The following is a 72,089-nucleotide window of genomic DNA, read 5'->3' as shown; positions in this document are numbered from 1 at the left end:
TAAGGTGTGTTCGGGAATGAGGAGCGGGGATAGTACTCCCTGACCATGAAGTGACTGTGATACATATCCTTACAAACAAACTTCAAATGTTTTTGTTATAATGATATAGTTTTGATTTATTATATTAATTTGGATCATATAACTTACAATAAATATCTAATCTCAAAATTCTCGGGATAAGTTAAAATTGAACTCTACGATAAAAAAAATTCACAACATTTAAGTTATCTAATACCGCTCTAATAATATGTATGAGAAGAAAAAGAAGTAAGACAATCCAGTGAAAAATTAAAATTATCATTTATCGTATTCAAAAATTGTATAGATGCAAATGTTAGATAATATTTCAACATATATGCACGTCCGTGCCTCACACGGGCTTTTACGCTAGTAATCATATTATATGTTAAATACTTACGAATTATATCACTCAAAATGATTTTGCAAGTGTACTCTAAATTAGTTAGCGATGATTTAATGAAATTAACAAGATATGAAATATTTGTTTCCAAAAAAAACAAGATATGAAATATCTTGTTAATTTACAAGATATGAAATTATTTCATGTTAATAAAAATTTAATGTAACGTGCATACTATTGATGTGACTATTTATTGTGTATATTTAAGTAACAATTTGATACTGTTAAATAATTTTTTTTAAAAAATATCCTTCAAAAATGATTTTGCAAGTGTGCTCTAAATTAGTTAGTGACGATTTCTTCGTATCATCCACTTAAAAATATATAATATGATATGAAACTATGTCATGTTATTTTATTTCTAACTATTTCAAAATTATTTTTATATACATTTTATTACTTTTTAAATACTCGCTATATATATTTGAGTTTAAATATTCATAATCATCAATGCTTTCATCATAAATACATATATGTAACTCATTGGTTCATATTTATATATCTAACTCATTATTATTTATTTAATCATAAATACATATATGTTTTTAAACAACTATTTAGGATAAATCATTTAGTGATAAGCCCTAACATTAATATTTATGTAATAATTATTTCATCTCATCATTCATTTTTAAAATCTATTAGTTGTTGCATAATTAATATACTTATTTTTCTATAACTTATTATGAATTAATACATTAATAAATATATTATTTAACATTTGATATGATTATTTATGACATATTATAATAAAATATCAAAAATTTACTTAGATATACACAATAACATAGTCTCATCATGTCTCATCAACATTATGCACGTGTCTTACTCTAAATTCCAACAAATACAACACAACGGACATACTACCAAATGTTTACCGACAAGTTGACAATAATATGGTCACCTCTAGATTATTCACATCTCTCATGCAGAATTTTTATTAATACAACTAAAAGGCAAGTCGACAAGTTTAGTCACGTCACCGAACTTTCTATGAATACAATACAAATAAAATAGTATTGTAAAACTCGTAATGAGTGTCATTAATTTAAATTTTCAAATATCTCTTAAATATACCAAAATTAATAATAAAAAATTATGTAATATTCTAGAGAATGACAGTGCCTCGCACGAGTTATACAGCTATTTACTAATTAAATAAACGGAAAGTAACGTATCTTTTAAGTTTAAGTTTAATTTACAGACTCCAAGGATATGTGTGTTATAGTAAGTGTGTGTAATGTGTAGAGAGTGACGTTTATAATATAATATTTTAGAAAGAAATAAAGGAAAAACTACTCCTCCTTTGTTCCCTCTAATTACACCCATCTCTTCCTCTACTCCCTCTACTTACACTCATCTCCTTAACAATAGCATCGCGAGTTAAACTTAATGTTCATGCAAAGCTATGAAGTGTGAAGCTACGAAGTGCGGCTTCATCAATGAGGTATTATTTTTCTTATCTTTTATTATTAGAGTTTGAAAATTTATCTTTTTTGTTTCTTTCTTGAAATATGTCTTTTACTAAGGTTTCAAAGTTCGTGTTTTATTTTCTTTCTTGATTTTATTGAGACCTTTATTAGGGTTTGTGTTTTATTTTCTTTCTTGATTTTCTTGAAATCTTTTATTAGGGTTTGTGTTATGTTTTGTTAGGGCTTTTTCTTGAAAACATTTTATTAGTTTTTTTGTCTTTTTGTTATAATAATGTTTGTGAAAATATGACATAGAATGTGACATGGACATGGGTAGGGTGGGTCATGGGTGGGTCATGGGTGGGACCAGTCCGAAAACTATTTATCATCTTGCATGTGGTGTCATTATAAGAAAACGATAATATGCAAAAGTTCATGTAAAAGCATACAAAAGAAACTAATACAGAACAAGATTGATGAACAATATAATCTCGATATATTACAGATAACGGTCTACACGTAAAATGTTGAGTCTTTACTCAAGGGAGGGGTAATTGTACATAAGATATGGTAGTTAAGCTGCATCCATTCCAATCAATCACTACTAGAGAAAAGGCCTTACACATCGGTTGTGGACCACAACCGATGTGTTTTAGAAAACCAATCGATGTCTTTGCATGTGATGTTAAAGGTATAGGTCTTTTACATCGGTTCACAGCCGATGACTAAAACCGGATTAGACATCGCTTCGGCTTAGATTCTGATGTCTTTTCTTCAAAACGAATGCATAATTATGATTTGCATGTTGCAATAAAATGACATTTCTATCAATTTGAACATATCACATAACCAAGAAAATGAGACATTAACATCAGATTGTTCGTTTAACTGATGTGCATTTTAATATTTCACATCATTTTATTATAAAAACGATGTGGTATCTCTTATCTTACATCAATTTCTGCAAAGAACCGATGTCTATTTCTATTTCTAATTTTTACATCAGTTCTTATATATACCAATGTATGTTCTTCACTTTTACATCGATTTTATACAATATAATATGTTATGCCCAAAATTTGGTATAAACTTTGTTCGGGTCAAAACCGGGTCAATTGGTCAGAATTGGGATTTTGGTGCCTAAAATTAAGGAAAGATAAGGCATCTATTTTATCACAAAGGAAGAAGGCTCGCCCTACAGATATGGGGAGGCGCGCCCTTATGCATACGAGAAGAGTAATGCCGCGCCATACATAATCAAGGCGCGCCCTCATTGGTGAAGGAGGTGCGCCCTATTGGTATATGAAGAAAGTAATTCAACTGATTCTTAGAGCTATCCCCTAAGATATTAGGGCGCGCCCTAAGTGAGAAACATAGTTTGGATGGGACTTTAACATGGTTACTTGGACGGGTTCTTTGGATGATTCAAGGAAGATGGAGAATTATTATTACTAACTTATTTGGTGCAGGTACTCTATTGAAGAACTCCTTCCTGTAGCATATCTACAGGAAAGACGGTGTCCGTGGTCAGAGACCTCCAGGGGTATGCCTGGACTGAAGGCCTCCTCCTGTAGTCAATGGGTGTCCTCATTGGGGATGTGAGGTGAAATCTGATGTGTGCTTTGGGAGCTCTGTCTCTGTAGTCAACGGGTGTTCTCGTTGGGAGACTTTGGAGTATCCTGCACTTTGCACCCAAAAACTTGGGATCACTTGTCCTGCAATCTGGTAGGGGCTCCTTATCGAGGGATAAGGATGCGTCCAACATTTGGGGTGAACCACGGCTATACCTGCGTCCGTGGATTAGAGAAACAGCTGGTAGCGTTGGGTTATCCTTGGCCAGGGAGATGCCTCATCCGTGAAGTCTCGAAGCCGCGGACGAGCCTTGGGCCTTTGTGGTTGGGCCTCATCGGCGGACATTCCTAAAGCTAGTAGAAGACGATTTCCAGTGGGTTTCCCATTGGGCCTCGGGATAAGAAATCTAAGCCCATTAGGTTTCTTGTTCCCCAAGAACTACGCGGGCTTGATCCCCTATAAATAGGGGTACATAGGCACATTGTAAGGGGTCAGAAGCGAGAGCGCAAAGGAGACACCACTAACCCTAAGCAATCTCAGCCCCCAATAATCTCCACCACCAAACACTGTTCATCGGATCCACCGGGTACTGTTCATGTTTCCGACAAAAAACCACCGTCACAGATCTTGTTTCCGGTTACGAACCTCAAATTTTGTTGTTACCAAATTCCTCCGTCAACAAATTGGCGCTAGAAGGAGGGGCTAATCAAGATCAAAATCTCAGAAGGAAGAGATGTCTCGTCACGATGAAGGTTCTTTGACGCAAGAATTGAAGGATAACCACGGAGAAGTTGCATACAACGACCACGAAGGAGATCCGTGAATAACTGTTTTCGGCAGGGGGTCGAAGGAGATTTGAGTGTAGTATCCGCGGCCACGAGGAAGATCCATGGATGATGATATCCAGCCATGGAGGTTGAAGTTTGCAGCCATAGCCACGAAGGAGCGAAGTTGGATGGAAAATTTAGATTTGATGGATTAAGCGATTTGCTTACACTGTTTGGGTCGTATCTCGAGTTCCGTAAGTCAGATTTGAACGATCTTACAACCTACGCGAAGCTTGTTGAATTCTCTTTAATTCGGAGATGATATGATTACGAGAATAAAAGTTGAGCAGTCCGAAAACAGAGGAAAACAATAGCTGCGAATTTTTCCAAAAAATCCTATTTGGTTTAGAAGACTGGGAGAACCCTATTTGGTTTAGAAGATTGGGAGAAACCTATTTGGCATTGAATATTGGAGTATTCTATTATAATTAGAAGATTGGAGTATCCTATTCTAATTTGAAGATTGGAGTATCCTATTCGATATATAAAATTGGAGAATCCTATTCCAACAAGAAGACTGAAGAATCCTATTTGATTTAGAATATTTGAGAACACTATTCAGTTTAGAGGATTTAACCAGGAGCAAATCTGAGGAGGATCGGGAGGAGAACATTTCAAGAAGAAGGCATTACTACCATGAGCTAGTCATCGCCGTTAAGATGATTCCTCGAGGTAACACTCGACTAGTTTTGTTGTGATTTCCGTTAATTGTTTCTAGGACTTGTGCAGGGAGAATATTGTGAAAGAGATTTAGCACGGCGGAGACCCCCACAAACACTTCGAACGCGCCTTGATGAAGACATCTGAGGCCCAGGAGACTTCCAACATATTTTAGGAGAGTTCGCTGATTGGACACGTCTGTCCCTCTAGGACGCGTCCTCCAGGTAACATTTAAAGTTCCATATTAATTGTATTTCTTGCAGGTAGGAAATATTATCTGGGAAAAATCTCATGATTTGCGAAGCACAGTATCGCAATCTATTAAGGCGCGCCCTCTGCATGTGAAACATTCAGTGGAGAATTGCCCTCCCAGAGCGCACCCTCAGAAAAAAAATGGAAGTTTTCAATGAAGATGTCTTAATGATCAGATGAGTCATAGTCAGTACTTGAAGAATGGCTCGACTAGAACTAATTTCTTGTCTTTCAAGACGCGCCCTTTCTTTAAGACGCGCCCTCAGAGAAATATTAAAAGTGAGATGCCCTTTATTGGATGACACTTCGTGAGATGCCCAAGAGATGTTTCTACATGAGATGGTTTCGGCATCCCTTGAGCTTTGTAGAAGATAGAAGCCTTCTAAGAATATTGGTCTTTAATTTGGTTTAATTACATGAGTATTCTGTAGAAGACCCTTGTCGAGGTAGATGCTCCTGTTATAGTGGACGCGCCCTCCAAGGATGATTTCCCTTGTCGAGGTAGATGCTCCTGTTATAGTGGACACGCCCTCCAAGGATGATTTCCCTTGTCGAGGTAGATGCTCCTGTTACAGTGGACGCGCCCTCCAAGGATGATTTCCCTTGTCGAGGTAGATGCTCCTGTTACAGTGGACGCGCCCTCCGAGGATGATTTCCCTTGTCGAGGTAGATGCTCCTGTTATAGTGGACGCGCCCTCCGAGGATGATTTCCCTTGTCGAGGTAGATGCTCCTGTTACAGTGGACGCGCCCTCGACAAGATGATTTTCTTTGTCGAGGTAGATGCTCCTCTTCCAGAAGACGCGCCCTCCAAGAATGAATACCCTTATCGAGGTAGACGCGCCTCTTATAGAGGAAGCTCCCTCCAAGGATTATTACCTTTATCAAGGTAGATGCGCCTTATATAAGGGATGCACCCTCCAAGGATGGACACCTTTTTTGAGCAAAACGTTCCTCGTAAAGAGGACGCGCCCTCTAATTCACAGATAATTTTTTTTGAGGAAGACGCCGCCACTATAAAGGGCGCGCCCTCTAAAAGTATATGATTATAGAAGATCGTAAAGGTTTTGACTTTGAGTTAAAATGTATCACACTATTTGTGGAAAAGACGAGATCAACGATTTAGAGTTATGATTTGACAAGGAGAAAGAAATCAAACATGGAATGGTATTGTGTTATTCATGGAAGGATCACTTTCACCAACAAAACACGTCCTCCTTTCATCAAAGATTATTTATTATTTGAAGATCAGAGAACTGGTCTTTTATTCTTGTTATGCCTTCCCTTAGAGAGCGCCCTCTAAGATCAGAGAACTGGTCTTTCTGTTTAAGGCGCGCCTATAAGAAACCAATATTAGGATGAAAAAGTTGGAAGAAACCCTCAAACCTTTGTTAAATGGATTATTCTTTTCCAAGGTACGCGAGGTGCACTCTTTTATACGATTTCTCTTGTTTCTTACGCCGAGTTAGCTCATGTAAGCTTAGAGATGTGGTGCATAAGTGGTAAACCTCCCTAGACAAACCAAATGTTAAAGTCACTAAGAAGAGAAGCGGTAGAGAGTGAAAGATGTTACGTTGTGTGGTGTGAAGCTGTTGTCTAAATTCATGAAGCGCGCCTTTATCTGGGGTGCGCCCTGTCATGTTCAAAAAAGAAATAGAGCAGGATGAAGAAAGAGGAATGAATAAGTTCGTAAGGGCATACCCTCAATTTTGTAGATGCTTATACAAATTTTTCAAGTTTGCTAGGGGGGTTGAAAATTCCAATCTCATTTTCAATGGCATATGGAATTTGGGGGGTAGTTGTTATGCCCAAAATTTGGTATAAACTTTGTTCGAGTCAAAATCGGGTTAATTGATCAGAATTGGGATTTTCGTGCCTAAAATTAAGGAAAGATAAGGCATCTATTTTATCACAAAGGAAGAAGGCGCGCCCTACAGATATGGGGAGGCGCGCCCTTATGCATACGAGAAGAGTAATGCTAACACCTTACATAATCAAGGCGCACCCTCATTGGTGAAGGAGGCGCGCCCTATTGGTATATGAAGAAAGTAATTCAACTGATTCTTAGAGCTATCCCCTAAGATATTAGGGCGCGCCCTAAGTGAGAAACATAGCTTGGATGGGACTTCAACATGGTTACTTGGACGGGTTCTTTGGATGATTCAAGAAAGATGGAGAATTATTATTACTAACTTATTTAGTGCAGATACTCTATTGAAGAACTCCTTCCTGTAGCATATCTACAGGAAAGGCGGTGTCCGTGGTCAGAGACCTCCAGAGGTATGCCTGGACTGAAGGCCTCCTCCTGTAGTCAATGGGTGTCCTCATTGGGGATGTGGGGTGAAATCTGGTGTGTGCTTTGGGAGCTCTGTCTCTGTAGTCAACGGGTGTCCTCGTTGGGAGACTTTGGAGTATCCTTCACTTTGCACCCAAAAGCTTGGGATCACTTGTCCTGCAATCTGGTAGGGGCTCCTTATCGGGGGACAAGGATGCGTCCAATATTTGGGGTGAACCACGGCTATACCTGCGCCCGTGGATTTTAGAAACAGCTGGTAGCGGAGGGTTATCCTTGGCCAGGGAGATGCCTCATCCGTGAAGTCTCGATGCCGCGGACGAGCCTTGGGCCTTTGTGGTTGGGCCTCATCGGCGGACATTCCTAAAGCTAGTAGAAGACGGTTTCCAGTGGATTTCCCATTGGGCCTCGGGATAAGAAATCTAAGCCCATTAGGTTTCTTGTTCCCCACAAACTACGTGGACTTGATCCCCTATAAATAGGGGTACGTAGGCACATTGTAAGGGGTCAGAAGCGAGAGCGCAAATGAGCCACCACTAACCCTAAGCAATCTCAGCCCCCAATAATCTCCACCACCAAACACTGTTCATACTTCCTGACGAACACTGTTCATCGGATCCACCGGGTACTGTTCATGTTTCCGACAAAGAACCACTGTCACAGATCTTGTTTCCGGCTACGAACCTCAAATTTTGTTGTTACCAAATTCCTCCGTCAACATAATATTTTTTTTTCTTGTCATATGCCCAAAAACTAAGATACCAAAACATAAAATCTAATAAAACTAAAGAACCAATGTAGAAACACCACACATGCATTAATTTACCAAGTACAATATCCAAACCAATTACATAGTCACTCCAAATGGCCATGCCCAAGCCATTCCATTGTAAACAAATTGCATAGTTTCTAAAGTACACTATGCATGTCAAGGATCATCTGTTTATTTGAATACAATAGTGGTTAATAAGCCTTGCTACTAGACTATCCATCTCAAGAATCAGGGAAAATGTTAAACTGTTCCAGAAATGAAACTTCACGGACTCATCCAGAATCTTTTTCAAAAAACCATCTTGTAGAACTCTTTAATATATGCACCTGATGGGGTAGTGATAATTATGTATAAATTCTAAAGTATTAAAGGAAAGTATGACATAAAATAAATAGAAACTAAAAGATGCACGCATGGAAAAAGAATTAAAGATATTTGCAGAGTAAATGTAGAAACACCATTTATCAGAAAGTATTGCAAGCAATATTTCACGAATGTTTCAAAATAAACAAAGAATGTTTTTTGGGAGTAGTATCTTGTGTCTAGACTTTCTCAAGAAAACAATGCGGAAGTAGAAGCGTGACCATACACCAGAGGGCAAATAAACCACCTAACCAATAATCAATTTTGGGGGGAAAATCACATTTTACATTGGGGAAACATCATATACCTTCGTAGATGTAATGTGCGACAAATGATAACCTATACAAACAAGGTGAGTAGAGTGCTTGTTTACATAATAAAGGTTCTTAAATTGTCAAAAAGTATGAATCCTTACAGAAAAGGCTTCATTTATCTCATAATAATCAACTTCAAAGGCATGCAAACCAGCATTTATAATAGCTTTCAGAATAGTTAGGAACAGAGCAAATAGTAAATAACTTAGGGGTTTGTACAGTTATGGGAAAAAGTCACAACACCAATTTACAAATCACAAGAAACCAATAAATTAGTAGAAGTATTTACCTGAGCAACATTAGCAAAGCCTCTGATCTTTGCAGTCACTCGTAAGCCAAGTTCACGTGCCATCTAATCACTAGTCAGCACCACCATCACTGTTCATAATAAGAACCATCAGGAGTAGATTGAGAAAGTAGATGGTGTATTTTTTAAGAATTTGTATCTATGGTAATGAGGCAGGACTCATACTTTGTATCATGAAGATTTTAACAAACAATATTAAAACATTTTGTAGACTTTTTATATAGGGGACATGATATAGAAAGGTCACTAAGTCATTTTGGTTCAGTGGTGAGATTTAATTTTTCATCTTTTAGGGATTGCCCTATGAAGTGGTGTGTCAGTAGAAAAGCCAGTAAGAGACATTTCAAGTAGCTGCCCTTAAAAAATCGGTGACAGTGTATAGAAAAAATAGGGAGGAAGAAAACCTTATATTAGAAGCTTTGCCAGCAGTGACAGAACCCCTGTTTGCCTTGAACTTGATCAGAGCTTTTTTAGTTCAGATGCATCAAACTAACCAATAAAAGAAAATATTAATGCAAAAATTAAGTTTGGAACGTAACAAAAACAAAATTAACCCCATTGGTATGTTGTTTAGAAATCATATCCTACCTTTCAATATTAGGACAAAAATTTTACTAAGACTTCAGATTCTATAGCCAAATCAGCATAACCTAGCTTGTCAGCTTCAGTCTTTAGTAACTAAGTCTACCCCAGAAAAGCAAATCAAGATTGTGAAACTTGAAATTAAAAAACAAATTTTACATACTTGTAAAAAAATCTCTAAGGGGACTATAAATAAACACTTTAAATCATGAGGATATAGAAACAAACATTGAGATACACACATCCATATAAACCGAACTCGAACAAAGAAATGAAATCAAATACCTTTGCAAACAGATAATTGAAACCAAACTCCAAGTTCGAATGCCAAACTCGAACAAACCACTTAAGCGTGAAACGAACTAGAACGCATATGAACAAATTCCAAGATTCAATCAATACAACAAAAAAAGGGTTAATTGGAAGATGTAATCATAGATTGAATGATTGATTGAAATTCAAAACGGGTCTAAGTTTATATTTGAACATCAAAGAGGGAAGAACACAGTGTGCGTAAATAGCTCTCTTATAGGCCGATTTTTAAAAAATCACCGATAAATCGCTCAAAATTTGGTTAAAAATATTTGTCCGATTTGACCGATTTCCGATAAATCACTGATAAATCATCTGATTTTTTAAAAACCGTCCGATAAATCACAAATCGGTACCTTAACCAAATAATTCCGATTTCCGAAATCTGTAACACCTAAATAGGGGTAATGTTTTTGTTTTTATCTTTAAAATTTGATTTTATGTTTCTATTTTTCTTTACTTCTTATTAATTTGAAATTTGGGGAAGAGGATGTGTGTTACAGGCGGGAGTGGAACAATATGCAAAACGGGAAAGATAAAGCTCAAAATTTTGGCTAAGAACGGGAAAAAATTGGAGGGTGGCGGTTCTCGTTTAAAAAATTATTTTAGACATCGGTTTTACTCTCAATTGATGTCCAGATATTAAAAAGACATCATTTTTTATTTTGCTGATGTAAAAATGGCTTTTAACATCGGTGATTTTTCTAATCGATATCTAATGTGCGATGTCTAATCCTTTTTTTCTAGTAGTGAATTTGTGTATAGTCACAATCCGCGTCTTCAGATTATTTAATAAAGCTACGAGCACAAGGAAAATGTTAAAAAAATAACACCAACCAAGACGGTGGATAATTAACGGTGTTAATTGAGATTTGAATTGATTTTGTTCATTCAATGACTTGTAGGGGCGGGTTACTAAATATTAGTGTAAATATGGACAAAAAAGAAGAGAGGAAGAACCACTCGAAGAAAGAGCCTTATGACGAAAAAATAGGAATGAGATAAAGCCAAGAAATATAGGTGTCAATATTGAACGGTGGAGGAGAAATAATTATTGAAGCTAAGAATAAAAAATTAAGAATATTTAAATTAAAAAAAACTATAAACCAAAATCATATGTGAACAAAATAATATATTTTGCATTAGTTCAAACAACCATACACATCTCTTATCTCTTATCTATACTATTATATTAAAGACGAAACATTAAAAGTTTGGTTGTTGGTGGTTGGTGGTCATTGATCACTCAATTCAGAGTCGTCAGATCAAATCGATAAGAACCGTTAGATTTATTCTTAAAATTAGTATTATTTAAGAGGTATCAGGTTCGAATCCTGACAACAACATGTTAAAATTATATATAAAAAAACTAGTTTTTTTAAGAGGTATAAGGTTCGAATCCTACCAGCAACATATTAAAATTAGACTTTACAATATATAATGATAAAAACAACCGTGCATCGCACAGGTTATATACTAGTATATATAATATGAGAACATGGTGATAATATTAATGAGATTAAAAAGTCTCATTGAAATGACTAATTTACCCATGTACTTTAAATTTATATAAAAGAGGTTGTTGGGAGGAATTGAACCTAAGTCTTTACATTCACAATTCACAAGCACATCACCTTACCACTACACCACAATATTACTTAAGTTTTTTTATCATACACATAATATGTGAGTGTCGTAAATAACGACAATTTATATATCTTTAAATATGATTACAAAATATTTGTAGAGTTACTTTTGAACAATTGAATTTGAGATATAAAATTAAGAATATTACATAAACGTATCATTCCCTTATTTATTAAATAATTTTTAATTTGAAAAGTATGTCTCATACATTTTTAAAATATATTTTTTAATAAAAAATAAATTATACATATAATTAATTTTTTATATGTTGAAAAGAGAGACACTTATAAATAATATATATGTACTACATATTTAGATATGTTATAATTAGCGTATTTCGATTTATTTCGAATTCAAAATTAGAACTTGACCCATTTTTCAAAAAGTACTCGAAATTTGACTAAATGATCTGCCTGTAAATACCACATTACTACCTAGGTTTAATTTAAATTACAAGTTCGACTATAAAATCTTACCAACAAAGAAAAGTTTTGTGATATCTTATGTTGGTAAAAATTAACATCTTTGACATCTTTTTAGAATCAAGTCAATTGATAATATGTATCAAAATTACTAGTTTCAAAATCAGAATTTTACCCATTTTGAAAAATACTCGAAATTTGACTACATGACCCAGCCGAAAATCCATCATCACTATCTAGTTTAATAAATTTAAATTACGGGCTCGACGGCAATATCTTACCAATAAGGTTAAATTTTATAATATCTTATATTAATAAAAAATAATATTTTTGAGGTCTTTATACGATCAAGTTAATTGATATTATGTATCAAAATTACTAACTGACTGGTTTTACATTATTACATCTAGAACTTGACCCAATATTTAAATATATTCAAAATTTGACATGAGAAGTCACAAACTCCGTTAAAACTACGAAGATATACTAAATCGATTTATTTATTAATGTTTCACTTTAAAAAAATAGGTTTAAAATATTATTCAATGATGGTAAATTTATAAAGAGGTGCTCCTAAAGTCCTATTTTTCATTCTCTTTAGAAAAAATTAAACTACAACTATAAAGTAAAATAAATAATTTTCATTAACATGTTATTTGAAAAATGGTAAGACATTTGATGTTTCTTCATAAAAATATAGTTTATTTATTGCATTATTTAATTACAGATATATTTATATTCAAATATTTGTGAGACAAATCCTAAATTTTATATTATTCAATTTGATATGGTTATTATAAGTAATCATAAATAAAGTCCCTATTTTTTGTGGAATTTTGGAGTCCAAAATCATAACTTTATATTACAATCCAATCTAGTGGTTCATGTTTTATATTTCTAATAACTTAAAAACTAAAATAATAAACTATATGATATAAACGTGTGGTATGGTATTATATCATTAATGTTCAGCAAGTTGAATATTTACGTGTTCTACAATGTGAATACGTATGTTATTCAAATTGATCATTATCTATAAAATTATATGTTCTGCAATGTTCTACTTGTCAAATGTATGAGATTTGCAAGATATTTATCAAAATAGTGATATTTGTAGAACATGTTATAATACGTTTTACAAAAAAAATTATAATATTTACTTGGAGAACATATATGGACTCCCGTACTCAACTAGAAACAAGGAATCAATAGAACTTAACTTATATATATATATAAGAAACTTGAAAAATTATAGAATTCAATATTTTGAAAAAATATATTTAAAAAAAGCAATAATAAATTTACAAAAAAAAATATTTAGTATTTGAAAATATTGTACAACTATTTTGAATTATTTGAAAAAAGGTTAAAATCATAATGTATTGTACTATTTGATTTAATTCATGTTATGTTATCCAAATAAAAAAAATTAATATTAGTCGATATTTTGAAAAGATTAACAAGTTCAACTAATATTTAAAAAAATTATCAAATTGAAAATATTTAATTTTAGAAAAATAATATACGATGTTATAAAATTACTATAAGAAAATATATTAGAATCATAAATGAAAGAAACTTCAAAATGATTTGAATGATGATATTAGTATAAATTTATCTTCAGAATCTTGAAAAAAAAACTTGTGAATATCAGTAGTTAGTCTTTACGATATATAAATTATTTTTATGTCACATTCATGACTGAGAGTCTATTGAGTAAAAATATATATTGTTTGATTGTCAGTGCTATTACCACTACAATATATAAATAATTGTAATTTATTTATTAGATAATTATAATTTTTGAATAATCATAAATACATGTTATTTGATTAATTTACTCAGTAACAATTAGATATATACATGACCAAGAACATAATTTACTCGAAAATATAATAGATAATAATTTACATACACACACATGTGACTTTATCTTTACCAATATTAAAAGATTCAATTTTAATGGCGTATTTCAGAGTTATTGATATAAAGAAAATAACAAAAGTCTTTTATGTTCTAAAAATAAGAATGATCAATTAAATTTAAGTTTTTTTTTCAATGTGTTAAAAACTAAATAGATTATGTCAATTTTAATTTATGAATTGACAATTATCTAACATCTTATAAAATTAACTTTGTATAATAGAGAGGATTAAAAGCTAATTACACGTCCGAGATCAACTTTAGTTAATGAATTAAGACATTAGCAATGATATTAAATCAACATAAACGTTGAATTAAAAAAATAACTTTTTTCTTAAAAAATAAACTTATATTAATTGTAGTGTAAATTCTACTTTGTTGAATATTACGATTGCAGGTCTTGACCACTTTAATTATAATCCTTTTAAATTAAGCAAGGTAATTGTAAATTAGTAATGACTTTAGTAATAAAATATCTCATTACTCCGGGTTTATTTGATCAAAACTCGAAAAATTTACTCGACTCTGCAATATACATATATGTTAACTTTTAGTTTTTTTATAAACATGTCAACAATATTTGATGGATTAATTTCAATTTTTTCTTTTTACACGTATAATGACTATCCTGCTTGTATTTATTTAGTAAATACAAATTACACCATACAAACAAGAAAATATGTATTATGATTAATGAGATATATTAAAAACGTTATGAAGGTTATTAATGTTTTTACATGAAAATCATACACATTGATAGATACTCAACTTGTATTTTTTATGTTTTAGACGTTATACAATATTTATCAATAAGAAAATGATCAAAATTTTTATTAATATAATTGTACGGTGTACAAAAAAAATCTAGAAATGACCCGGTCTTGCACGGATTATTATGCTAGTTTATAAAGTAACCACAAACATCAGTTTGATATCAAATATCGAAGAATGCGTCCTACACCAATGCATAACGGTAGCTAAAACAACATTAATTTGAACAATTTAGAGGATGCTTAGAGCTAGTTATTAGATTAAAAAAGAAAGAATTTTCAACGAGTTGGAGAAGTCGCAGACTCACAGTTCTCGTATAAAGTAAATCAAATCTAAAATGATCGAAAGATTCGTTGTCATTGTGACTTTATTAGTTGTAATATTTCAAAATTGATCATTTTTTATTAAAAACCACGCCACTTTTAAAATTCCCATTAATAAGATATGCAGTTTTCTTACCGACTCTATTTGCACTCTCATTTCAAGTCATTCAAATAATTATTTGATTCTTTAATTTTACTACTTTTAACCATTCACATAAGTAAATTTTTTACGTGGTATATTACAATTAAAGTCAAGATAAAATCTACTAACACAACATCGTATCCCAAATATGTTCAAAAATACCGAAATCCGAAATTCTATATGGAAAAAACCGAAAATTCCTTGATAAATAAAAAAGCAAGGCAGAGGTCGTCATGACCGAGCACCTTAAATAGGCCTTTTTTGGGTATCTAAATTATTAACATCAATCAAGACACATAATATAAATTATTATTAAAACATAAATAATATTAATATATCAATTTAAAAGCCCAAAAAAAAGTTTGGTTCGGTCTACGGGCCTAAAATGAGCCTCATATTTCAGGAAAAGCCTGGCTTGGTCATGCTCGATTTTCATAAAACCTGGTCTGATCCGTTTTTAAAAATCCCGGACTTTTTAAAATACGGTCCGATTAATTTTTTGTATATCTCTAACCCACTAACTGAGAATTGAAATTTCAAATTTGTTTTAGTACACCTTGTTGAAGCTTAATACATCACTAACCTTTATATTTAAATTGATAATATCAATTTTTTTATTGAAATCTCATTTTATATGGAATAAATTAAGTACGCATTATTACTTTAAAAATGTTAATATTTTCGATAAATTCTGAAATTAAGTATGATTTTAAATCATTTCAACCGCAACTTTTGATTTTTAGAGAAAAAAAAATGATACTCATTATTTAAACCCCAAGTTATGGGTTTTTATACCAAATGGGGAGTTGGGTACGAGATAGAGATATGAATTATGAGAATTAACTTTAATTCTATTATTTTATTTTTTCTTTAAACAATCAAATATAAATGTTTGATGCTAAAATACAATTATGTATAATAAATAAATAATAATAATAAATAAATTAATATATTAAATTAAATTAAATTTATTGATTTAAAATGTTTTTAATTAAAAAAATCACTCAAATATTCAACCACATACATATTATTGAATATAATAAGGAACAAAGGCCCAGAATGTCACTTGATGTGGAAAAGGCCCAAAATATCATCTCATAACGGAACATTAACTTTCGTTTTTAAAAAAAACACAAAAACGGAACATCGTTCCCCGTTTTAGTGTTTTTATATTAAAAAAAAACTACCAATCGTTCCCCGTTTAGTTCTTAAACACACACAAAAATATAACACAAACAACACACAGACCTGTAACTTGTCTGGGAATTTGCCTGTGAATTGTGAACTCATTGATTGGAGAGGGAGAAGTGCTGACAAGCAAAGCTTAGATATTTTGTTACTTTATTGCATCAATCATGAACATTGAGGTAATTTTCTTGATTGCGTCCATGTTGTTTGATGAAATTACCCAATGATAAATATAGTCTATTTTGCGTTTAAATAGTCTAGTGCATTAAAAGTTATCAAGAATGTGAAACTAGGCTATATAATATGTTGTCCAGGATAGAAAATTTATTATTCTGTGGTAATGTACATTTCGAAATCAATGGCCCTATAACACTATGTTAATGTGTTGTTTTTGATGTGTTGCTTTTGTTTTCGTAGTTTTTAATTAATGAATTAATGGTTGTTTTTAGTCTTCTAAGTTTGCAAATTGCGACTACTTAATTCACTTTTATTTGGAGAACCCTAGGCCCTGAGACCTTGACAGTTTACATCAATTTAAATAAATTTCACCTGAGCTTTTTTGACGGACCGTGAAGATACTGGAATCTGAATTTTCAGCTATTAACATATGTAATATGATGGAGACAATTGCAAGAAATGTAAACGGTAGAGAAAACTGAGATTACCGCATTATAGCCATTGTCAACCATGTTATGTATTATAAGGACAACCTCATTTTCATATTTCATGTAGTCAGCATTTTTTTGCTCTGCTCACCAGTATATTATACAATTTTGCTATCAATGCTTTATAGTATAGTTTTCCCGATTTTATAGAATGATGGCAGATGTTAAGCGATTTATAGTATAATATATTATAGAATGTTTAAATTAGGCCTTTAATTTATCTAAGCACTAGCTCAGTAGTTCTTGAAAGGCTGGAATGCTTGCCAGCGGTAACTGAAAATCATAAGACCTATATGGGCTGAAATGGTGCAAGTTATATAGAAAATAGCTAACAAAATGATGATGTTAATTTGCACCCTCAAAAATATTCAAAACCTGACAGATAATGCTTGATGTTAGATATTTAACCATCATAGTTATACCACCCTATCCTGAGCTCACTGGATGAAACATCTCACAGAAACTTGCTCTGAATTTTCCTTTTTAGTTTTGCTTAATTATTTTGATATTATTCTGATCCAAAAATCAGCTGCAGTAATGTAAAACTGATTTGTAACGCATATCACATTTCTTAACTTGTTTATTGAATATGTAAAATTAGTTTTATTGAATATGTAAAAGTTGGTTTTGATCGTACTTGTTTATTTTTTATTGTTAACTTGTACTTCTATATATTTGCAGGATGTGCATCCGGGCCCTATTAACCCTAGCCTTCTTCATCTTCAGCATACACATAGATCTTTAGATATTCGGAGGTTAGGTGGTAGTGATATGTTGAAGTGTCGCCGAAAAAACCCTAATAATGAAGATGATCTTCCACCGCTAGATCTGTGTATGGTCCCTTTACTTCAGTCTACTGGTTTCTATGGCGTTGCTCGAATGGCATCTTTACAGTTGGATTGGAGTCTCATATCAGCTCTTGTTGAGAGATGGCGGCCAGAGACTCATACCTTTCACTTGCCTATGGGAGAGGTTACTATTACTCTACAGGATATAGGTGTTCTTTTAGGGCTTCCTGTTGATGGTGATGTTGTTATTTCTGATGTCACCCCTGGCCCTGATATGAGTTGGCGTTCTTATGTTGCTGAGCTTTTTGGTAGAGATCCCGATCCGAAGAGAGACATGAATGGATCCAGAGTTCGGTTGTCCTTTATTACTTCATGTGCTCCAGCACGTTTACCGCAGGATGCATCAACAGATGATATTCGCTTTCAGGTCTTGTGTTATCTTGTTCGTCTATTTGGTGGTGTACTTTTCACTGATCATTCGGAGGTATCTTCCATCCCATGTTTCTACATTTTATTCGTGATCTAGACAGATGCGGAGATTATGCTTGGGCTGCTGCAGTTCTTGCATATTTATATAGGGAGTTATGCAAGACAAGCAAGAAGGACGTTGATGAGGTAGCTGATTGTCTGTTATTGTTGCAGTTATGGGCGGGGGAGAGATTGCCCACTCTTGCTCTCATTCGCACCTCTTCTATCTTGTTTGATGCTCATTTTTGGGAGGGTCAGGTTGCAGCTCCACGTGGACCGAGGTACTTAGCATTTATTAATTTCTTTCTGTTTTAGAATTGTTAAAAGAACTTCATATGTAATAGAACAGTAATGGTTTAGGGTTATACTTTATTTTCATGTTAGATTAGAATTTAACACTTTTTAATATTTTAGGGTTCATTAATCCCCAAATTGGGTTTTAGAAGCGCTTAAATGAACTTGATATGATATGGAACGATTTACTGTTTAAATGTATGTTAGGCATATGTCATAGCCTATTTGTATATTCGAGGATTTAACTCAACTCAAATAAGAATGTAATAAGTAAATAGTGGATCTACCGTCAAAGAGATCTCACAAAGTAACATCTGTCAAAGGATTCAGAAACAACGTTTATCTACAGACTTGAGGAATTAATTCACTGGAAGAAGTTCAAGAAATTGATCAAGCCTCAGTGATACAAATCAAGATTGTGGATTTAATCAATTGACAGAGATCTTGACAGAGATCCGATTCGGTCCGAAAAAAGCCCGGTTAGGCCCGCCTCGAGGGCCCAAACGGGCTTTGACATTTCCGGAAAGCCAGGCCCGGCCCGGTCAAAGTCAAAGCCCGAAAAACCCGGCCCGGTCAAAGCCCGACCCGGTGGGCCTTTTGTGCATCTCTAGTCAGGGTATCAGAAAATTACAGGGATTTAATCTGAAGAAAATCAAGTATCAAAGTCAAGACATGAAGAAACGTCACGGAAGTTAGTCACTCATGAACCATACAGTACATCGAGTGTCAACATTGAAGTGGTGGAATTGATTCATTATTTTCAGTGATTTTCAGAAGATTTTCAGAAGAATGGTTGTTGTTCAAGATTGGTATTAATTCTCTATTAATTAATTAAGTCATATAATTTAATTAAGAAAATAAATTATATCTGCAAAGATTAATTTATTGATTAATTAAATTAATTGATTAATTAATTCTGAATTAATATTAAGAATTTTCAGAATTTTAATTGGATTAAAATCAGTTTTAATTCAGCAAGACAATTGAAATTGAACTAGCATGACAATCTGGATTGTCATACCGATTGTCATGCCAGGCCTTTTTCAATTGTCTCACCGAAAGTTCTACCGGAAGGAGATAGTCTTGCTAGTTCAGTTTGATTGTCTTGCTAGTTCAACAGATAGTCTTGCCGAAAGTCATACTAGCTTAAACTGACTGTCATACCGAAAGTTCTACTGGTTCAGCAGATTGTCTTGCTAGATCAACCAATTGTCATTCCAGTTCAAGTGATTCCGTTGATTGAATTAAAAAGACAGAAGCAGCAGAAGACACGATCATCCAACAACACACAAGTCAACCATTCAAGAACAAAAAGAAAAGAAGCAGCAAATATTTCATTTTAATCTGCAAACTTCAAGATCATCATTTCTAGTTTTAAAGTCAAATCCAAACAACTAGAAATCATTCTCTTGTTCTTGTGTAACTATCTAGCAGATCAAAATCCCTAGAACTTAATCTCAAATTGCGTTTAGCATTTGAATCTTTTTATTACAAAAATAGAAAAAGTTTATGTCAAATTTATTCTAAATTTGTGATAATCTATTTGAGATCAATCCCTTGTAATAAATACCGTTGTTGTAACACCTTTCAAGTTTAATAATATTCTTATTTAACTTGAATTTTGTTTCACATTTTTATTCTGCATTAAATTCGATTATTCGGTATAGTTTTTATTCAACCCCCCTCCCCTTCTACAAACACATTGGGACCTAACAATTGGTATCCGAGCCTTCTGATTAACGAACAAATCAAGATCCTAGACTTTTGTGATTTTTTAACTCCTTGAATTTTTATTTATTCAAAATTCATAATGACTTCACAAAAAGTTGGAACCGTTAAAATTCCACCATTTAATAAAGAAAATTATATTATGTGGAAGAAGAAGATGCTCTTGTTTTTACCAGTTACAAATCCCAAATATCTTAACTTGTTAAAAAAAGGGTCCAAAAACTCTGATGGTTATTGAACCAGAGGTGATAGTAGATGATGTTGTGATTACCATAGCTAGAACCTATGCAAAAGAGCCTGAAGATTTTACTACTGCTGAAAAGGAAGAAGCCTTCTTGGATGCCAGCCTTCAATTAATTTTAATTGATTTCCTTGATCCCTTGATGAACAGACATGTGATGAACTGTAAAAATTCCAAACACATGTGGGAACTATTGAGGTGAATAATGAAGGTACAGAGGAAGTTAGGGAGAACAAGTTGGAGATCCTAACCTCTGAGTATGAACATTTTAAATCCAATCCAGGAGAAGGAATTACTGAAGTGTTTGAGAGGTACAATGCATTGATCAACAACCTGAACATAAATAGAAAATATTATTCAATCAGGGAGGTCAACAAAAAGTTCCTTTTAACACTTCCAACTCATCTTGAACATAGAATCACTGCCATAAGAGAAGCTAGAGATCTGAGTGAGATTTCTTTGGATAGACTCTATGGGGTGTTAAAAACCTATGAGTTGGAGCAGATTCAGCAGAAGGAAGTATATGGGAAAGATAGAATGGTCAGCACATCTACTGCTCTTGTAGCTGAAGGTAAACAACAACAATAATCTCAACAGCCAGAGAGAATGGTACAGTCTTCCAAGGCTGAGGAAAATGTGTTAGTAGCAGAATATGATCCTCCTACTACAAATCAATCCGGTGATGATTTTTACTCCTTGGAAGAGCTGGAGCAATTGAAAGATGACTCAATGACCCAAATTGTCAAGAGATACTCCAATGTCAGATTCAAGAGAAATCCCAAGTTCAAGTACAAGTCCAACTACAACAGATTCCAGACAGGTGGATCTTCATCCTCTAACACCAGTAGTGGTGGATACAAAACAGGGATGGTTGACCGGAGCACCATTAGATGCTATAACTACAATGAGTTGGGACACTTTGCCACGAAATGCAGGAAGCCAAAGCAAGTAAGGAAGAACTCTTATGATTCAAATCAAAAGAGTAACTCTGAAAAGGCTTATCTGGCAAAGGGAAGAAGCTGGGATGATACTGATAGTGAAGATGAAGAAGAAGGGAATCTTGCTCTTATGGCTATTGATGGAAAAACTTCATCGTCAAGAAAAGAGGTAAAATATACTGATGCTGAATTAGTTTATCATCTAGGAGGTTCCTTAGATTGTGCCTCGTCGTGATAATGAACTGTTAAGTCAACAGATCAAAGACCTTGAGAAAGAGGTCAATGAATTAAGACTTGTGCACATTAATCAAGACAAGTTAAAAGAACAAGTATCTTTTCTAGAGAATAGAGTTAACTGTTATAGACAACTCGAAACTATTCTCAAAGATAAGATCACCGGTCTTGAGACTAAGGTTAAAGCCTACTTCAATTCTTGTTCCAAGGCTAAAGAGTTCTACAGTAAGCAAGCTGTTAATCAAACATCTGGAATAGGTTATGATTACAATGCTGCTATTGGAGAATTAGGCATAAAATCCCCTCCTCATGTCTGTGCTAAAGGTAGGGAAGTACCATATGTGCTTAAGGGTGTTGATAAACCCCTCTATAAAGCATCAATTGCTGAACCATTTGATGCGACCTCCTCTATTATTCAAGAAGAAATGTGTGCTGAAGATCATGCTAATGAGAAGGTTGTTTCCAAGTCAAGTGTGTCGAAAGTTCCAGTCAAAGTTGTGAAAACAACTGAGACTAACTCAGACACACATGAGTTGGATAACAAAAATGCCATGTCTACCATGCATAATTTTCCTGTTGTTAATCCCTTTCATAAAGCATGTGGTGTTGCTAATTGTATGTCTTGTGCTTTTAATTTGATGTATGCTTATTTTAATGGTAAGCATGTTTCTAGTGATAAGACTACTCCTCGTCAGCATGTGAATAATTAGAAGCATGATAGGTCTAAGACTGCTAGTCCTTCTAAGGCTAGAAGGGAGACATTGGTGCCTAAGCTTAAACAGAAATTTGTTAAGGCTGTTTATAAGGTCAAATGTTTAGTCATTGAGAAAGTTGAGAATATAAAAGTTAAGAATGTTGTTTTGCCTGACAAAGGTCAATTCTACAAGTATGCCGGGCCCAACCAAGTTTGGGTTCCGAAGAAGGTCTAATCGATTTGTAGTGCAGGGCAGTAAACAGGTGGAACCGATAGTGTGGATTCTTGACAGTGGATTGTCAAGACATATGACCAGAGATAGAGCCCTGCTATCAAAAGTGGTTGAGAAAGCTGGCCCACTGGTTACCTTTGGAGATAACAGCAAAGGTTTAACTAAGGGATATGGCTGTTTGCAAGCTGGAAATGTTATCATTGAAAATTTGTATATTGTGCTAGGTTATTATCAGGAAGCAGTATCTAACATATAGCACCAGTGACGAGACTTGAGAATATTACGACATATCAGGCACCTGATGCACATTACACTTGGAATTGGACTCTAGTAAGATGTGTACAAGTGTACTCCTGGTTGGTGAGTCAAAAGAGGAAGTCAGTGCACCACAGTTCATGGACTTTGCAGCTGCAGATCTATTGGACTATGCAATCTCTTCTTCACAATCTCACTTCAGGTTGGTATGAACTAGTGTACTACTCAAACAATCGTCAAGGACATGGTATGGCACTCTAACTGAAGTTATATTTTAATATGAACTAGTAGAGTCGTCATATTAATAACTCTCTTATCACTAGGCACAAACATATTGTTTTATATGTGCAGTGATATATTGATAATGTTATCATTGAACTCAAACTTCTTTCAACATTAGTGATTTCTTATTTCATGTAAAATCCCTTGAAATCACTATTGTACATCATTTCTCTCAAAAGATTAAATGTATAATTTTCATTCATTATAGTGAAGGGTTTTTAGCACATAAACGCAGCGAAAACGTAAATTTAATCTTAAAAAAAACCGAACCCCTCTGCAGGATCCATGCGAAAAATAATATTTAATTCGTAGTTCAGTATGTTTACCTTAAGAAGCTTTACGTTAATGGAAAGATGGAGGTCTTTAATGGCGATCCAAAAACGATGAACGGAGATCCTTAGCAACTGCTCCTCAAGTGTGAAGCACCACACCGGTATCCACCAAGAAAACGATGTAATGAAGGAGGAGGAGATGGAGAGAATTAGGGTTTTGTAAATCTTTTTGGTTTAGGCAAAAATAGGGTCTATAATAGTATATTTATAGGCAAAATTTTCAGCTGAAAATTTTCCCATAAAATATTATTATTATTAACCCTTTATTATTTTCACTAATAATTAAAACACCTTTTAATTATTAATCCTTTTTCTAAACACTTTAGAAATAATTCTCTCACTTGGTTTAATTTCTAAAAATTAAATTCTTAATTAATAATATTAAGAACTTTTTCTTAATTAATTTATAATCAATTAAATCTCATTTAATCAATTATTAAATTTTCCAATTAATTATTTATTTCATAAATAAATAATTATCAGCCATTATTAATTAATTTCTCCACCATTAAATCATTCTCTTTTATGGTGTGACCCTGTAGGTTCAATATTAAGCCGGTAGTAGAAATAAATAATAATAAAACTATTTTATCATTATTTATATAAATTCTCTAATTCATTAAATATGATTAATTAATCATATTTATTCTACATCGTGAGGGATACTTCTCAGCATATCGCGACTATCCGGATAATACGAATTCACTGCTTAGAATACCAAGAACCTATTCAGTGAGTAGTTACCGTACAATTAATTCCTTCCACCCTGCAATGTCACGATTAAATACAAGGCATGGAACTTGTGTCAAGCCTATCTTATTTAATCACTTGCTTTCCCATTCACTATGCTTAGTTCTATTTAATGTAAATTAGAAACTCCTTTCTAATTTCATTCACTCTGGCCAGAGATTCCTGAACTAACATAAGTGGATCAGCATTGAACATTCTCTTCCTACACTGGAAGGGGTAGATCCTTTATTGATCATACACTATCTTCGTGTACAAATTCCTATACCCAGTAGAGCCCTTATAATTGTCCCTTGAGACTAAGAACTAAACCAAAACATAGTTCAGTGTACACAAGATGACTATGATGACCTCAAGTCTAAGGATACTTGTAAAACTATCACTATGTGAACAACTGCTGACACGTGAGTGAACTCCATCAGTTGTTCAGCTGTGTGTATCATGTTCAGTGAACTTTTTCTATAATAAGCACCTACATACTAGCTATAGTGTCACCACACAAATGTCTACGAAAACAGACATCCTTCATTATGAAGCAAGCATAGTATGTACCGATCTTTGCGGATTATAAATTACCAGTTAGTAATCCTACGACCAGGAACTATTTAAGTTTAGAGTTATCATCTTTTAGGTCTCATTATTATGATCTCATCTCAATCCATAAAAAGCTTTACTCTAAACTGTGGTATATCTTATTTAAACATTTAAATAGATAGAGTCCGCAATAAAAACAAAACAAGTCTTTTATTAATATCAATGAAATCAAAACAGATTATATAAAAGTTATTCCTAAATCCTCATACATGATTGGACTTAGGACATATCTCTTTCATATAGATCTTAAGTACATTTTATCTCTCTATTGCCATATGTTCTGTGATACAGGTTCAGTCTTCAATGACTTTCTTTCATTGACAGTCATGAGGTTGAAAACCCACAACTTTTATCCCAGACTGTAAAGACAAACACAGAAACAGAACCAACCAACACTCTCTTACCACTAAATGTAGTATGAATGAGCGTGGGGGAGATAGTGCCTTAGTGCACCACATAAGGAAGGTTCTGAAGTCAACCCAGTAGTTCTGTCTCCTACAAAGATGAGTAGTATTTAAACCGAGACAACTGTTAGCCCCCATACATCTTCTCAAAAAGATGTAATGGCTGAAAAGACACCAAAAATAGTTACTAGATTCATTCTCTCAACAGGGTGCGTCTATTGAAATTTGCCTGTCGGCCAAGATATCCGATGTAGTGTCACCACCTCAAACATAAACAATTCTTGATGCACAAGGAAAGGTTACACACACAAAGGATGAGTTGACGGAAACAAGAGTTTCGACCATTTTAAGGTCAAATTCGATTGTTCAAGGTTCTTTAATGGACCAATTGCCTTTACAGGTGTTAGGAGAGGATATTGATCCAAAATCCATATGTCAGTGGTCAGTATCTACCTCCCCAGGCTTAAATCCCCTGGATGCATCTGCGGATAGTGGATCTGACATAGGTGCAGATCGACAACTTGTTGACAATGATTTAGATATTACCTGATGAGTCACAAGGAGATGTCTTCAAAGACATTAGAAGGGAACTTTGATCTTTATGCTAAATTCGTTGGATCATTGTTTAGCTTCCCAGAATTCAAATCTGGAACCCTAAAAGGGAAACTAGCAACTTGTAGATTATGACTCAGATTCATCTGACGAGTTTAACAAGGATGGGGATTTGCGAACTCCCATTGCACCACCTGTGACCTCCTTAAGGATGGCTAAGGTGATTTTCCTTGCAGGTACAGCTGAAGTTTGGAGCTATGAGAGGAGTGATACACTTGTGAGAATGAGTGTAAACACGAGTGGATAGAAGAGTGAAACACATGTGAGGTACACTAAACAGAATCACACACTCACAGTGAGGAAGAAAGAGAAACTACTTGTTATTTCTTTTCCAACCAAGTGAAATATGAGAACTCCTTCAGACAACGGCATACATTCCTTCTCTAAGGGGGATATAAAAGCTTAAGTAATAGTTTGGAGGATTCCTCAACTAAGGGGGAGAAATAGCAGGGAGGAAGAAAAAGATCCTACATATGTACACTACACCACACCATTGTTGTTTGTAACTACGGATCCTATTGTACGGGAGAGGTGGTAAACACAAGGTGATTTTCTAGTAAGGGGAGAAGTTGTTTTCCAAAAGGGGAGTACCATTGGTTTTTATCTGCGGATCCTATTATACGGGAGAGGTGGTAAACAAATGTGATCTCTTTTAAGCAGTTGATTCTCATAGGGGGAGAAGCAAGAGAGATATGTGATTCTCAACAGGAAATGTGGTTGTACAAAAGAAGATGAAACTACTTGAAGATATGTCCAGTCTAGAGGAACATCTATTTGGAATCTGGAAAATGTTAAATGTTATCCATAACTTTTCTGCTATTTACTTTGCATTTCTGTTTATATCTTTGTCTTATTTTTTAGTTGAGTTATCCTCTAGGTATTTGTTGTTATTGTCTAACAAACAAACAGGGGGAGATTGTTAGGCATATGGCATAGCCTATTTGTATATTCGAGGATTTAACTCAAACTCAAATAAGAATGTAATAAGTAACTCACAAAGTAACATCTGTCAAAGGATTCAGAAACAACGTTCATCTACAGACTTGAGGATTTAATTTACTGGAAGAAGTTCAAGAAATTCATCAACCCTTAGTGATACAAATCAATATTGTGGATTTAATTAAGTGACAGAGATCTTGTCAGAGTATCAGAAAATTACAAGGATTTAATCTGAAGAAAATCAAGTATCAAAGTCAAGACATGAAGAAACGTCACAGAAGTTAGTCACTCATGAACCAGACAGTACATCGAGTGTCAACATTGAAGTGGTGGAATTGATTCATTATTTTCAGTGATTTTCAGAAGATTTTCAGAAGAATGGTTGTTGTTCAAGATTAGTATTAATTCTCTATTAATTAATTAAGTCATATAGTTTAATTAAGAAAATAAATTATATTTGCAAAGATTAATTTATTGATTAATTGAATTAATTGATTAATTAATTCTGAATTAATATTAAGAATTTTCAGAATTTTAATTTGATTAAAATCAGTTTTAATTCAGCAAGACAATTGAAATTGAACTAGCATGACAATCTGGATTGTCATACCGATTGTCATGCCAGGCCTTTTTCAATTGTCTCACTGAAAGTTCTACTGTAAGGAGATAGTCTTGCTAGTTCAGTTTGATAGTCTTGCTAGTTCAACAGATAGTCTTGCCGAAAGTCATACTACCTTAAACTGATTGTCATACCGAAAGTTCTACTGGTTCCGCAAATTGTCTTGCTAATTCAATCGATTTTCATTCCAGTTCAAGTGATTATGTTGATTGAATTAAAAAGACAGAAGTAGCAGAAGACACAATCATCCAACAACACACAAATCAACCATTCAAGAACAAAAAGAAAAGAAGCAGCAAATATTTCATTTTAATCTGCAAACTTCAAGATCATCATTTCTAGTTTTAAAGTTAAATCCAAACAACTAGAAATCATTCTCTTGTTCTTGTGTAACTATCTAAGGAAACAAAATCCCTAGAACTTAATCTCAAATTGCGTTTAGCATTTGAATCTTTTTATTGCAAAAATAGAAAAAGTTCATGTCGAATTTATTCTAAATTTGTGATAATCTATTTGAGATTAATCCCTTGTAATCGATACCGTTGTTGTAACACTTTTCAAGTTTAATAATATTCTTATTTAACTTGAATTTTGTTTCACATTTTTATTCCGCATTAAATTCGATTATTTGGTATAGTTTGTATTCAACCCCCCTCTTCTACAAACACATTGGGACCTAACAATGTAGTAGATATGATATTTAACCGGTTAGGGTTTTTGGTTCGTGGTTTAAAGGCCCTAAACCAAGGAGCATAAACCTTAATTGTTGCTAGGGTTTAGGGCGGCCCTAAACCCTAGGAACCATAATTTATTTTCATGTTAGATTAGAATTTAACACTTTTTAATGTTTTAGGGTTCATTAATCCCCAAATTGGGTTTTAGAAGCGCTTAAATGAACTTGATATGATATGGAACGATTTAGCGTTTAAATGTAGTTGATATGATATTTAATTAGTTAGGGTTTATGGTTCGTGGTTTAGGGCCTTTAGGCCCTAAACCATGGAGCATAAACCCTAATTGTTGTTAGGGGAGCATAAACCCTAATTGTTGCTAGGATTTAGGGCCGTTATGCCCTAAACCCTAGAAACCAGAATTTATTTTCATGTTAGATTAGAATTTAACATTTTTTAATGTTTTAGGGTTGATTAACCCCCAAATTGGGTTTTAGAAGCGCTTAAATGAACTTGTTATGATACGGACTTTTAATTAAAATATGAAACTAACTGTTTATAGTCATGTCATTATAGGTGGCTTCATGGTCATTCCTACACTAGCACGAGTGGTCGTACCCTTTCAGCTATTCTGATGTTATTGGATGGGCTTGGACCATCTCAGTTTATATGGCAGCCATACTCTGCTGATGTCATTTATAAGCTTCCTGTATATTGTTTCACTGGTGAGCGTATTTGGCGCTACTGCGGGCCTTTGATTTATATTTTCATAGTCGAGCTTCACTGCCTTGATAGAGTTGGTAGACAGTTTGGGCTCGTGTAGACTATACAAGTTGATGTTGTTTACTTAGAGGTAGAGCATTATACAAACTTGAGGGGCAATGACAAAATCAGATGGATTCAGAAACATGCAGCTAGCATATCTATCTGGTCGCATCGTTTAGATCATTTGTTTGTTGGAGATGCGATTGTTGCCGAGAGTTCAGTGCCTGAGTACCATCCTTGGTATTTGGAGAGGACTGTTAGATTCATTTCACGTGTTGGTGCATTTAATCATCGCATTATAAGTTTTCTTCTTTTTCATTTAATTTATTGAATAGGTTGTTTTGCTTTCCTAGTTTCATCACAAATGCTTTAATAGTTTCTTTATTTCATAAAAGAATCGTGTAACTTGTGTGTCTTTTCTTTGTTTGTTTATTCAGGATCTTATGTTCAGGCAGATATCTGAGCGAACACAGGATATTCTTCCTGATGTTTCTCGTTATGCTGACCAGTGTTGTGATTTTTTCAGAGCCTACACATTACATGGTTTTGATGAGATGCCTGTGGAGGTTCGTAGAGCTAGGCAGTTGGAGGAGAGGCAGCAACCGGCCCGTCGAGGTAGACGTGGCGGTGGACGAGCTGCTGGTGGTAGGCGAGCTAGGATTTTGGTTGACGATGATCCTTTTGCTGCAAAGCTTGGAGCTGATGGTATTCCATTACATTCTGATTCTCATGATGTGCCCGAGTCATCTACTCATGCTCGTACTGATACTATGGCTACGGATCTTGGCGATGATCGGGATCCTCCTATACGTGATTATGTTGCTCATATTGTTTCTGTTCATGTGTCGGGATCATCTACTCGCTTCCAGCATGATTCTCAGATTCCGGATAGGTATGGATATGTTCCTCCTTTTGATCTTGGCTTGACTCCTACTCTTGAGCAGCCTCGTACCGAGGACCCTTCCACAGAGCAACCACGTACCGAGGACCCTTCCACTGAGCAGCCTCCTCCTCTGCATCGTTCTCACATGCCTACTGAGCATGTATCTATGGATTTCTCCATTCCATCATTCAGTCTCCATGTTACACCTACACCTCCTACTGATCCTGATGCCGGTACGGATGTCACTTCTTCACAGAGTACCCAGGACCGTCCCAGAAAGTATGGTCATTTCTACACTTCTCAGGGTAAACGGCGTTCAAAGAGAACTGCTAATCCTCCAAACTGTGGAACAGATGGGCAGAAGTGCGCGAAGAAATGAGGGTAAGCTTAACTTTAAGTTCTTAAGTGTGTGTGTGTTTAATTGTGTATGTTTAGTATGCATCTTAATTGTAAATTTAAGTGTTGAATTGTGTGTTACTTGTCAAATGTAATTTCTATTTTATACTATATATTTATAAAATTCATTTTTTATGCAGATGATGGATTGGATTGTGGATCATAGCAACTATGCGGATATCGAAAAATGCTAATGATATAGTTCCTTGTGCTTATTTTCACTATTTGTGTTATATTACAGTATTTCGTAATGTAGTTTGTATTGTAGTTATATTACTATGTTGATTTTGTTGACTGTGTTATATTATTGTGTTGTGTTGTGTTGTAGTTTGTTTTGTAATGTATTTGCTTAAGAAGTTAAGATATTTTATTAAGCAATTTTATTTTAACAAAACAGGGCTTTAAGATTTTTTTAAACAGAACAATATAAAACAAAAAAAAAGAAAATGGCAGATAAAACCACGTTTTGGTAGATGTAAGGCTAAACGGAACTTCGCCTTCCGTTTTACCTCTTTTTTAAAAAAATAAAACTAAACGGTTGATCGTCCTCCGTTTTATAAGATTTACATGATTTGGATATAAAACGGAAGTTCGTGTTCCGTTTTGACAGTTTTATTGTTTCGAATGGACCTCCTTTATTTGTTGAAATTTATTTACAAAAAAAAAAATCAACATGTCCATTGATTGAAACAAGTACGAGAGTTGTGGAAACTAGTTTGAGAGTTTCCGAGAGGAGTGGTAGTAGGGGTTTTGATTGTCAAACTACTAGTAGTATGTATGTTGGTGGTGATACGGTTAGTAGTAGAAGTTTGGATGCTTATAATGTTGTTGATTCGGCTTTGATTACACGGGAGGAGACATTGGAGCCAATGGAGTTGAGGGAGGGGATGATATTCGACTCAAAAAAAGTGCTGATGCATACGGTTAGAGACTTTCATATCCGGAATCATCAAGAGATTAAGGTGGTTAGATCAAGTGATGTGTATTGGATTGTTGTTTGTAAGAATAAGGATAGTGGTTGTGAATGGAGTTTAAAAGCTAGGTTGCGAAAATCACTTGAAAAATTTCAAATTATGGAAACTTCAGGACCACACACATGTTTGCGCACCACCGTTACTCAAGACCATCCTAATTTGACATCTTATGATATTCTTGAACTAGTTAAGGATTAAATCGTTGTGGATCCCATGGTTAAGGAAAAAGTGTTGATGGCCACGGTGAAAAGTATTTTTGGTTACCAACCGGGAAGAAAGAAGATTAGAGATGCGAAAAAGCTAGCAATGGATGAAAAACATGGTTCTTGGGAAGGTTCATATGAGGAACTCCCTTTTTTGATGGAAGCGTTTCAATGTTTTAATGTGGGAACCAAGGTTGATTGGTTTTTTAAGGAGGATGAGATGGAAGATCGTGGGAGCTTAGAGGTATTCTATCTCTTTATACTAGTATCGCATAGATTTTTAAATGATTTTCCATATTTATGTAATATTTTTGTAGTTAACGAGTATATTATGTCTTATTTGGAACATGAAGTGACATTCAAGAGACTCTTCTGGGCTTTCAAACCATGCATTGATGGATTTGAGCATTATATGCCTGTCATACATATAGATGGGACTCACCTATACGGTCCATATTCGGGTGTACTATTGAGTGCTGTGGTAGTGGATGGGTTTAGTCATATTCTTCCACTTGCATTTGCTATTGTCGAATTCGAGAATGTTTCTAGTTGGGGGTGGTTCATGGATAGATTGAGGAGGTTTGTGGCAGGTAGGAGACATGGGATTTGTGTAATTTCTGATAGACATGCTGGTATTATTGTTGCTATACAACAGATAAGATGGTGTGAGCCCCTTGACCATCATAGGTTTTGCATTAGACACTTGGCTGCAAATTTTTGTACTGCACATAGGAGAAAGGGTTTGAAAAATAGCTTAGTTGAGTTGGCTTCTCAGGTGCAAGAGAAGAAGTTTGAATTTTTATGGGAACAATTGTTGATTATGGAGCCTAGGACGGCAAAATGGTTTGAGGATAAACCATTAAGTAAATGGTCTTTAGCATATGATGGAGGGAAACATTATGGCATGATGACCACCAACCATGCGGAAAGTTGGAACAACGCGATCCTTGATGCTAGAAAACTCCCGATTAGTTCATTGGTTAGAGCACTATTTTTGAAGACGGTTGAGTATTTTGATGAAAGGCATTTGGAAATTGCAACCGAATTATCTAAAGGTCGATTGTTTACTAATCATGCAAGCAAGAGGTTGAGTCGGTCTATTGTGCGTGCTAGGGGTCATAGTGTTAAAGTTTATGATCGAAATTTATTGTTGTTTGAAGTAGTCACTAGAAAGGTTGACCAAAAGGGGGGGAATAAGCATACCGTTAGGATTCCCGAGTACTTGTGTTCTTGTGGGAAATGACAAACGTATCGTATTCCATGTTCTTATGTTATAGCATGTTGCGCGCATTTGAAATTGAGTCATGAATCGTTGGTTGACGAAATCCATAGGTTAGACAATGCATCGATGATTTACAATGGTATTTTCGAACCCATTCCGAGCAAATGAGATTCTCGTTGGTCGACGGGTATTAATTTCCCAACCGTGATACATGACAAAGATGTTGAGAAAAAGAAAGGAAGAAAGAAGTCGACGAGGTATCAAAATGCAATGGTTTTCAAGCACCCAAGGGGAAAAATGAGTTGTATTAGTGATTTGTTTAGTAATAATGATTCCTAAAAAATTGTATTGAATTTGAAGATTTTTATTACTTATTTTAATGTATTCGTGTGTTTTTTTATTTTCAATTTAATTATATGTTTTAATTCCATGAAATAGCAAGTTTTTATAATATTTTTATGTATTTTAGTAAAATTTTTTAAAAATTCCAGTAGCTGCTGAAAAGAGCAGAAGCTGCTGAAAAGAGCAGAAGCTGCTGAAGTTCAAGAAGTAAAAACGGAAGATTAAACCACATTTTGATTTAAATAAACAAAACGGTGCTTCGTCTTCCGTTTTAACTCTTTTAAAACCAAAGCAGTAAAACGTTTCTTTATAAAACATTTGCCTCTATAAAAAACAAAACAAATGAAGTAAAACGTTTTTTTAAAATCCGTTTATTTGTTAAAAAGGATAACGCCTCTTCGTATGCTGTTTTAGGAATTAAATAATATAAAACGTCATTTCGTGTTCCGTTTTACAGTATTATAATAGTATTTAAACGTCATTTAAAAAATAGACAGTATTTTAATAGTATTTATAATTTTTTTTTTAAAACCCCAAAACGAAAGACGAAATTCCGTTTTACCTTAAAAAGAAAAAACAAAACGGAACACGATGTTCTGTTAAGAGGTGATATATAGGACCATCTTTTTCAAAAATGATAATTTGGCCATTTTTTATGTCAAAGTGAAATATAGGGCCACCCCCGTACCTTATTCTCGTACTGCGGATTACAACGTGATACAGCATCCCTAAACGGCCAAAAGAGTAAAACTCACCAACTGTTTATGCAGGTTGTTGAATTTCCAAACACAAAAAAGTAAAATAATAATTTTCATTGCTTAAAAAATAAAAATCATTAAAACACATTTTTTTATAAAAAAAATCCATAATGACCCGAATTGAGGTCCGAACTTGAACCCGAAACAACCAAAAAGACACCAAGAATGAACATTCCTGAAACAAATAAATGTAGCAAGTCGAGCTTTTTGGGTCTTTTTCTTTTCATAACACACACTATAATTACAATCTTCGTTTCCGTTTATTTACAGTTTTAGATCTCAAATACCATATATAATCTGAATAATCACAAAAAACACCTCACAAAATCACTTTAATTCAGTCCTGAAATGTTTAATTTTAAGCAACACAAAACATCACAAAACGCCTCTTTTTAATCTAATCAACATTTCACTCTCGATCAAACTAAAAACCTAGGGTTTTGATATGGCGGACGGTGGCACTGCGATTCCTGCTTCTGTTATCCGCAATTTATCTGATAAGCTTTACGAAAAGCGAAAAAACGCTGCGTTAGAGGTACTTATGTGTGTAATTGTGTGTTTTTTGGTTAGGTTTTGTTAAATGATGGATCTGATGTGGCAGGTGGAAGGAGTTGTGAAGCAACTCACTGTGCTGGGAGATCACGACAAGATTACGGCTGTGATTAATTTGGTTACGAATGAGTTTACGTATTCGCCTCAGGCGAATCATAGGAAGGTTTGTTTGTTGTGATTAGTGATTGATTAGTGATTCATTTGCATTGGTGTTTGGATGTTTTGGTAGTGGAATTTATGTGTTGGTGTTGAAATTGGAGTTTACGGAATTTGAATTGGATTTTCAGGGAGGATTGATTGGCTTGGCTGCAGTGACGGTGGGACTGACTTCTGAAGCTGCACAGCATTTGGAGGTAAGTTAAAGGTTTTCGAGTTTTGTTATGTATTAATAAATGTTGGTAGTTTATTTAGTGAAATGCAGATAATTGATCTGGTGTGTTGTTAACTAGAAATTAATGCTTGTCGTGGCAAGTTGTTTACAATAATGAATGTTGGTAGTTGATTTTAGTAGATTGGGGAATAATGCTCTGGTGTGTTGTTGATTGGAATGTTTAAGAAAGCAATGCTTGTTGCGGAAAGTTGTTTGCAATAATTAAGTTATGCTGTTTAGGAGAATAATAGATACTTGCTACTTGATAAGATATCTACTTGTGAACTTAAGTTGGGACTTCGTAATGCCTATGATCTATTTTCTTTTGGCGACCATGATGTGTTAGAGTTAGTAACATGATGTGTCCTCTGTCCATATGTACATGAATAACCTTGGACGAGGATGAATACCCAGTGTGCAGATGCTAGATTTTGGTTAGCATTGTTGTTTTAACCAATACACGTGGTTTTGGTTTTAGTAGGATTGGCTGACAATGTGTACTTTTTCATAACAGAATGCAGCTAATATAATTTTTTGGTATTTCCTTTCTAAATTTTAACTTGAACTTGTAGCTGAAATAAAAGAGATGAGTATTAAAAATATATTGTCTTATAAAACCTTAAGTCTAATGGAATCTTAATAATATATATGTAATATTTCACCATTGATTTAGAGAGGGTTTTTGAACCTGTGTGTTCCAATTTTTTATTCGCAAATTTTTGTACGAACATTTTATTGTACAAGTCCTTGCGTATTTCCTTATATATGAGTAGAAATGCTGCAAATTTCCTTAGAAAGGAATAATATATAAAGAAACTTCTCAGCAAACCCAGACAGGCAAATATTAATGGAAACTGAAAACATACAGTTAAACCTCTTTAAAGTAATAGGGTCGGGACCAAGAAAAAATATTACTTTAGCGAGTTTATTACTTTACCGGGAGTAAAAATACACTGTGTCCATTATGCTGGGACCGGAGAACAATATTATTTTAGCGAGGTTATTACTTTATCGATTATTACTTCATCGAGGTTTAACTGTAGAAAGAAAAGGAAATCTAGGAAACAGGGTATCTCTTTTGTTGCTAGATTACCTTAACTTGGTGTATACATGTCCAAGTGTCAGATTAGGAAATATTTTCAAAATTCCAAAGAAAACCGATCCTTTTAAATTTTGGTACATGTTGACTTCTTACTGTTTTGACATATTTTATAGATTTTGGCCCAAAATGAAGAGTTGAGCTTCAACATCCGTGTATGAGTTTCGAATGTCGAACACTGGTACTTGAAGTGAATTAAAGAGTCAGGGTAATGTAGATTATATGATAATCAGTATTGTAACTTTAAATGTCAATAGTATAATGGAGCTTTGATCGCTTGCACATTTCTTCGCGAATAATATCATGAAAAACAACTTTTTAGAACCATATTACTAGTTTACTATCATTTAAGACAAAATAATTTTCTTGGATTTCTTACAGATGTTATTTTTTTTAATGGAAATTGTGATTCTTGATACCAAGAGTCACTCATAAGTGTTGCTGGAACTTGAAAGAGGTTTCTGTAATCTTAGAAAATGTTCTCTTCTGGACTGTCCTTCCCAAATGCATTCAGTCCAAAAATAACGTAAACCATATTAGTCAAACCTTAAGATCTACTGGGAAAATGGCTTTTCTGGCCAAGTTTCTTATTCTAAATTTGATCCCTCAAGATTTATTTTTTTGCTTTAATTTTTTTTTCCTGTTTCAGTAGAGGTGTTTGACAAAGTATCACCCTTGTTCTGATTTTTATTTTCTGTTTAATTTTACATAAAAAAAATTTCTGCTGGTTTCTGGATGGGCTGCATGGTTTCTTTTTGTACATGTTCCCCAACTTCCACACAAGGTGTCTAAAATCAATGATGAAATTGAAATGGAAACATTTTGTCATGAGAAAGTTTTGTTATGGCAGGAAGCCTTTTTTTGGCACCACGGCTCCCATTTGCACATTGTTTTTGGATTATCTACACCATTTTTTGTAGGCTGTAGCATATTGTACTGAACTTGAATTCAAAAAAATAAATGTGTCAGTAGACCGACTTTTTGAATGAGGGCTATTGTCACCGATAAGTCAGCTTAATCTTTTTCATGTCATTGATTTTTGATGGGTACTTGCAGTTTCTTCTCATTATAGAGAGAGATTACAAGCTCTAGTTATGATGTGTGTGAAAGTATTACCTACTTCGCAAAAGGTGTTATAAACATCATTCATCAATTATCTTGATATATAGGGAGCTCTGTGTTATTTTTTCTTATATAGATATTATATCATGAATTATGTTTCTCCTCCCTACTTATGTTTGTACTTAACACAGTTTTCTAGACAACCATTCTTCGATTTGGTAACATGTATAATGCATCAAACTACAAAGTACTTGTTTCTTTGGTGTGCTCATGATCCGTTAAATAAATGTGATCTTTCAGCAAATTGTACCACCAGTGATTAATTCTTTCTCCGATCAAGATAGTAGAGTTCGGTATTATGCGTGTGAAGCTCTATATAACATTGCTAAGGTCAGATTGAATTTAATTAGTATCTTGCAGTTTATTTTATTTTATTTTGTATTTTGCAGTTTTTTTCTCATCTTACCCCTTTTTGCAGGTTGTAAGGGGTGAATTCATCGTGTTCTTTAATCAGATCTTTGATGCTTTATGTAAACTTTCAGCAGACTCGGATGCCAATGTACAGAGTGCTGCTCATCTCTTAGATAGGCTTGTGAAGGTATAGGTCCTCTTTTCTTTTTTAGGATGTGTCTTATATATATTCATATTTTAACAGAGTGATTTCAATGTTGTTGTAAGCAGGACATTGTCACGGAGAGTGACCAATTCAGGTTCTCCATTTTATTAAATAGTATGGTTTTAATGTAAAGGAATAATATTGCACTTCTGCAGTAGGATGTTATATTTTTTATGGTTTTTTGATCAGCATTGAAGAATTTATACCATTATTGCGGGAGCGCATGAATGTCCTCAATCCTTATGTCCGCCAGTTCTTGGTAGGATGGATTACTGTATTGGACAGTGTTCCAGATATTGATATGTTGGGTTTTCTTCCTGATTTTCTTGATGGTAAACATTCTTAATTTAATTTTTGATAGATTCAACAATTCAATCGCTCTAGAAATAGCTTTGTACTTATATTCTGATGCAATATTAGGCCTGTTTAATATGTTAAGTGATTCGAGCCATGAAATACGACAACAAGCTGATTCTGCACTATCCGAGTTTCTTCAAGAGATTAAAAACTCTCCAGTAAGTATTCTCTTAGCACACACTCACCTGCAAGTATATTATGCTGCCTAAAATATTCTGAACCCCCTTTGCCTAAAAACAATTAATAAATTGAAACTGCCTTTCATAAATTGTCTACTTCTAGTGGCTCGTTTTAATGTGGTATCATACACTATCACTTGTACCGTGTGCCCTCTCTTCCCTGGAAAACACCACCTTTTTAGTTCTATATAGTTGCTGTTTTTGTGATCATACAAACAGTTGTTTTCAATCTTAGTGATTAGTCATAAGTAATGTTACATGAAACATATGTTACTTTATATGTATAGTTTTGACTCGATTAGTTCTTCCTGTGAAGTCTGTAGATTATGGTCGCATGGCTGAAATACTTGTTCAGAGGGCAGCTTCCGCAGATGAATTTACTCGATTGACTGCCATTACTTGGGTATGGATATTTAGACATCCAAATTCTTAAATTTATATATTGGTTTACTTTCTTGCTATAGTTTTCCTTTCTACCTTCGATTTTTTTTCACCTAGTAAGATGATTATTTAGCTAGATTTCAGTCATATCCTTCTAAATGTTATAACTTATTACTTGTCTTCAGATAAATGAGTTTGTGAAACTTGGTGGGAACCAGCTTGTTCCATACTATGCTGATATTCTAGGTGCCATTTTGCCTTGCATAGCCGATAAAGAAGAAAAAATACGAGTGGTAAGTTGATGGGTGTCCGTAAGATTTTTATACTTTTCATTTAAAGAAGTGAACATGTCCCAGTTCTCTTTGTGTTTGGTCTCTCTCATGCATCCCTGTACTTTTTTTGTGCAACATCTGTTGTTACAGATGCTTATTTCATTAATCTTCATCAGGTTGTTCGTGAAACTAATGAAGAACTTCGCACTATAAAGGCTCATCCAGTAGAAGGATTTGATGTGGGTGCAATTCTCTCTATCGCAAGGAGGTATATATTTGATACCAAACACAATGTTTTAGATGCTAATTATGCTGCTTTTGTATTGGTGAAATTGATACTGCCGTTATGGTACTCTCTTCACTTAAATGGTCCAGTAGGGCACGGCGCATAACCACGATGCACTTGCGTTAAAAAATCGTTTTGCATAGATGGGGTTTTGCTGAACTTATCCGTTTATTGTTTCATTTTTTAGCCAGTTGTCAAGTGAATGGGAGGCTACTCGAATTGAAGCATTGCACTGGATGTCAGCCTTGTTAAATAGACATCGGGATAAGGTAATAATAAATATGTTTGTCATCCTACTTGTTGCTGTCCCTTCTCTTGTTGATTTAATTGTAGAGATGCAGAACTAGATCAGATTAGGATGAAAAGAGAGAAATAATGACTCCTTTCTCGTGCGGGAAATGAAACTGTTAAATCATTCTAGGAGAGAATTTTTTTGATTTATAGAAACTTTTGATTTCTGGCATGCATAAGTTATGCAGCATAACAATGCTTTCTCTTTTCCTTATAGTTAGGATAGTGCACAACTGCACATTTACCACTGTTATTTTATTTGTTTATAGTGGACTTATTAATTTAGCTATCTACGGATAGGTCAATGTATTCTTTCTTTGTACTATTTTACTGTTGCATTATTCGTCTTTACATATTACCTTAAACATACCTCACTTTTGCCTCTCAATTTGTTTTTGCATCTAAACAGGTTCTAACTTTTCTGAACGATGTTTGTGACACTCTTCTGAAGGCACTATCAGACCCATCCGATGCGGTAATATTCCGTCTGCTCTCTCATTTACATGCAGATAGGTGGTTTTTTTTTTTAAATGTCCGTTTAATTTTATGGTCAGTCATTCTTCATCCTATGCCTTTCTGTATCTTGACATCCATCCAGTTGAGCTAATACCTTCAGTTAACTGTAGGCTTAGGTAGTAACAGTCTCATGCTCCGTCCTTCTATATATCAAAGACTTAGCGAGAATCTGGACCCTAACTTTCTCTATTCAGGGTCCTTCGCTCGAGTATTTAGCAGTGGTTAGGGTTCAAATTATTCAAATATTGAATTTTATATTAGTTTGAATGTTGAAGTCAAAATATTAAATGTTGGGGATCTATCTCATGCATGTAAATATGAGGTTCTAAATTGTTATTTGGCTTATAACTGAATGATGGAGCAAACTGCTCTTTTTTAAATTCCTATGGATATATTTTGGTATCTTTTCTCAGGTTGTGCTGCTGGTGCTCGAGGTGCATGCAGTGATAGCGAGAGAACCAAAGCATTTTCGGCAGCTTGTTGTATTTTTAGTCCATAATTTTCGTATTGACAATTCTTTGCTAGAAAAGTGAGTTCTCTCCCCATTCTCCTAGTTAGTACCCAATTAGCTGATATCCTTTGTGTAAGTTCCACTATTTTTGGATCAGTGATTTTTTTCATTTTATTTCTAGACGCGGTGCTTTGATAATACGTCGACTTTGTGTACTTCTGGATGCTGAAAGAGTTTACCTTGAGCTGTCCACAATACTCGAGGGTGAATCTGACCTGGATTTTGCATCTATTATGGTTCAGGTTGCAAAATGAAAAATCTATAAATTGTCATAGTTAATAACTTTTTAGTCCAGTACTCCAGTTTCATTAGCTATGGTGTATATGGTTTTAAAAAAAGAGTTATGCTACCAATCAGGCAAACCAAACACCACAGTACTTTGATAATATTCCGTGTGAAGTTACCTCCCCCCTACCCAAAAATAAACAAATGTAATGGTGTACATTAGAAGGTTTCGCGGTTAATGTCTTAGTGACACAGTTTGGCATTTTTATTTTGTGTTGCAGGCTTTGAATTTTATTTTACTTACTTCAACCGAGTTATCACACCTTCGAGATCTATTAAAAATATCCTTGGTCAATACAGCTGGAAAAGACTTGTATCTTGCCTTGTATGCTTCGTGGTGCCATTCACCCATGGCAATAATCAGTCTTTGCTTATTATCTCAGGCAAGAACTAACTTTGAGTTAGCCATTTCTCTATTTATGTTTTAATGTGTGTTATTATGTTATTGCTTTGACCAATCACTCCACATACGCGGTACTGATGCTCTATGTTATTGGCATTGATGTACTTATCTACAGACTTACCAGCATGCAACTTCTGTCATCCAGTCTCTGGTTGAAGAGGATATAAATGTTAAGTTTTTGGTTCAGCTGGACAAACTAATTAATCTAATGGAGACTCCAACATTCGCATTTCTTAGATTGCAGGTGCTTGAAACTAACCCAAAATTTAAAGTTCTATATAAAATTTTGTAGCTATACTACCTTTGTTGATCTTTCTCGAACTTCTTATATCTTCCTACATCACTCCATTTTTTTTGGTATAATGATAGTCGATAATCTTATTGTTCAATGAGGTTTATACTTGTGTATCTTGATCCATGAACACTTCATCTCTAATATGCTCTGCAATCTGCATAATATATCCTAAGCTAAAGTTCAATTACTCTGTGTTGGTAATCGAAATACTGAACACACGATAGCATCAGTATTTACAGTTGTTCACTGGTAATATTAGGCATACGTTTATTTACGACATCAATTATATCCAATCTGCCCTGTTCCCCTTAAATACTGCTCCGTTTCAAAATATATGGCACTTGAAATTTTTGAACACACTTCAAAGAGCTCTGACTTTGTACGTAAATTTTTTATTGTGTAAATAAAAAGATGAACAAGATATCATAGTTTAAAATTTTTTTACAAACAATAATTTTAACTACACGGTCCAAGCACTTTGAAGTATGTGCAAAAAGTTAGAAAGAAACGGAGGGAGGATAAGAGTTGTGTCATTTTGTGCCTTTGTTTTCACTTATCTGATTTCAGTGAGTGTTGGGATATCTTTGCGCAATACTTCAGTAGCTGCCTTTTACAAATGCAACAAATATTGTTTTTGTAGCAAGTTTCTTCTAGGTGTTTGGATAGTTGTAGGTAACTATATCTGTATTTGGTTACCACAAAGTTCAACTGCTGCTTTTGAGTTAAACCCACCCCAATGGCTTGGGGCGCCGCTATTTGGCACTGCCTTTGAGCTTCCATAGAAGCCTTTGTTTTTCAGGGGATCAAAACCCACAAAAGCTATTTAGACAAGCTAATGCTGGACAAGAAGGAAAAACAAAGAACGGCGGGTTTAAGTGAATTAACCACAGTGATCCAACCGGAATAGCATAAGAGTAGAATTGGCATGAATCACAACCATAACTGGAGAAACAATCTTCAAAACCAATTTATCATTCAGAGTCCTTTAATAATTATAGAATGCATATCCCTATAAAGGACCACCAAGAAAATCCTATAATAGAGGAATCAAATCCTTTTCTCATTCTAATTATCTAGAATTTTTCTATCGAGCTATTTATATAATTTAATTACACTCCATAATGAGTTGCAATTGAATTTGTCTAAATGTTAACATAAAATGAATACAATTTAATATTTTAAATTTTTTTGTTCCACACCACAAGCGCATTTTTTGACTATAATAGTTATACACCTTGTATGTTAGTCAGACCCATATTATTTCAGCTCCGAATTACTTTATAGCAAAGCAGTTCAAAGCTATTTAATTCTACTTGGGTTACATCTGTTAATAATTAGTTCTCACGAGACATGCAGGGCCAATATTTTACTTATCATTTACTTATGCAGTGATGGCCAGGGACTAAGTGATACTTTGTGACTCTACTCTCTCAGAACCCAGTTAATATGATTTAGATAGCTAGATTACAAGGCATTAAAAAAAATTCCTATTTAAGTTGAGTGTCCTCTCCGTGTAAATTTTTCTCTGTTGATGCTGTTGTTTGTTTAACTCTACAGCATACTTGTCATCTGTAAATACATAAAATGTTTGGTGGTAGGGACATTGAAATTTCTTTGCATCATAGCTGATAAATTTAGAAGTGGCCGTTGTAGTGTTTTTTTTATGTGAAAATCATGTTTATGTGTTGATTTCAGCTGCTGGAACCTGGAAAACACATATGGCTGCTGAAATCCTTGTATGGTCTTCTTATGCTGTTACCTCAGGTACTTTATTGTTTCTCTAAATTTTGCTTTGGGTTGAAAGAACAAAACTATATTATTCATTAGGTGCAATAGTCGTTGCTCTGCATCTTGAAGCTGTTAGATGATCATTCTAATGTTCTCCTGGAATTCAAAGAAATGAATGCTACAATATACACAAGACAGGGAACTTAAGAATAACTAAATAAGTTACCCGGACTCGGGTACGGGTGTCAGATACGGGTGCTGATCCAAGTGTCAGACTCTTAGTTTTTAAAATTATAGGATTCGTGGATATAGATCAAAAATTGGACACGGGTGCGGGGATTCGGCAAATGACCTTCACATAAGCGAAATTATACCTACTTTTTATGCACATTTGTAAATTCGTGTCTTCAACCACATAAAGTAAATATATACATAAAATATTAGTAACATAAATCAAAAGAATAACATGAAAATAGTAATCTATAGACATCCTTAAGTTGTTGCGAGGCCTTATAAATCATTTTGAACTAGATTTGTAAGGTCAAAGTGTCCGGTTTCCATCTAAAGGATCTGACACAGATTCCATACCCACACCCATGTCATGTCCGATGGACACGGGCATGAGGGCAAAATTGAAGAGTCCGGGTAACTTAGCTTAAAATAATGTGCAATACTTCTAATCACCGCATGGTTTACATCACTATCACTGTTAACTAAGAAAGGTGCCTAGCAGATTTTATATTGTACATACGTAAATGCACAAGCACCATATGATTCATTTTCCTTTTTAATTCTTCGGGTTATGTCCTATTACTGAAATTTCAGTACTCATGCTAACATGCCTCCACCGAGGCGTAAAATCTCTAGCTCCTGTTACCAAGTGTTGAGGGGTATCCTTTAGGCTGTGCCTTGCAGAGAGAATGGGTGTTCTTTGCTAGTAGCACCCATGGTATTTAGCAAGGAAACAAAAAGGAAAATATATGTCGAGTTTTATATATCTTACCTTAATTTATATAACATATGGTAATGTTCAGTGCTGCAGTCGACCTTCTCTTCTGATTCCTATTCTTGATTTCAAGCCACAACTATATTGTAGGCTAAATAATGTATTTAAACATTGATACTAGTCGGATAGCTGGTGTTTGTGTTTGGTATCAGCTTATTGAGTATTGCAGTGTAATTGTAAAATTAATGGATTAAGCTCTTATTATCGTTCTGATCCATTTAGTATGAATTCAGCAAAGTGCAGCCTTCAAAATTCTACGGACTCGACTAAAAACAGTACCATCCTATCGTTTTAGTGGAGACCAAATCAACGGATCATTGTCAGGAAATCCTTATGCAAATAAATATTACATGACCAGCGGATCTCATGTTCCTGAGGATGGCGAAATTGATGAAGATGCACATAATTCACAAAGTGGAATGAACTTTCCTGCAAGGTTGCAGCAGTTTAATCAAATGCAGCATCAACATCGTATGCTTTCCAGATCTGGAGCACCAGCCAGCAACAATTCGATGTTGGCATCTAAGGTCTACTTCCTAAATTTCTCTTTTCTGACTAATCTTTCTAGTGGGGCTTTGTGATGTTTTATTAGGATTCATGTTGACTGGATGCTGGTACTGTTTTTATAGTTGACGATGGATCTGTGAGATTTTTAGTACTATTAGAGTTTAAGAAATATTAAATCAGCATTAAATTTTTGGGTTATTTCAAAAAGAAATGGAATATTACGAAGGCGGTATTTCGTATTAATGCCTCAAGATTTGAGATGGCATAAACTGGGTACTGTAGAGAAAAAGTTTACGATCTATTGCAATCCATGAAATTTGATAAAGTCTTGTGATATTACTCCAGATAATATAGGACTAACCTTAAAAATCATTTGTGGCTTTGTCTTTTTCAAGTAGTGTTTTTGCCAAATTCATTTTTCTTTTGGATTATTCCTTAAAAGTTGCTTGTGACCTTATCTATTTGCATTACAAGTCATCGTTAGTTATTTTTTAACAGAACATTTAAGTTAATTTGGTCTTTCTAGGGGGTTACATTTATGACATTTTTTTAATAGGCAAGGACTATTAATTTGCATTAAGAGCAAGTTCAACAATATCCTAAATTGACGTCCTTAACTAAAATTTTGGGCATTATGAATAGATGATTACTCCAACAATGTCCTAGTGGTGCCTTAAAACACTATGACATCCATCACATGCCTTATTTCTAAGGCACTAATATGCATGTCCTATTTCATTTTTATCAATATAACAATTTATTTCCCTCCTCTACACTTCTCCCCTCTCATCTTTTCTCTTCCCTCCAATTATAATTCAAATATATTATTATTTTAATAATAAGGCTCAATTGTAAGGCATGTTTTTGGAGTTCAAATACCAAAACAATATCTTAAATCACTAGGACACTATATTTTATTGTACTTCTAACTTATAAGGCATTTACGAGAACATTGTTGGACTTGCTCTAAAGTTTAATAAACAGGGTATGTCTATCCTGAAGTTTGTAGACATGTCACATAAAAAAGAGTACAACAATAAATTAGCTGTTAACCAGTATGTTAAAATAAGCTGACATATGAACCAACTATTAAGGTGTACCGTGTATGTATTTATCTTAAAGGTTATTTAACTTTTATAATTGACAATTGTTATAGAATCTAATTTAGTCCAATACATCAATTTTTTAAAAGCAGTCTCTATTTGATCATCTCTAAATTGAGATAAAATGACATTCTACACTTAGTTCCATTCTGGTGCGGATAATATAGAAATATGTAGGCATTTTGAGTTTTTTTTATTGTTACAGTTTGGTTTAAACAAAGAGATTAAATTAGCTTACATGAGTCCAGCGAGGAGGTTGAAATCTTTTTTGTGGGGTAATCTAAAAAAACTAGTGTAATAGGGATGTTTAACCCCTCAACGATGTTCCTTAAAGAAGCCCTTGAACCATACTAAGTACCAACCATCTGAACTTTTGGAAGAAGTTTCTAGTGGGATTCAAAGTTTAAACCCACATCTTACTGTACCATGCAGTAAATTTTGTATTTTGCCAACTTGAAATTCAAAGCTACCAAATGAGGAATTCATATGAGCTATATATAATAATATTTCACGTTAAAAAAGGGCCTCGACAATCCTTTAGCTACGCCCCTGCCAAGTGCCAAAGCTAAAACTATTTATTCTCTTCTATTTATTACTCTCGTGAAATGATTTTTTGTTAATTTAAGCTAGTATATTTTTCCGTTTTTAATTATTCCTTTTGTGAAATAATTTTTTATTAATTTAAGTAAGTATATTTTTTTGTAGATCTTGACACTCATGATGGTAAAACCCTGTTTTTTTAAATTATTCCTTTTGTGAAATGATTTTTGTTAATTTAAGTAAGTATATTTTTCTATAGATCTTATTATGGAACTTAGACCGGCCACATATACTACCGAGGGGCCTTTACCACCAACAACACCTGACTGTTGAAAATCCATGGGCTGTGGGATGGGTGTATACTGGGGTTTTACGGAGTTCCTAATCATTATATGGGCTAGTAAGATCTACAAAAAATAACATAAGTGTCAACAAACCTCGCTTAAAACCCTAGTATACACCCAGCCCACAGCCCATTGATTTTCAACAGACCTCGCTAAGGTGATTCAGGTGTTGTTGGTGGTAAAGGCCCCTCAGTAGTATATGTGGAGTATTGGTGGAGTATATGTGGCCAGTCTGAGTTCCATAATAAGATCTATAAAAAAATATACGTACTTAAATAAACAAAAAATTATTTCACAAAAGGAATAATTAAAAAAAACAGGGTTTTACCATCATGAATGTCAAGATCTACATGAAAATATATTTACTTAAATTAACAAAAAATCATTTCAAAAAAGTAATAAATAGAAAGAAAAAAAATGGTTTTAGGGTTATCAAGGAAAAAATATTCAAAGCCACCAAATGGGATATCTTTTATTTGTCGGTTAGGTAGTTTTGGTTGAATTACTTTCAACAATAAATAAATAAATTAAGCAGAAGTTAGAAACTAATAACCTCCTGTTTATACCAGGCTCTAATTAATGTAAGCAAGCTAAAATCTGTAGTGATCAAACGAGCAGGTAAAATGCAAGAAAATGTAAAATTGATCAAAATGAGCAGATTATTTATGAAGTATATAGAGGAATCGCATCGCCTAGTAAAGGTGATCATTTATGGCCTTATGGGTAGGCGTCCACGTCGCCTTAATATTAACGGGATAGGATAATTAGGCGTCCGGTAGATGGATTAGGCGTCGCCTAGCCATAAACTAGGTGACTTAGGTGTCCAGCCATGGATATAAACGATTTTCCTATTACATAATTTTACTTTGCTAACTCCTATCATACAACTGTGTTATTAGTGCCATTCATAAAATTGTACTATTGCAGTTGATCCATTATTTTGATAACAAGAGTCTTAGAATTAAATAAGAAAATTGATAATTATCATTTAACTTGATCAAATAAACTAATCTTTATTAGTATAATTATTATTCAATATATTTTAAAATATATGTACATGATGGATTGTATTAGTATATTCCTATATATAGCTAAACGCCTAATGGACGCTCGCGCCTTAAGGCCTAGGTGTCCAAGTGGTTTCACCTTTAGGCTTTGGCCAGTATCGGAAGAGCATGGGATCCTGTAAATTGAAGTTAAACTGACAATAAATAAAAAATATAAGCGTGTCTCTTGCACCTCATTTTACCTGGTTTCTTTTGCACCTAACTCTGTGGCTTACATGTCATTATGTAGTGCTCCTGTCTTACTATACAAAGAAATTGGGCAGACCTATGTGCTAAATTCACGTGCATTTTACTATGTGCATGCTTAAATATTTGAATTACAAGAAAAATAAAGAGGAAAAAGAACAAAGGCTTTATTAAAAAAAGCAAAAACACCTAGATTGGCTTCCTGTCAATTCAGAAAAAGTAATAGTAATTAACGCTACAATAAACATCATTGTAGTTATTTTAGGAAACAAATGTTGACTGAGTTGAATGATCTCTTAATCAAAGGTGAAAAGCGTTTGATATAACTTTACACCTACATATTAGAACCTGATGTTTGAACCATAATCTTGTATATAAACTATTAGGTCTGCATCAGGAATTTTTTTTTGGGTTATGTAAGTTATTTCGCAGCCTATTGCTCACTTTAAGCTTCATTTGATTTTTCTGTTTTATCCCCAGATATTTCTTTCCATGGACTTCAGAAGAAACTAATAATAAACTAAAACTCAGCATAATTGTGTATGTGTCCAGTATATAGACAAGTCTATGAATTTTGAAAAAGGGAATATAGTTTTTTAATATTACTGTGACATGCTTCAGTTATACAACTGCACAATGAAGGAATTTAGCTGCAGGCTTCTGTGCAAAAAGAACACGAAATGTGTCGTGTAGCTACTTAGTATGGAAATCAATCCATACAGGAGAAGAGTTGAGTGGAATATAACATGATCTGTTTACTTCTATTTACCCTTATTATCTTATTACGGATATAATTTCCTAATAACATATTAACAATTGTACATTTCGCACGGAGAAATTCGCGTGCTTTATTTCTTACTTTATTTATGTAACTAATAAACTCTATGGTAGTTTTAGTTTCTATATGATATATTACTGTTTAAAGGGAGGGAGAGAATATAGCATTCAAGAAACAATGAGTAGCCTTTAATGCACAAGTGATGTGTGAGGATTAGCATGTGTTACATCGGAAGCATTCTGATCTCTGATATTGAAAGTGGAAGAAAATTTGAACATCTTTTTTATTTTTTAAATCTTCACCTGAGTGCTCATTTGAACGCCCATTTCTGATAATTCTACCATTGTAAATTTTAATTGAACTGATGAAAGACAAGTTTAGGGAAATGGTTGAATTTAGGCAATCAGCAAGTGGCTCGGATACCACTTAATGTAGGATAGGGTTCAAAAATGGTTGAAACAAGAGATAAAACCCATCTTACCAGTAAATTGTTAGTACACAAGTAAATCTGCAAATTTATTAATATTTAATATTCATCAATTCATGATATTCATCTCTCAAATGTTAAACATTACAATCGTTTAAGTGAACTTGGAGAAAAAGTAAAACTTTTAGATAAAAGGAAACTAATCCTAGTTACGTATGTAAGACCATATATCTTAATTCTGGAATATTCTTAGTTAGGCAATAAAAATATTTAATTACAAATACACTAAAATTTAGGTGTAAATATAAAAAGTTAACTAATATTATTATTAAATTATCTGCATCACAAACCCTTCTCGTTTTTTTGCCACTGCTCTACCTGCTTTAGATTGATTCCTAAAAAGAAAGGGTCCCTTGTGTTATTTACGCTATTTCATGTATTGAAAGTGTAGTGGTCGGATAATCAAGGTACATTTATGTCGCAAGCTGAAGCTCAGTGCAAAAATATTCAGTTAAGCCTTGATTATTGAAATGGGATCATAGTTCTGTGACAGTTGAAAACTTTGCTTTGTGAAATAATATTTAGAGACATATGAAGGCGCACGCGTGCAAACACACGGTCACAAAGACGCGCGCGTGCAAACACACGGTCACAAAGACGCGCGCGTGCAAACACACGGTCACAAAGACGCGCGCGCACACACATTGTCGGTAGCAGTTAATGCAGAATCTTTCATTTAATATCCGCCTGTATACTACATTCCCATTGTGGAATGGTTTTAAGGGTGATGGAGAAGTGGGGGGCACACACATGGTTACAAAAGGGCTTGTGCACACACACATCACTAGCAGCCACGCAGCATCTTTCAGTTAATATGTGCCCGAGTACTACATCCGAGATGTCGAATGGTTACAAGGTGGATTGGGAGATGGGGGTAGTGAGATACTTCAATATTGTTCTGCATTGCCTGTGGACGGTGGTGGCCATGTGATGTAAGAAGAACAATATCTGATCTGTGAGCAGCAAACTGATTCTCCAAGTTCAGTTTTTTGGTTCTTTAACTGTTGTCCACTTTTTGCCAATTGAAGTTGAAGCTGTTTTTCTAGTTAAAGTATTGTAACAAAATTGATAAATTATTCTAATGTTGTTACTCCTTGCTCGTTATCAGTTATATGTTTTCTATGTACTAGCATAAATCTTTTAATTAAGATTATTATGTTTACCAAACTTGTCGATAAGTTTATTTAGTAGCCTGAAATGAAATAAGATATAAATTTATGATGAACCATAGAGTTAATTGTTTTGACAGAGATGGTTGACGAATGTTCTGGAGGAACAATTATGTGTTGAGGATAGACCATGAGTATCCTTCTTATTATTAGAAGAGAATTTGTGTCGATGTATGTAAATGATATTGTTTTCATTTGTTTCCACCTTCCCCCTCTGAAGTCTATTGTTGTCAAATGATTTTGCAGGATGTGCAAAGTCCTGAAGAAGCTCCACGACCTTCTATGGTGCCAGAAATTAAAAGACCCCCGTCAAGATCAGCTCTTAGAGGTCCAGGCCAACGATAGCTTTGACAATTCTTTCCCTTGCCACAAAATGAGGCTGTTTCTGTAGACTGCTGATGCAAATCTCAGTGTTCAAAACATCCATGAGGTTAGTTCTGGTATAAAATGTAAATTGTATATCATAGTAGCTTTTTTAGTTTTACTTCCTACAAAGGTCAGGATGATGGGTTCAATGATTTCGAGTTGAGCCTTCCTAAGCTATTCTTTTTCCCCGTGAACGTCGCACATGCTCATATGCTTCTGTTATTTTTTCATTGGAAATCCATATGAGCTAGAGTTAGATATTAAATTTAGAAATTTCTGTTTGTTATATTATTAATGTGCGGCGACAAGTGCCCACAATAAAAAAAACAAAATCATTTGAATTATATATGTATACAGTTTGTTTTTTGGGCAGTTATGCACTATTACCATATAAACACTTTGCCCATATAACATTCAGACTAAGCTGCCAGTTTTGTATGTTTAATGGTGTGAATTGTAAGGCTTGAGGGCCTAGTTGAAGTTTATTTGAGTATTATATCTGCAGCATATTACAAGCTATTATCTATAGCTTAAATAGAGAATCATACAAACATATCAAATGGATCTCATACAGAAAACATAATTGCAATTCACGAATAAGATATGATGGTAATTAGAATTTGGTTTCTGGAAGGAAAAGTAAATAATTGGGTGAATAAACATTATACAGAGTGCAAGTAGAGAAAGTCACTCTGATATTGGTAGGTAATTGCTCAGGTCCTCATTATGAAATTTTATTTTATTTTTCTTTTAGAGGCTGTGTCAACCAATAAATTTTATTGTGGAAGATTATTTTCCTGTCTTAAATATATTCTTTGAATTAACAAGGTTATGACCAAATTGCCAACGGCTTTGTAAACTTATCTAGAACTCGTAGTTATGTACATGACAAAGAAGACATGTTTATAATATCACATTTTGGGTCAGCTACAATTCTGATAGAAGTAGATATTGAACTTGTGTTCTAACATGTACGTTGTAATTTGTTCCTTTCGTTATTATTTATATACCATATGTCTGAACCAGCAATTTTTATTTGTTATAGACTAATAGGTACATAATTTAAAAAATTTATCAGCATTTTTTGATATACACATCTATTCATTTCCATGATAATTCTGTCCTTATAGTTGATAGAATATTTGGATAGTATTTTAAGTTCTGTTCGTAACACTTGCAAAGTAAACCCATCTCCGCCATTTCTAATTCGTGAGTTATTTGTAAAGAACAACAAATAGGAGTAATACCAATTTCGTATTAGCGTGAAAAAAATATTTTGGTTTAAGAAAGGAAGCGGCTTTGAGAGCCAAACTAGTAAATATTTTGTTGTTTGCAATTGTTACAGCTTCCGCACCCACTGCTGACATTGGAGAGAAACAGAAAATCTAAGACAAACTCACAAACATCGTATTATTTAGAACCAAATTGAATACAACTGCAAAGAGAAACTGAAAAGGCGAACCTTACAGGGTTTAGGAGTATAACTAAATTAAACCAAAACTTTTGCAGGCATTTTGCATGCGTTTTAAAATGGCAGGCTTAGTGTAATCTCGTAAATTTGAAACTTTGGAAAGACTTGCTCCACTTGAAAAAAGTAAAAAATAGAACAATGCTATTGAATTTTTTTCTTTATTATTTGATGAAATAAATGAAAGTAACTCATATATTTGAAGAACTTGGGATGTGCACAATGTCACAGAAATCCCATTTCTCAAACAGATCTTCTCAAACATCTACCATTCGAGTCTCTCATTATGCAGGCAATAGAAACCCTTGTGAGACTTAAGAAAGTAACTCTTGATATTGACCTTGACAGTTCCTGCAACAGGCTTATTCCAAGTAGATATATTTAGATAAATAACTTAGACAATGTCGCAGAAATCCCACTTCTCAGACATGATCTTCCTGATCATCAACACCAAATCAAATGTGCCATGGTCTTCGTCAGGGTTGTGCACCTATTCCACAGCTTCTTCATTCTCACACTCAACAATGACAGACATATTTCCCCTATCTCATGCCATCTTCAAACCATATTAGATGGACCACAACTCTACAGTCACTGGCACTGCTAATCCAATCATACTCTTACACCCTTTCATCTAGTTTTCATTCGAGTCTCTCAATATGCTGGTCATAGAAGCCCTCACATGAGACCTAAGAAAGTAACCCTTGACAATAACATACTCTTGCACCCTTTCATCCAGTTTTCATTCGAGTCTCTCATTATGCGTTTTCATTCGAGTCTCTCATTATGCAGGCCACAGAAGCCCTCATGTGAGATCTAAGAAAGTAACCCTTGATATTAACCTTGACAGTCCCTATAATAGGCTTGCTCCAATTAGACATATTTAGATAAATAACTTAGATTAATTGTATAGTTGTTTGTATGAATGGCAAAGCAATGCACAAAGTAGTGTAATTTATAGGTAAAAAAATTTAAATTCATACCGTCCTAAGGTTTAGAGCAACCAATAAGGCTATCAACCACTTTCATTAAGACTTGATGTAGTAAAAAACTTGGTAAAATAGCTGTCAATACCTAATACAAGCAGTTGAAATGCAGTCAAAGGTAGGACTACCTACCATTGGCCTATAAACTAGCCTATCACATCAATACCATCATATGTTAATTATGGGGTTTCTTCAAATAGGTCTTCACCTGGTATGTAGAAGTGCTCTGCATTTTGGTGCCAGAGATTTTCCACTTACATTCACTTCTCAGACATACAAATCTAACTCTTACTCCGACATTTCTCACCAACTTTATTGCTCTCCTGTGCACAATGACATGCTTTCTCACTGCTGCCCTAAATGAAGTTGCACTAGTGAACAACATTCCCAACTCAAAACTGTGGATATCCCATATTTGTTTCCTCATTAAAAATAGGATACTTCATGTTCTATTCATCAGTGCTATTTTCCACCCATTCTCTCCTCTTCACTACTAACACTCACTGAAGTCAGATACATCACCTAAGTCTTGTTCATCTTGATCCATGAAGCCAATTATTTTAGATACATCAAATGCACACAAACCATAATGCCTATCCTTTTCATCATCACACTTGTCTTTTTTGAACTCATCATTTTTGAAAGTTGTTACAACTTCATCTGTTGAGTCCATGTTTGAGCTGTCACTATAAAAGTTGTTGCCATCACTATGATCATCCACTGATTCATTTCCTGGGTTAGGCTCATTATATGCCACATTCTCAGGCTCAATAATATCTTCACGGTCATTAAAGTTTTGATATATACCCTCAAGTTCAAATAATTGCTGCAATTCTTCTTTCCAATATGCAATATGTCCAGGGTCATTTAAATAAGCTAGGTCATCCAATGCACCTGTGATGGTATGTATGCTTCAGTAACAGCATAGACTGTATAATTCTACTACAAGACAGAGTATCACACATGTGTAAGACATGAGCATCACTTGATAAAGGGTTCAAATTGCTCTTTAAACCACCATTTGGAACCTTGTGAAACACCTCACAAATAAATGTAGATTCACCACATTCAGTTAACATATTACCTATCTCTAAAAAGCTCATCTCATCCACATCACAGTTGTCTAAATATCTTATTTGTCAACCAACATAATTTATATGATTTAGTTCAAATTAACCCACAATATGCATTTTTATGAAAATTTATCAGGGCAATCTGAATAATAAAAGGTGGCAGAAACACATATTAAGAAAACATATTCAATATGTTCTGCAAACCCTAATCTTCTTACAAACACAAAATTCATATTTTCCATAACACCTATTTGCAAATATGATTATTACAATCCTATAAGGCAATATTACAGCTAATATGACATTTTACAAGTATAAATGAAAGCTTTATTAGTCAAATAAACACATAAAAATCAAAAAATAAGATAAAGCAAGAAACTCACTGCTATAATCGTGTGCTTCCTTTGGGGAGTATACATCATTTTCAGCAATAGGTCAAACTGTTGGGAAATGAATAACACACAGAGGAGGAGGTGATTGTGTTTTACTGTTTCTAACCTTTTCTTGAATCTTCTATGGTTGAAAAAAGTAAATTAAATCTTGTAGTGAAAGTGTGTTCACACAGAAGTTAAACTTGCAAGAATAAAGAACACAGATCTTCAAAACTCACTTAATTTTATATTAAAATTAAGAATATTTTGCTACAAAATTTCTAGGCTCTTTGTTGATAAAGGGGTTAAATATCAAATTGGTCACTGAAGTAAAAGTGATATATCAATTCCTTCACTGATCTTAACGGGGTATCATTTTGATCACTAAAGTCGTATAATTATCAAATAGATAACTCCAAAAATGTGACGAAAAAATAAATATTATCTTTTGTTAAGTTCTACACATTTTTCTTTAACGCTACTATAATCAAATGAAAAGTTATGAACTCTAGTATTTTAGATAATATATCTAGATTTTAAAACTTTTATTTACTATTTATTTTTAATTAAGTAAGATAAAATAACTATAAAATTTAAAATAAATAGTAAATAATTTTTTTAAAATCTAGATATATTATCTAAAATATTAGAGTTCACAACTTTTCATTTGGTTATAGCAGCGTTGAAGAAAAATGTGTAGAACATAACAGATGATAATATTTACTTTATAATCGCATTTTTAGAGTTATCTATTTGATATTTATGTGACTTTAGTGATCAAAATGATACCTCGTTAAGATTAGTGAAGGAAGTGATATATGGCCTTCACTTCAGTGACTACTTTGATATTTAACCCGTTGATAAAGAGCTTAGCTTCTTCTTGAGAGTGTTACAAGATTTTCTTTCTAAAATGTTACTACTAACTAAAGGACCAATTTTAACTTTATAATTTAGTTAACTGCTGGTTTACACAGTGTACAATAAGACATGCTATTAGCTTTTGCAAACAGTCACTTGTCATTTCCATTTATTAAAAAGTGTATCTTCCATTTCTGGCTTAGCATATCTTAGCATCCTGTGTTTACTTTGATCTTCCTTGTTAGTTAATCTTCATCATTGATCTTGCACAATCTTCAAGCTGCTTTTTGTAGACTTGTCAATCCAGCTGTTTGGATTGTTTGTTGATTGTTAATCTTGGATATTGAACTGATCTGCAATTTTGTACTTTGAGATTTTACCTCGAGATCTCCAGTTTGATTTATAGAGAACTTGACATCTCGATAAGTATATTGGCTTATCGAGATCTCTAGTACTTTATAGTTAATTTGGCTTGTAGAGGTCTCCCAGTTCTCTATAAGAGAATTTGGCTTGTCGAGATCTCTAGTCTTCATATCTTCACTTTGACTTATCGATATCTCTGAGTTCTCTAGTGGCTTATTGACTTATCGATAACTCAGAGTTCTCTAGTCAAATTTGAGTTGTCGATAACTCAGAGTTCTCTAGTGAAATTTGACTTGTCGATAACTCAGAGTTCTCTAGTGAATTTTGACATATCGATATCTCTGAGTTCTCTAGTGGAATTTGACTTATCGATAACTCAGAGTTCTCTAATGAATATTGACTTATCGATAACTCTGAGTTCTCTAGTGAAGAAATGACCTGTCGATATCTCCAATCTTTATGTCTTCAATTTGGCTTGTCGATATCTGTGAGTTCTCAATAAGCCTCAATGAGTCCTCTATAAGTCATTCTGGAGATCTTGAATGACTTCTCTATAACACTAAATCTATGACTTGTAGAGATCTTGACTTAGAATATTTTTCCTAAAACAGATTTATTCAACTCCAAGTTTCTTCATAATTTTTCTGAGGCATGATCTTCTTCCAGATAGAATTCTTAGGCTTGACACTGTTTAGAGAAAAAGACCCGAGTCTGCTCCTTTGACATTTTTACAGACTTTAAGTGTTACAAGTACAAAATACAAATTAAGATAACAATGCAACTTAGGGTTGACAAATTATCTTAGTCTTGTTAAGGTACATGCATGTCTTGCACAATACGAACAAACCATGTCATGGCACAATCAGAAGGAGCAGAGGAAGAAGTTTCAAGATTAAGACATAAGCAATGTGGCACCCTAAAATCCGGGGTCAGGAATCTCGGAGGCCACGCCATCTAAATCACTATAAACCACATACCTTACATCTCAATATATAAATACTCACACTTTACGACCCTACACTTATCACACACACACACTTACAGGTTATTGTCTTGGAAACGAACCATTCATTACTAGAGTAAATCAAACCACAAAGTGATAATTATTACAACCCAAAAGTAATTAAGTCTTACCGGGGAATAACCTTTAAGTAAGGCTAGTCCGTCGGCCAAATATACATTTCTTATTTATTACCTTACATAAGTCATACTTATAAATAAACCGAACTAAAAACAACTGAAAGCCAATCCAGCTTATTCGGACTACCTGTGGTACATCACCAAACAACCTACGGAACAACTGGTCATTTCCTACCCGTTTCCTGGTTGTGAGTCTCATGGTAGGCATCTTGATTCACTGTTGTGTTGTGTCAATTTAAGAAAACAAGTGTGAGCTATAATGCCCATCATAATAATGTACAGTATGAAAATGACTATATGATTAACTTACGTAAAATATCATATATGATAATTACGCTTTATTCAAAAATAGTTTTCCTTGGTGATACACACCTTCTTATGAAAACAATCCTTTAGTGGATTTTATTATCCTGCGAATACCTTAATAGTAAACCCAACACCTAGGCTTGGGTTACGGTATTGCATCACAATTCCAATTGGAAGAATAGGACACTCGTTGGAGCCACCGCATACGATGATCAGTCGTAATACGATAATAGTAACCTTTTCTACTAGTAGAAGGACGACACCTTCGTATCCCGGTTATCACCCTGGCCGCATTCGGGCTACGTGTCCCATTTTGGGTATACACATACTTCACAAGTTCCTGAGTACACAGAGTACCTTCGCCTGCGGTACCTTTGATAGTCCATCTAGCACACATAGTACCAGAGTCTACCCCTCCCTTGTCCTTTAAAAGAATTCTATCATATCTCGAGAACTCGAACCACATCGTAGTTCCCCCAAGCGTTTTGCTTGTTGATAGAAACAGCTTATCTTATTAGGGTATATATATAGATATATGTATACGTACTTCCGAAATTTTTGGAGGAAGTACTAAGGATGTGAGTTGACCGTTGTCAACAGATAATTAAATAAGGGGGGGGGGGTTTCTCTTTGAAACTATATTCAAAATATTTAAAATAAGTCGAGATGATATTTTTCGACGATTTGAAATTATTCGAATGATTTTCCGAAAATCAGAAAGTATTTTAAATCAGGTTCTATGATTTTTAAATCATAAATAAACCCTTTAATAAATAATAATTAATTAAATGATAATCGATAAATAATTAAATCTCAAAGGAGTTTACTTTTAAAAGAATATTTAAAATAATATTCCTCAACTAATTTATGTTTACGTAATTTAATAACCTTTAATGTTTAATCAGTTTTGAAATAAATAATCGTTGGGATATGCTTCTCCCATAATAAATGAGTAGGTATATGATATTTAGTACTCGAACGATAAAATATAGTTGAGGGAATACGATCTTTGGAAACCGTTTTAATAAAAGTTCGAGGTGTTTTAATGTTTTGTAAGTGGACGTTGAGTCCCTTAATACGTAACTACTATGGACTTTTAATCGTCCCTTAATATCACCAGAATGATTTACGGGTTTTTATTTTTGAAATCCCGACCGACTCTCGGTCTTATAATAATACGTCACGCTTATAGCGGAATTAAATATTTCACGATATATACTTATCGTACAACATCGCTACATTATGCGAAAATTCAATTACTACGTATCATGTCAAACATGGTATTTATGCAATGATAATAAAACAATCCTTTCACAACACAACAGTAAATGGAGTTGGGTTCGTAAACTTTCCTGGATATCTCGAGGTGGAGGATGTTATAGGTTCCGCTCGGAAATCTATAATTATAAACACAATTTGTTTCGTTAGGTCTTGTTCTAATTTACGGCTACTCGCTCTCATGCGCTACTTATTATACACCCTCTCAACTTATTTTGCCCTTATTATTTCTTTAAGTCCTTATTCTCATTATGGTCTCTTCCTTTTTCAAAGTATCTTAAGTCCATTTTCATTTTCGTCGTCGGCTCCGCTTATGGATTCTACGGTTTCTAATCGCGCGATCTCGGCTCCGATATTTTTATAAAATTGAAAAATCATTATTTTCACTTGAAATTTTTATGGCAGTTAGGAAACTCAATTTACTACTCTCTGTAAAAATTTCATGATTTATGAAAATTTTTAAGTCGATCCTTTATATTTTTAGAGTTCGTAATTCGTAGCAGTTTTTGTCGCGTAAATCACTTTTAGTAAAACGACCATAACTTTTGATCCGTAAATCGGAATCAAGCGATTCAAGCGCCTAAACGATCCTTATAACATTTTCTATCATAATAAATGGTTATTTTTTAAGAAATTATAGTTTACATATTCGGGACTTTCTGCAGAAACTTAAAGTTATGATTTATTCGTTTTAGCGAGATTACGGTTACGATCGGAGTTTCGTTTATGCCTTAAATCTCTATACTACCACCAACAATCAACATATCATCATCACCACACTAACTCCTCTCAAGAACATCATGTTCTTGAGGCAACAACAATCAACCTTAAATCTACTTAGCTAAACATCAAGATTACAACAATACTCTCACCAAAACTAGGTTTACAACTATATACTAAAGAATCTTGAACTTAAATCTTAAATAAGGTTGGGTCAAATATTTATACCTTTCTTGAGAGCTTGAGATGTGTTCTTGAAGATGGTGAAGTCTTGAGAGTGTTTAGTATAGTTTTTGGAACCTAAAACAACCATTAAAATCAAGAAACCAAAGAAGAGTTACTATTCATAATATTCATTATCATCTTTCTTGATTTTATTTCACCCATCAAACCTTGATAAAAAGAGCTCAAAGATTTATCTTACCTTAGTTTAGTTGGTAGGAAGCTTGAGAATTAATGGGAGGATCTATCCATGGCTAGAGCTTGAAGGTTTGAATTTGATTTCTTTGTTTTAGATGAAATAGCCGAATGAAGAAGGTTGGGAGAGAAAGAGAGAGTTTTTGTGATGCTTTCTTGGTTGCTTCTTGGAAATGAGGCTTGTGATATCTTTTATTTGATTGTTATTCCTTAGTATCTATCCTAGGATTTGATCTTGGTTGCCAATCTTGGAGACAAAACTAGCTAGCATTGGTAGATTACAAGCTAAGCCACTTGGTTTAGCTCTTTAGCTTACTATTTGATAGCCTTGGTTGATCATCCTACACCTTAGTTCACTATTTGATAAAGTAACCATGTTTACTTTTCTACCATGGTTAGTTAGTGCGTTACGTTTATTTAATCGTTTACGCGTTCGCTTGGTCGCTTAAATATTTTCGTAATACTTTCTCGTAAATGGTTCGCGACGTAAATCCATTCGTATTTATTCCTTATGCTTTGTATTATCATTCTTGAATATAAATCTGTAGGGTTTTAAATTCGTAATTATATTGGGATTCCCGTAATCCTCGATGATTCGTAAATATGGTCGTTTTTCAAAGTTCATTTTTTTCGAAAACTAATAGCGTTTACATACACTCATTTGGTACGTATAATCATAATATCAACTCCGAAACTCATTTTCTCATGCACTACATAGTGTGGGCTAAAAAAATTTCCCCGTCCGTCAGGGTTACTATTCATTAAATGTTTTTACAAGGTCTCAAAAATTCGAGTTATTACATTCTTCCCCTCTAACAAGGATTCCGTCCCGGAATCAATTAGAAAATAAGTGGGGGTATCTATTCTTCATTGCGTCTTCAAGTTCCCAAGTTGACTCTTCGACATTTTGATTCCTCCACAAGATTCTAACCAGCTTCACAGTCTTTTTCCTCAGCTCTTGTTCTTTTTGGTCCATTATCCTTACTGGCTGCTCGATGTATGTCAGGTCTGGTTGTAAATCTACCTGCTCGTATTCTATTACATGTCGTGCATCTGCATGGTACTTCCTTAACATGGACACGTGGAACACGTTGTGCACTTGTTGCAGATTAGGAGGCAAAGCGAGCTCGTAAGCTAGAGGTCCTATTCTCCTCAAAATTTCAAAGGGTCCTATGAACCTGGGACTCAGCTTCCCTTTCTTCCCAAATCTCATCACTCCTTTCCATGGAGATACCTTCAATAACACTGAATCTCCTACTTCATATTCCCTATCCTTCCTGGTCTGGTCGGCGTACTTCTTTTGTCTGTCCTGAGCTGCTACCAGTCTTTTCCTGATGAATCTCACCATTTCCCTGGTCTGTTGGACTAACTCTGGTCCTATTATCTTGTGTTCTCCAACTTCATCCCAACATAGGGGAGAGCGACATCTTCTTCCGTAAAGAGCTTCATACGGAGGCATTCCTATGCTAGCGTGATAGCTGTTGCTGTAAGCAAATTCAATCAGGGGTAAGTGGTCATTTCAATTTCCTTTAAAATTAATGGCACACACTCGTAACATATCTTCGAGGGTCTAAATAGTCCTTTCGCTTTGTCCATCAGTCTGGGGTGGTAAGCGGTACTCATGTTTAGTCTGGTGCCTACGCATTCCTGGAAGATTCTCTAAAATCGGGAATTAAACCTTGGGTCTCTATCTGACACTATGGGTATTATTGGGTACAATTGATTGATTTAATAATGATTAAACGATAAATTTAAGATAAAATTGCTTAATATGATATTTATATATTATTATATGTAAAAAGTAATTTGGATCAAATATTTGGATCACACTGTTGGAGTTGATCAGAAATTTGGATCAGTTGGTGATCTAAATTTGAATTTTTTGATCACAACTGTTAAAGATGGCCTAAGGTTTCATATGACTATATATGCCCACAAACTCACTCAACAAAGCATGTTTTCTTCAGGGGAAATGTAATAATGGCCAGAGAAAAAAAATTGCGAAATATTACTTCATAAAAAAAGAAAAGAAATATATTAGAGGTACAAAATTTATTACCAAAATTGTTACGAAATAACATGTGTTAGATTTTTATTAGCTAAATGTAAATGGGTCATGGAAAATGCTAGAGATCCCAAATTTTTACCCCAAAATTTTTCCCAAACATGATGTGTCACGCGTCCACGAATTAAAATAAGTCATTTGTCAGCAATGTACATTCACATTATTAATACCAATTAAATTATACTGTCACGTCATTAATGTCATGTCAATTTATAATAATATTTTGTAACTATTTTTATGTCTCTAACATTAATTGTAAAATATACTTGAATAATCAAGCGGTTGAGAAGTAAAGTTTACCAGCTCCAAACAAAATTATCACCTTTGTTATCAAATAATTGTATTCACTATGTATTCAGATTCTTATATATCCGAAAAGAAAAGTTTAAACCCGTCAAAAAAAAGGTTTAAAAATTAAAAATAATAATACAGATATGTTCCCGGTCCATTAATTGGACAATATAAAACGGGGGGCCATAACATAATCATGAGGATTGTATAGAGCCCTCGAGATTGCGGACTCTAGAATATGCAGGAGATATACAGATTGGTATGAAATATGGAAAATGAATTAATTTGATAAAATTACGTAACAAGATGGGGGGTATAATCTGTTACGCTTACCATAATCATTCTACATTTCCAAGAAGATTTTTTTAATGATAATTATCAAAGTCCATACATAAGAAAACGAGTAATTACAATCTCTACATGTACCTCCCTATAGATGTTAAGTTATTTTACATAAAGTCTCCTCACAAGGACTATGACGAGAGAGACTGCTGGAGTTAAAAGACTTCAAGAACCCCAACATGCAAGTTCAAATACTCTACTAGTTCTCTTTTATTTTTGCATGCTTTCATATAGATTTGTTCATCTACCTCTGTGTTTATTGTTTAAGTTGGAATTTTATTTTTAGTAAAACCCGAATATTGAAGATTCAGTTTCAAATGATTTGTACTAGAATCTATGCTTGGTTATATATCCCTGTTTAGGCACTCTTGAGTACTAGTGACTCACTTGAAACTCTGAAATTTATCATCAGTGTATGGTTTTATTAGTACGTAAATTGTTATATCTGTATTACTTTCTAATACGGGAAGTTGAATATTGCAGAAATTATCCTTCAAAGTTCCGGCATGGGTTGAAGTTTTATGCGCAGAAGTGTTTTTCGATCCCTGTAATAATCATGCGAATTTCAGGAAGAATAAAGAGGATGGATTTTGTATCGACTGTGTTGAGTCTTTCTGTTGCAATTGTCTTTCCACCCATGCCCATCACAAACATCTCAAGGTATTGTCAAATCTTTACCTACAATAGACCCTAGTGATAGAATTTCAGTTAAAGTTCTATTTCTATATGTATCAAATGTGTTATTCTTCACTTCAACTTGAAAAAAATTTACAATTTACTACACATTGCAGATTCGTAGATATGTTTATTGTGAAGTTATTAATCGTCAAGATTTAAGCAAGTTCTTTGATTGTTCAGGGATTCAGGTTTGTACCTAGTGTTTACATTGTATTGCCACGTCTGAATATCTACTGTCATACAAATGAGTAATTCGGTTGAAAAATAAATAAGTTTAAGATTTTAACAGTATTAGCTTGTTCTCAGACATATCATACGAATAAGGATAGAGTTATATTCTTGAAGCAAAGGTCTCAACAGCCTACACCACAATGTCAGCAAACTAATTTAAGATTTCTGCACAATTGCATCATATGCAACCGCAGCTTGCAGACCTCACTTTATTGCAGCCTCGCATGCAAGGTTTGTTTCTTCTTAATGGGTTTTTATACAGCTACTACTCTGTCAGCAGTTTCCTTTGTTGCATATATTTGAATAATCTGTAATTTCATTTCACAAAGCATATCATTTTACATTTTCACTCATGCGTAAGATGATTCCTATTGATTCAGTTTATTTAAGGTAAGCTCGTTATTAGTTTATTGTTGGTTATATAAAAGAACTTCAGTTATTCATGATGAGATGAAGAAAACTATATAATCCAACTATCTTTGTAAAATTATTAAGTTTCCATGAAATTTTGAGATGCAAGGAAAAGATAACAACATTTTGTCTACATGATTTTCCGAAGTTTTAACACTAACGATTACATAGTTTATGTACATGTCAAATGAAAGAAACTAAGTTTTGTACCCGCAATTAGATGAATAATATGACCATATCTTATAAAATTCTAATAATTTGAAAGATACAACCTTATGTTAGTCGTCACCAGGTATTTGCAATGTCCAGAGGTGAACACACAGAAGAAGCTGCTGAACATCTGATTAACGAAAAAGATGAAGATTCATGTGATTACAGGGGCGATGTAATTGAAACTCTATCTTCTCCCAAGAGACAGAAATTGAGAAAGGGAGTTGCGCTGAGGGCTCCAATGTTCTAAAATGTACTCTCTTAATGTTTTGAATTGTATTACCTTCTTGTCCATTAGTTTGTTCATCTATCTGATATTGACATCGGAGTATTTTAATTTTATGCCCTGTAATATTTATGTGATTAGAAATTTTGCTCGAGAAATATCAAAACTTTCAAGAAAAGTTTCTATACCGATCTTGCTATCGCATATATTTTTTCCTTGCCCCTTTCACTGAGGGGTGTATTTAACTGAGATTTTTTTAAAAAAATTTCATTCATGAATTCTAGGTGTATTCAATAGAGATTTTAAAAAATGTATTAGACTTTTATGATATTTAACTAGAATTTTAAATTATGCTACAAAATCTGGCGGTATTCAATCATGATTTTAAATTATGTTAAAAATCAGTTGATATTCAACCAGGTTTATTTAAAATCTGATGGTATTCACATGTAACGGATTTTTTAGATTTCATAAAATGACGGATTATGTGAGATTGTTCAATATATTTTATGGTTTTTGAAATCGCACCATAATTTATGAGATTTTGAAGTATTGCATTTAAATCTCAAAGACTCTTTATCAACTCTACGACACTCTACGACATTTTATCTAAATATCGGTAAAATCAAAATGATACATAATCCATTAAAATTCATAAATTATATATAATGCATTAAGAATCTATTAGGATCCGAACTTATGGAAGAAAAGAATAGAATAGAAAATGATTAATTTTCTCTTCTTTCATAATTTTCTCAAAAGTGAAAAGAAAGTTTTGAAGATAAATATAATGAAATTTTTTTCCCTAATCTCTAGTTTTCTCTCCTCATCTTTCAAAAAACTTCCCTCGGAAAGAAATTATAATATACTATTTTTTTCCTTTTCTTTTCAAAATTATTTCTGTAACATAGCATAAGAGTTGTAATGTTAAAGAAAGGATTAATTTCCCTCTTTAACAATGTGATTATGATGTGGAGCGTAGTAGTGGTTATTGTGAGTTTGTTCCATGCGCTTGTAGATTGCTTTACCTTGTTTGAAAATCAATCACGTTAGTTTTTAGCTTGTATTGTTCATGTTGCTTATGTGACAATTTTTCAGTTAGATCATAATCCTTATAAAGTTGATTTGATAATTATTTCTTTTCATATAATTTTACATGTATTAGCTCGTGAAGACCTTATTCCGATAGTTATAATCTTGTTTTGTCCTTGAAATTCAGCAATTTTGATAGCGAATAAAAATATAGAAGGTATAAAGAATCTGAAATACTAGACATAAACATCATTATTAGACTATTTAAGTTACTTATGAACGCACACTTTGACAAAAAAAATTACTCATGAACGTACAAAGATAGAGATTGAAAATTAACAGGGTACTATTGACACTCTCTTATCATATTTTAAGTAAATATGATCCAAAATAACATAATTCGTAAAGAGAAAAAGGCCCTAAATATGTACTCCCTCCGTCCCAATTTATGTGTCTTGTTCGATTTTTGATGGTTAATTGACTCAACTTTGATCGTAAATAAAAACTAATTCTTTCATTATATTGAAAAATTAAAATATACATATAAAATAGATTAAACATACTTTTTAATGATATAAATTTTATAAGTATTTTCAATATTATACTATATGAAATTTTCGGTCAAAGTTCAAAGTTTGGTCAATTTGACCGTAAAAAGTCAAATAAAACAGATAAATTGGGACGGGGAGTATTTAGAAGAGTTACATGAGTACGCTGTGTATTTTAATAATATAATTAACAAATTTTTAATCAAGTCGTGTAATTATTGATATACATCTAGTATATTCATATTAAAAAGTATTTTTACTCACTTAAATTAGCGGAATACGTACTTTGAAGTATTAAACTCATTCGTAAAACTGGCCTTTTTATTATTTGAAAACACATTTTTCATTTACATTTTTACGTAAAAAATCTTTAATATTTTTTTATAATATATTACACACGCACATGTCAGTAGTCGAACTCGTAACCTTACGCAGGATGCAAGCTTAACAAATCTTTAATTTGCATTTTCATTAATTTTAGAACTTATAACAATGCCTTTTATCCGACAAAAAAACAATACCTCTTATATTTCAACTTCAAATTGTAATTAAAGGGCAATTTCTCGGATTACTAATTATCGTAATATAGTAGTTCATTTAAATTTTATTTTTTATAAACATATTATTAACATTTTGTAATATTTGTTTTAAAATATTAGTACATCCCCTGTGATCAGTGTTACAGATTTTGGAAATCGGAATTATTCGGTTGAGATATCGATTTGCGATTTATCGGACAAATCGGATGATTTATCGGCGATTTATCGGAAATCGGTCAAATCGGACAAATATTAATAATTACAAAAATTAAAAAAATAGAAAAAATGTCCGAGGTTAACGCCGACGGCACGAGGGTTTAAGGCAAGTATAAAAACTCGCGTAGGAAGGGTGCTGAGTTGTCATTTGTAGCGAGACTCCGCCGTTTTTTGTACAAGCAGAAATTTTGGGTGCAGCAAGAGAGAAAATGAGTCGAAGAAATTCAGGTGGTGGTGGTGAGCTTCAAAATCTTACCCTTTTATTTCATTTTACTACTCCACTTGCGATTTGTATAAATGTCTGTCTATTTATTTTTCATCTTTGTTACATTGCAATCTAATTATCTATTAGTTCTACAAGGGTTTGTGTTCTTTTTTCATTGTATTTCAGCATTTCCAAATTGGTTTTAATGATTATATAAATTAAATTATGATCTCCATCTATTGTTCAGTAACATTTTGTCTACCAGTGCTTGCACAAACTTGAATTTCCGGAAGGCGGCAGAGCATAAACGAATCTATATTTACGATTTACGTAAGCTTAAATATATCTTCATAACTAGTACTAAGTGATAGCCCATAATAAGTCAGGCCCAATTGAAGAGGCCCAGGACCCAAACATAAGACCCCAGGACACGTGGCGGCATCACCACCGTCCAGGTTCCCGGGATCCAGAACGTTCCTACGGTCCAGATCTGATAGTACTCTGACGGATTCAGCGTTGACCTTGGGGAGCCCAGGACACGTGGCAACATCACCACCTTCCAGGCACCCGGAATCCAGGACGTTCTTACGGTCCAGATCTGATAGTACTCTGACGCATCCCAGTCGTCCAGATGCCCTACAGTCCAAAAGGCCAACCTACGGTCCAGATGAAAAGGGACAAACCCCTAAACCCTAGTAGGAGGCCTATAAAAGGTAGAACAGAAGGAAGGTTAGAGGACAAGCTTTTATACTCTCTCTCTCACACACATATATTTACCTGCACGCACGTACTCCTCACAAATATATCTGCATAATCCCAACTTTGCCCTTCTTCTCCTCAAAACCCTTTCTCATCCTCACGCCGGAGGTGCCGCGGGGACGCTACCCCCCTCCGGTTCTGTTTTGTAGGTTCCCACCCTACAGCTACACCGCACACGGCCATCGCCACAGCCTAAAAGGAGTTCGAGGTCGGGCCTTACAAGGAGAAGGTCCCGGGGTGATCTGGGATTATCATTGGCGCTAGAAGGAGGGGTTGAACCTCCGACAAGCACGAAACACCATCTCCCATAACCATGACTACAAGAAAAAGCAAGGCAGCAGTTTCCGCCTCTTTCCTACCGCCTCCTCCCCAACCCAGGGATGGAGACATGGAAGACCTGGACGAAGGGTTCCCCATAACCCGGACTCCCTCTCAAAATCTCCAACCAGGAGATCAGAGAATAGTCATCGAAAAAGCTGCCCACAAACACACAGGGATCACCACAAGCCCATGGGGAAGCATGACCCCGGAACAGATACAGGCGGCTATGGACTTGTGGAAGGAAAAGCAGAACGCCGAGCCAGAGACCCGCCCAGGGGATCAGCGAGAGCGGTCTAAAGAACAGTCCGGAGAATCTCGGGGATCCGTCTTCGACCGGATTGCGAAGAATTTAAGAAAGCCACCAGAGGACGCCAGAGATGAAATAAGAAAGGCGGCCCTCCGGGAGAGAATCCGGAAAGAAGAAGAGGCTAAAGCCCAAGAATCCATAGAAAGGAGGATCCGGGAGGAGGAGGCCAAACTTAAGAAAAGGGCCCACCGGATTCACGTTTCCTCAGACTCGGAACCGGAGAAGGAGTCCAAGCAAGAACAAATGGCCCGGGTCCTTCGAGACCTCAAAAGGAAAGTAGAGGGCGACATGGAAGTAGGGGCAGCAGCGACCCCGTTCACAAAGAGCCTGGAGGCCACCCCTAGAGAGTCAGGGCTGAAGCATTTCAATTTCGACTCTTTTGACGGGCTGGCTGACCCTGAAGAGCATCTGAACTATTTTGAGCAAATATCCAATATTTATGATTACAGCGACCTGACTAGATGCCGATTCTTCGCATCAACACTGAAGGGGGGCGCTCAGAAATGGTTCAGCCGCATACCATCCCGGAGTGTGGACTCCTGGAAAGACTTCCGCGAGATATTTTTGAAAAGATTTAGGGCCAACCGGATGAACGAGTTGCAGATGTGTCACCTAGAAACAATCCAACAAAGAAGCAAGGAACCCCTTCCGGAATTCATCAAAAGATTCCAGGAAGCAATCAACCAACTCTCCAACTTAGAAGAAAAGGAGGCAGTAAACATCTTCCGAAGAAACTTGCACCCGATATCTTGTGAAGGCTATGTCAAAGACCTGATTCACAGGGAGCCCCAAAGCCTGGCGTCAGCATACGCGTTGGCATCAAAGTTCATAAAGGAAAATGATTTCCTCAAATCAATGAAGATGAACAGAAGAATACAAGACGATGACGAGTCTCCGGAACGACGCTCGTCGTCCCGGAGAGACAAGAGATACAAGCTTGACAGACAAGCCAACTACATTCAACAGTCCCGGGGAACCCCACCCCGGGATACATACACCGAATCAAGAAAGGGTGAAAGGAAACCCAAGACAAAGAAGGAACCCAAGCCGGAACCGGAGTGGACACCCCTCAACAGGCCCCGGGCCGATATTTTGCGCGAAGTCAAGGGCAAACCGTTTTATTATCCGCCAAAACCCTTGCTAGCACCGCCCGAAAACAGGGCCCGGGACAAGCATTGTGGCTATCACGAAGATCATGGCCATACTACTGAAAACTGTTTCTCCCTCAAGGTGTTCATAGAAGACCAAATCAAGAAAGGAAACATGAACCAGTATCTTCAAAGGGGCTCGAATGACAAAGACAGAGCCACGGGAAGAGGGAAAAATGTGGTGAATGTTGTTTTCGGCGGCACAGTCTCCCCACCGCGGAGCCCGGATCGGGAGAATGACGTGATGATGATCCAGACTCAGGAGGACGAACCGATTTGCTTCTCTTATTCCGATTATGAGGGCCTCGATCCGGATCACAACTTGGCATTAGTGGTGACCCTTGACGTCGCAAATAACGAGGTAAAAAGAATCCTAGTTGATAATGGTTCATCTGCTAATATCGTATTCGAGCACACGCTTAACAGGATGAAGCTCGGACACCTCAGAATGGATCCCTGTCTTGAAGACCCTTTGTACGGATTCGGGAACACCATGATTCCAATCCGGGGTATCATCTATCTTCCCATCATATTTGGAACCGCACCCCGAGTGGTCTCCCATATGATGAAATTCTATGTGATAAACGCAACCTCCTCATACAATATGATCCTTGGAAGGCCCACTATCACCAAGCTCAGGGCGATCCCCTCAACTATCCACTTGAAACTCAAGTTCCCCACCCCAGGAGGCACCGGAGAACTGAAAGGAGATAGAGAAATGGCCGGTAGATGCTATGGTCAAGCACTCGTCATGGCAGAAACAGAACCCGAAAACCGGAAGAGAATAATGTCCCTGCCCAAGGGACAAAGCAGAAAGAAGCATCGAGAGCACCTTAGTAAAAGGCCCCGTCTGGATGTGAACATGATCGAAGACTCCGGATACAGCGTAACCAACGCTGACGCCCGGATTCAAAAGTTTGTAGAAAGCAAGGAGAAGACGAAGGTAGAACCGGCCCAACAGACAATCGAGGTAGATTTGGAACTCGGGAACCCCACCCGAAAAATCAAAATCGGAAAGGGATTGGAAACCACATTCCAAAAGGAGCTTATCAGCCTACTAAAAGAACACGCTGACGTATTCGCCTGGTCCCCGGAAGACATGTCAGGAATCGATGAATCCGTCGCCATGCACAGTCTGGATGTAGATCCAAAGCAAAAACCAATCAAACAAAAGCGAAGGAACTTCGCCCCGGAAAGGCAACAGGCAATCGACCAAGAAGTCGAGAAGTTGTTAAAGGCAGACATAATCTGTGAAATTAAATATCCGGACTGGCTAGCAAACGTTGTGCTGGTCAAAAAACCCAACGGCAAGTGGCGAATGTGCGTGGATTATACAAACCTCAATTCAGCATGTCCTAAAAACTCTTACCCCCTGCCCAATATAGACCAGCTGATAGACGCGACCTCGGGCCATGTCATGTTAAGTTTTATGGATGCCTTCTCGGGTTATAACCAGGTCAAGATGAATCCGGCAGATATTGCAAAAACGGCATTCATCACACACCGGGCCGTCTACGCTTTTGTTATGATGCCGTTTGGGTTAATCAACGCCGGGGCAACATACCAAAAAATGATGAATACCATCTTCAAAGAGCAACTGGGCAGGAACATGGAATCTTATGTTGATGACATGATCGCCAAGTCAGTCACAACCTCAGAGCACATCCAGGACCTTCGGGAGTGTTTCGAAAACTTGAGAAAATACAACATGAAGCTGAATCCGGAAAAATGCACGTTCGGGGTCCCTTCCGGGAAGTTTTTAGGCTTTCTAGTCAGCGAGAGAGGAATAGAGGCCAACCCGGAGAAGATCAAAGCTATAATGGAAATGACAGTTCCCCGAACTCAAAAAGACATCCAAAAGCTCTCAGGATGCCTAGCGGCACTTCGGAGATTTATCCCAAAGCTGGCAGAGAAATGCTTACCGTTCTTTGAGCTGTTAAAAGGAGCCCAGAACAAAAAGCTAATCGAATGGACCCAGGACTGTCAAACAACGTTTGAGGAAGTAAAGCGGCATCTGATGAACCCGCCTATTTTATCAAAAGCAAAGCCCGGGGAGCCCCTTTACCTATACATCACAGCCGGGGAAAGAGCAGTATCCTCCGCACTCATCAGGGAGGAAAATGGCACACAGACCCCGGTATATTATGCGAGCCAAGTCCTGAAAGACGCCGAAACCCGGTACCCCAACCTGGAAAAATTCACACTGGCCCTCGTGCACTCGAGCAGAAAGCTAAGACAATACTTCCAAGGCAGGGAAATCAGAGTAATCACCAATCAACCACTTCGCAAAATCATCCACAAACCGGACGCCTCCGGAAGATTAGTCAATTGGGCAATTGAATTGAGCCAATTCAACATCAAATTCATCCCGAGGACAACCATAAAAGCCCAGGCGTTGGCCGAGTTTGTCATGGAATGCACTTTCCCAGAAACCCCCGAAATGCCGGAAACCAGTTCCAAAGATAAAAAAGAGTCTAACAACCGGGATCTTTGGACGCTATATGTCGATGGCTCGGCCACAGCCGAAAGGTGCGGAGCTGGTCTGATCCTCTCCAGCCCGGATGGATTCGTAATTCAGCAGGCCATCACCTTCGCCTTCAAAGCAACAAACAACCAGGCTGAATATGAAGCCCTACTCTCCGGGCTTAGGCTAGCCAAATCCCTTGGAGTAAAGAGGTTGACAACCTACAGCGATTCTCAGATCGTGGTAAGACAAACCAAGGGTGAATATGTCGCAAAAGATCCTAAATTGGCCCGATATCAGGAAATGGTTAGAGCAATCCTGGAAACCATCCCGGACTCGACCATCTTGCAGATAAACAGAGAGGAAAATGCGAAAGCAGACGAGCTGTCCAAGCTCGTCCAGAATACTTCAGATCTAAGCAGTTCGGTTTACTTCGAGGAACTCGGAGCCCCCAGCACCGATAGACAAGAAGTATTTTGTGTTAGCAGCCCGGAGAATTGGATGACGCCCTACATAGCCTACCTCGAGGACGGTACCCTGCCGGAAGATCAGAACAAAGCCCGGTACCTCAAGTATAAG

General features: G+C 34.9%; 3 protein-coding genes and 1 long non-coding RNA gene across 4 annotated transcripts in view; 3 read left to right on the top strand and 1 right to left on the bottom strand.

Moving 5' to 3' along the window:
* Nucleotides 1–8,220: 8,220 nt before the first annotated feature.
* Nucleotides 8,221–10,252, bottom strand: LOC141668478 (uncharacterized). Its single transcript, XR_012553071.1, has 4 exons — nucleotides 10,059–10,252; nucleotides 9,596–9,680; nucleotides 9,174–9,262; nucleotides 8,221–8,533 (listed from the first exon to the last, which is right to left on the bottom strand). It is a non-coding gene; the product is annotated as an uncharacterized LOC141668478 (long non-coding RNA).
* Nucleotides 10,253–31,469: 21,217 nt separating this feature from the next.
* On the top strand, nucleotides 31,470–32,702 carry LOC141664731 (uncharacterized). Its single transcript, XM_074470685.1, has one exon. The coding sequence runs from the start codon at nucleotides 31,470–31,472 to the stop codon at nucleotides 32,700–32,702; it is 1,233 nt and encodes a 410-aa protein (XP_074326786.1).
* Nucleotides 32,703–33,979: 1,277 nt separating this feature from the next.
* On the top strand, nucleotides 33,980–51,033 carry LOC141666542 (protein VAC14 homolog). Its single transcript, XM_074472600.1, has 20 exons — nucleotides 33,980–34,316; nucleotides 34,383–34,496; nucleotides 34,621–34,686; nucleotides 37,165–37,254; nucleotides 37,343–37,462; nucleotides 37,546–37,574; nucleotides 37,670–37,812; nucleotides 37,901–37,995; nucleotides 38,333–38,419; nucleotides 38,583–38,690; nucleotides 38,846–38,937; nucleotides 39,143–39,224; nucleotides 39,656–39,721; nucleotides 40,176–40,291; nucleotides 40,395–40,515; nucleotides 40,780–40,941; nucleotides 41,077–41,205; nucleotides 42,952–43,020; nucleotides 44,224–44,517; nucleotides 50,418–51,033. The coding sequence occupies exons 1-20, from the start codon at nucleotides 34,227–34,229 to the stop codon at nucleotides 50,514–50,516; spliced, it is 2,172 nt and encodes a 723-aa protein (XP_074328701.1). The 5' UTR covers nucleotides 33,980–34,226; the 3' UTR covers nucleotides 50,517–51,033.
* Nucleotides 51,034–66,430: 15,397 nt separating this feature from the next.
* The window catches only part of LOC141667620 (ubiquitin-conjugating enzyme E2 variant 1D-like), a 14,533-nt gene continuing 8,874 nt past the window's right edge, over nucleotides 66,431–72,089 (top strand). The window contains exon 1 of the mRNA XM_074474174.1: nucleotides 66,431–66,543. Within this exon, the coding sequence (XP_074330275.1) occupies nucleotides 66,516–66,543 (28 nt within the window). The 5' untranslated portion in view covers nucleotides 66,431–66,515. The remainder of the gene's footprint in view (nucleotides 66,544–72,089) is intronic.

The sequence above is a fragment of the Apium graveolens genome, chromosome 6 (genome assembly GCF_009905375.1).
Source record: "Apium graveolens cultivar Ventura chromosome 6, ASM990537v1, whole genome shotgun sequence".
In the NCBI taxonomy this organism is placed as follows: domain Eukaryota; kingdom Viridiplantae; phylum Streptophyta; class Magnoliopsida; order Apiales; family Apiaceae; genus Apium; species Apium graveolens.
Note: the sequence above shows the minus strand (reverse complement) of the source record. Positions and strands in the feature narration are given on the sequence as shown.

Bases quoted from the DNA above. Each gene is read 5' to 3' on its own strand.
- LOC141664731 (XM_074470685.1), top strand. From the start codon at position 31,470: ATGGTTAAGGAAAAAGTGTTGATGGCCACGGTGAAAAGTATTTTTGGT.
- LOC141666542 (XM_074472600.1), top strand. From the start codon at position 34,227: ATGGCGGACGGTGGCACTGCGATTCCTGCTTCTGTTATCCGCAATTTA. The intron at 34,317-34,382 runs GTACTTATGTGT...CTGATGTGGCAG, and splicing joins GAAAAAACGCTGCGTTAGAG to GTGGAAGGAGTTGTGAAGCA. The intron at 39,225-39,655 runs GTAATAATAAAT...GCATCTAAACAG, and splicing joins TAAATAGACATCGGGATAAG to GTTCTAACTTTTCTGAACGA.